The sequence below is a fragment of the Chiroxiphia lanceolata genome, chromosome 10 (genome assembly GCF_009829145.1).
Source record: "Chiroxiphia lanceolata isolate bChiLan1 chromosome 10, bChiLan1.pri, whole genome shotgun sequence".
In the NCBI taxonomy this organism is placed as follows: domain Eukaryota; kingdom Metazoa; phylum Chordata; class Aves; order Passeriformes; family Pipridae; genus Chiroxiphia; species Chiroxiphia lanceolata.
Genome location: NC_045646.1, coordinates 1,728,653 through 1,800,129, shown reverse-complemented (window position 1 = coordinate 1,800,129; position 71,477 = coordinate 1,728,653). Strand labels below are relative to the sequence as shown.

The 71,477-nt window shown below is 48.2% G+C and overlaps 1 protein-coding gene across 1 annotated transcript; it reads right to left on the bottom strand.

Annotated features, from left to right (window-relative positions):
* Nucleotides 1-11,356: 11,356 nt before the first annotated feature.
* Nucleotides 11,357-71,052, bottom strand: LOC116791713 (IQCJ-SCHIP1 readthrough transcript protein-like). The gene is made up of 4 exons (XM_032697987.1): nt 71,016-71,052; nt 70,327-70,407; nt 67,645-67,792; nt 11,357-11,857 (listed from the first exon to the last, which is right to left on the bottom strand). Exons 2-4 carry the CDS (start codon nt 70,392-70,394, stop codon nt 11,357-11,359), a joined length of 717 nt encoding a protein of 238 aa, XP_032553878.1. The 5' UTR covers nt 70,395-70,407; nt 71,016-71,052.
* Nucleotides 71,053-71,477: the final 425 nt, after the last annotated feature.

Below are 71,477 nucleotides of genomic sequence, written 5' to 3'. Positions count from 1 at the left end.
AGACCAAAACCCAGAGAATTGCTGTTTGTTCTCATGACTGGGGCTGTCTCCTGAGCTTCTCTAAGCACCCCATTCATCCAGAGCAGCCCTCATGTCTCCAAACCCCTTTTCCAGCAGGACTAACACGCACACAAAACGTTCCGGCTCCGTGCGCTGCTCCACCGTAATTTTCCAGTTTAAAAGGAATAAGGATAATTAAGCAGTGAAATAAGGCTTTGGTGCTTGAACACTCGTGAAGACAAATGAAAAGTCAAATGTAAAGAAGAAAAGAGAGCAGTGCTGCACATAAAGCTGTGTCTTGGCCCAATTTCAGCCCCTGCAGACGGCCAGGGCAGCAGGAACACTCGTCCCATCCTGGGCCCTACCACAGCCTCTGCTTTTAATGCCACTTTGGACTCCTACCTTTCATGTCAGGGAATTGAATCCATCATTACACCGCTACATCACCAGGGCAGGCTCTAGGAATAAGCCCTACTCCTGCAAACAAGCCCAGGGATGTTCTGGCAAAGCTTCAGGAACTCCTCAGCAATCAGGTGTTGGCACAACCTCGGGATGTGCCATTAAGCAGAGGCTGGTTCTGGCCTCAGATTCCCTCTACAGAGAAATTAGAGATTATATCTCTGGATTTTATAGAGATTATATTTCTGGGGAAAGAAAACCCAAGGTCAGGTTGTTGTGTCTCTGCTGCACAGCTTCTCTCCATCAGCTCTCCCAGGAGCTGCCAGCCCAGAGCAGAGGGATCATAAATGACCTTTTAACATGAAACTAAAGCCACAGCCAGGCCTGCTTTGTAAACCACAGTCATGGCCACTGTTTGCTCACAGCCACTGACCATGGAATCCCAGAATTGCTGAGGTTGGAAAAGCCCTCTATGATCATTGAGTCCAACCATCCCCAGCACTGCCAAGGTCACCACTGACCCACGTCCCCAGGTGCCACATACATGAGGATAGGGACTCCACCACTGCCCTGGGCAGTTGTGCCAGGGCTGGACAACTCTTTCAGTGAAGAAATTCTCCCAATATCCAACCTGACCCTCCCCTGGCACAGCTGGAGGCTGTTCTCTCTCCTCCTGTCCCTTGTTCCCTGGGAGCAGAGCCCGACCCCCCCCAGCTCCCCCCTCCTGTCAGGGGGTTGCAGAGCCAGAAGGTCCCCCCTGAGCCTCCTTTTCTCCAGGCTGAGCCCCCCCAGCTCCCTCAGCTGCTCCTGCTGCTCCAGACCCTTCCCTGCAAATGCTCCAGCCTCTCCATGTCTGGCTCAGTCCTGTTTGTCCTTGGCTGGAGCCTTGTTTGTGCTTGTCCCACATGGGTGTAGGACACTGTCTAGGGTGACAAAGGCTGGGCTGGAGGTTGGATTGACACCCCACCCATGGAGCTGGGCCTGGGTCTGGCCTCAAACCAGGAGACAAGGGAGACAGGGAATGGGTGACACCAAACCCCCAAGGCACGGGAGGAAAAGGAGAGAGGGAGGTGGGAACTGTGGCTGCTGCAGCAGAGCAATTACAGCTCAAAGGCACAAAATAAAGTCCCCCAGCTCTCAGGGCGCTGTGCTGGGGAGCACAGGAGGGCTCTGCTTCCCCACAGTGGGTGTTCTCCAAGGAATACTCGTCTCCAGGCTGGAAACAGCCGCAGCGTGTCCAAGGCACCCAGATCCTTATTGTGGCCTTCCCTGGGGAAAGTTTATTTTACAGGAAACTGTTGTTTCTCCGGCAGGCATGTGCTATGTTACATGTTTACTAATTCCCCTCCATATGGATTAATGTAACAAGCAAAAAAACCCTTTTCCTAAAGCTCCAGTTACTGTGTCACCGGCACCTCATCCCTGGGATGAGATGCTGCCCCTTGGGAATCAAGGCAGGGTTGGATCCGGACCTCAAACTGTTCCACTCTGATTCCAGTTTGGTTTGGTCCAGGGCAAAACACGAAAATCAGAGTAATTAACAGGCATTAAATCTGTTAATTGTTATATAGACACTACACTGGCTGTGAGCTCCAGCCTTCCTAAAGGAATGCTGGAGGCCTTGGAAGGGTTTCTGGAGGCTGCAGCAGCTCTCCAGGGTCTATGATTTGTCTCAGCAATTTCAGTGACATAAACCTGCAGCTAATTCTACATCCCAAGCTTTTCATGAGGATGAAAACGTGGGGAGAACAAAGCAGGAGGGGCTGCAAATGGAGCTGTGGAGAGGATGGGAGCTTGGAGCCATTCCCTGGGGATGACACAGCTCCATGTTGGACCAAGCCATGCAGAGATCTGGGATGGGGAATGGCCCAGCACCACCACCACAAAATCTCATCTTTCATCTTTACATCAAGCCAAATATATATATTTACATGGCAATATGGGGACGGGGGACTCGAGGAACTTCAAGGTCCATTCCAATCCCTCAGTGTTCTCTGATTCCAGCTGCAAATGTGGGAAACCCTCATCTCCTGTGGACAGCCTGGACTGGTATTTCCTGGGAAACAGGTTAGTTCCTCCAGCCTTTGTGCAGGGGGGAGGACTGGCCAAGCTCTGAGCACCTATTTAGTGCAATTTAAATATTATTTATCTACGGAAATACCATCCATTTCGGTCATTTGGGATGCAGCTCAAAGGAATTCCTGGAGAAGAGGGGTCAAGGCCATATTCATATTTGCAGGGACCCTGATTTTCACCTAATTTGCCCTTCCCAGAACCAGAGACTGGGAAAAGGTCCTGGAGATGTTTGGTTTGGTTTTTTTTTTTCCCCAAGGCTACAGGATGTTTCCCTGCTGCTCCCAACAGCTCCCAGGTGAGCCTACAGGAATAACAAGCTGGGAGCCTTCCTCCCAAGAAAAGGTATCTTTGGTCTTTGCAAGGCACAGCCAGAAGTTGGTTTTATGCTTTGAAAATGAGAACTAATGGCTGAGGAAGCAGCAGAAGAAAGGGAAGGCCAGCTGGATAAATGCTAAATAAGCAGCTGGATATTCTGCATTAATGCAAAAGCACAGCACAGAAGGAGTCAGGATGGAAGAATGATTCACTGATTAATTTTTTTTTTTTTTTCTTAACTACCAAGAACAGTTGCTCATCAAACACCCCTCAAGCCAAGGAGCCAGAGGGGAGGATGACCATCCATGACTCAGGTACAGAATTACCAGTTCCCCAAGTCCCTCTTTAATAAATCCGACGTAGGAATTACATGAAATAAAAAGTTTAGATTAAATTTTTAATAACTCACTAAAAGCATCTCGATTCCCTACAGGCCACACACGCCAGCAGCTTTTGTGTGCATAAAGAATTAAGCACTTTAATATAGTTCTCTTTTATTTCTTAGCATTGCCATCTACCAGCAGAGAGGGGATCAAATCTCAGCCCGGCACTTCCCTTTCCTCCCTGACCCTTCCAAATTGCAGCTATTTCCTCCAAAAAAACTCGGATTTCACTGTAACAAAGCCCAGAGCAGCTGAAACAAATGTCCTTAGTGTGAGTTTCTCATTTGAAGGAGATCTACAAACCTCTGGGCTGCAAACCCACATGGGTTTAAATAAATAAATAAGATCTCCCACTTCTGGGACACAAAAGGGAAAGATGAACACCCCAAAAAATGATCCAAGTGCTGGAAGAAGCTGGAATCCCTTGAGGGAAAGAGGGATTATGTAGCACCTCACATCTAAGGCAACAATTGCTGATAATTGCTATAGGAAAAGTAATTTTCCACCAAAGCTGTGCTGGCTCAGGATTGATTTCAGAGCCAGGTCGGTGGGAGAGCTGGGAGGAATATTTTTTAAACCTTTTTAATTCTAACTAAGGAAACTTCTCTCACAAAAACAGAATTATTTGCAGATTGAACAGACAAAATAGAGCAAATCCTGGTGGAGGAGAACCAGAGAACAAAATAGAGCAAACCCTGGTGGAGGAGAACCAGAGAACAAAATAGAGCAAACCCTGGTGGAGGAGAACCAGAGACCCTCAGCAGAGTTATTCTGCCTGGCAGAGGATGGGGAAGCAGCCCCTGATCCATAGGAATTCCTGGATTGCAGTGGCCAGCCTTGGAAAACACTAAACTGATCAGATGATGTGATTATTTTCAACAGCTGTTCGGTTCAGAAAATAAAAACCTATTGTAAGGCACTGGGAGAACCTGAAAAATCAGATTTACTTCCAGTGCTGATTGTACCAAATTTAACACAGGAATTTTATACTCCTCCTCAACAGGGTTTCCCCTCAAAAAGCATCATAGAAGTCTTATTTCTACTGATGTTTTAGGAGTAGGAGAAACGATGCCCTGGGTACAGTCAGGATCCAGATATTTCTTTCCAGCTTCTGCACAAATTTTAGAAAATAACCACTTAATTTTCCAACCAGTTAAAGCAAACCCACCTCAAATCCAGGCAGAGGGGAATAAAGAAACAAATCACAGTAATTCTTGCTGTTCCTATCACTGCTAAGCCAATTCTGCTGGTAATAAACACACTCTGTGAGGTTTTGAAGGGTATTTCGAGCATTACTTAGAGTATTTAAATGAGGATTTTCAGCAGAAAGGTCCCTGAGCAACAACTGTCACCGTTAGTTTTGGAGTCAGGATGGTCCTGGAATTTGAGAGCTACTCGGTAGATCTGCAACTGTGCTTTGAGTTGCACTGAGCAACCTCTTTTTATATGGTTTTAAATGCCCTCTGCCCATAATTTCTCCCTCCACACGCAGCATTTTCCATAGTTCCAGGTGTTACAGACCCCCCCTTCCACCCCACTGCCAAATCCACACTTTCCATCCACGGCCAAAATAACAGGTTTTCCACAGCACAGGTCAATTCTGAGGATTAAACCCCCAGTGCCTTGCATTTATCACACCTAATATGCAAGAAATAGATGCATTAAGCACATAATTATTATCCAGGCAAACAAGCATTCCTGCTGCTATTTCAACCCAGACACTTCAGATCGAGTGGGAATTTGAAGGATTAGCAGCAGGGGAGGGGCTCCAGAATCCCTTTAGTTCAAGATTTCACCAACAAAACCATGTTCTGAGACATTAAAATTTTCGATTGGCATACAGACTCACTTCTCTCATTGGAAAATCCTTCACGTTTGCTACTTACCATACCCAGTACCAAAAATATTGAGTTAAAACAGACCTTTCCACAGCCAGATCACCAACATCATCCCCCAGCATTGCACAAGCCCACCAAAGGGAGTTTTACTGTTGCTGCAACACCATCAGTGTTAAAACAACCCAACTTTCTCAGCTTTTCCTGGTGATTTCCACATCCCAGAGGAACCATCCACTTACCAGTCGGCTGGGAAGCGGTGCCAGCTCACAGGGCTCCATCACCCAGAGGAGTTCACATCCCAGAAACACTCAAATAAAGGAGAATCATCCATCAAACAGACCCCCACGTGCTGCCACCCCCCCGTGTTTAGCCCTTTCTTTCCTGCAAGGCTCTGCAGCAGCAAGGGAAATACAGCTTTTGCTCAGGGTTATTAATGGTGGGGGTTTGCCTGGCCTGGTTTGGGAAGCAGCAAACACACCTCTCTCCAATCTGTGTAATTACCAACTGCAAGGAGCAGGAATTGAGAATTGCTAGGGATGATTTCCGAGCTCAATGCCCTGGCACACTCTGGCAGGATCATTAACACCTCCCCAGCCTCCCCTGACCTTTGAGCTGGGTGGAACGTGGCCAAAGTCCAGCATGGTGCTGATTCCCTGCAACACATCCCACAGGTCCCCACCCCAGGGACACTGGCACAAAGCAGATCTCTAGTTGGCCTCAAATGATGGCATTTTCCCCAGCTAAAAGGTTTGGTTTTGTGTCAAAGCCTTAAAACAAATTAAGTGCCCTGAGGAACCTCCCTCGTCACAGCTTTGCCTGGTGAAGAGCTAAATGGGCAAATCAAGCAGGTAAAAGAGCTGTCAGGTGGACAGAGAAGGTCCTGCTGGGCCCCTGGGCTGCAGGAATGACAGAAAGGCAATTTAGTGCAAGGCAGAAGTTTGATTTTGGAAAACAGGGTGTCAGAAGTGAACAGGCTGACAGCTCTTGTCTGGGGAAAATTGCTCCCAGGCAATTGCTCCCAAAATTGCAGCCCCGGCTGTCACTCCCTGTTCCCAACACTCCCAGCCAAGGCAACATCTCACATCAGCTGGGGATGAAGAAACCAACACTTCAGGAGAGCTCAATCAAGCAGTTATTGCTTATTTGAAGTGAGAGCAAACTCACTGCCAATCTTCAAGGCCGTGTTTGCTCCCTAAATGCTGGCACAGCACTCCAGGCTGAACCAAAGCTCTCCACTAAGGGTCTGAGCTTGATCCCAATCCATGCTCCTGACAGTCCAATACTCTCACAGGGCTTTAACCAGCAGCTGTTGGGTGGAGAAACATCATTCCTGGCTCCACTTCTCCCTCTTTCCAACCTGGTCTCCACATTTCTCCTTCCACGACAGCTGCTCTGACCCAGGAAAACCAGACCCCTGTCCACGGCCAATTATGCAGTTATTTAAAGATTTCATCCCACACTGCAATACATGCTTTGAATTCACTTCAAACTTCCAGCAGCTGTGAGAGGAGACACCAACAAAGCCACAGGCAGAAGAAACAGATGTTTACCTGGGCCATCAATGCCATCCTACCAGCTTTGGGCATCTCCTACTTTAGCCCTTAAAGCTTTTCCATTAAGGCTGGAAAAACCCTTGAGGACCATCAAGTCCAGAATCACTAAGGCTGGAAAAGCCCTCGAGGACCACCAAGTCCAGCTGTTAACCAGCACCACCACATTCACCACCAGACCATGGCCCCAAGTGCCACATCCACACTTTCCAACACTTCCAGGAGGTTTCCAGCTCTTTCCAAATGCAGACCTGAAACTCTTCCAGCCTGCACCTGGTGAGTTTAGGACTATCACCACCAGCTCTGGATCTTCTTTGCTACCTTTCAGGGACCCCCCAAAGTGCTCTGCAGACCTTCCTGAGCAGCTGGAGGCTGATCAGTCCCAGCTCTGAGCAGAGCAGGAGCACCATGCCCACCTCCACTGGCTCAGGACAACCTTGAGGACCAAATAAGTCAGAAGGAAACAAATTTAAGTTCCTAACACACTGTAAATGTTGCCTGGAGCCAAGTGGTGTGCCTGGACCCAGTGCTGATGTGGGATCTGTTGTATTTACCACCGAAGTGACCCAACAACGGGCATCAATCTGTCTCCACAGCACACGCAGGAATATTTCGGTGATGAAAAAGAGGCTCCAGCACACCCTCACCCACACAAAAAGCTTCTGCAGAAGTCCTGGAGGCTGCAGGGATGAGCTTTTATCACCACTGCCTGCACCAAGCTCTGTGGGCAGCACAATTCCCTCAGCAGTGCCATCCCCTCCCCAGCCTGGCACGAGTGAGGGTAAATCGGAGCTGCCTGAGCCACCTTCCCCTCCTGCGAGTGTGGGGTTTTTTTAATTGACTGTGGAATTTGCAGATATTATTCTCAGACAATACATCCTATTGATTGTAATTACCATCCCCGGAGCTGCGATGGGAAGAATATTAAAACCATTAAGGCCGATTTGGATTTTATTGGAGCCATTAGCGGAGCGGCGAGCGGGGCGTCGCTGCTTCCCCGGCACCTCCACAGCTCCCCGGAGCCATAAATCATCTCATGGCACATTTGCTACTGCTTTGGAGACAGCCAGGAGCGGAGCAAAAGGGAAAAATTAAAAAAATGGGAGGGGGTGGATTCATGCAGCTGGGTGATGAGATTGATCCAAGCGTCTCCGTGATGAACCTGCTGAGCATCCCCTGCCTTCAGAAAGGATGGGATTTCTTCCCTTAGGTGGAGTCCAGAAGATTCAAGGGACATTTAACACAACCCACTGGGCTTGTAGCTGCTTGTCTGCCCAAGTGCAGCTTCAAAAACCAGTCATTTCACCTTTATTTGGGTGAAGAAAGGAAATATTCTCCATTTCTAGACACCATTTTCCCACCTCACCCATGTGGACCCTCCCAGAGCCATGTGGCATTAGGGACCTGGGTGGCACCTTGAGAAGAATCTGCCCATGGACGTGGCATGGCCAGGATGGACAGATCCTGACCCGGCTGGTCCTGGGGCTCTCTCAGCAGCATCACTTCCTGGGGCTGCCAAGGCCGAGCAGCAGTTGCCTCTTCCCAAAAGTCCTGGTAGGAATCTCTCAGCCACCACAGCCCTGTCTGCACCCTGAGGAACCAGCTGTGGCCCTCCTGCCTCGTTTGTGCTGTGAGATTGCATCTGGAAGCAAAACAACAGCCATTTCCATGTAATTAATATTCCCTTTTTCCAGCCTTCCCAGCAACTTGGGGCAGATCTCTGCACCTACAGATGTGACCAAAGGTCCCTCACCAGCTTAAATGACATTTAGTCCACGTGAAGCATTCCCAACCGCTCCTTGCATTTCAGCCCAGATCTTCCTTGCCTGGAAAACCTCCTAAAACCATCTCAGAGCTTCCTTAGAAGGGAGAATTTCCTCCTCCTGTGAGTCCAACACGAGCGCTGTCCCTCAGCAAGGACTTGGCCCAGGTCCCCGTGGGCTTGCAAGGACACAGCACAGGTCACTGCAGGCTTGTGGAGCACCAGCAGCTCCCCAAACCGGGTTGGGAAGGAGCCAGCCAGGGACAGGGAGGAGGGATGGAGCAGCCAGGGTTCCTCTCCTGTCACCCAGCCCCACGTGTGACCCCACGGTGAGGAGCACAGTGGGCAGCAAAGCTGAGCCCAGACCGAGCTGTGACGGGTCATTCCTGTCCCACTGCAGTGACCTCTGCCCTGCCTCCTCTTGGAGCACCATAAAAGCAACTAAATACAGGTGCTGACAGCAGAAAGGACTCTATTTTTCTTAATAAAACATCCCTCTGGATTCCTGAGAACGCAAATCAGCCTGAGAAACACTTGCACTCAGAGCAGCAGCTGCTTTCACATCTCATCCCTGGCAAGGAGATGATTTCAGACCACACCAGCCAAGGCCTGTGCCGGTGAAATTTCCCTTTTCCTGAGATATTCTGCAGCAGTTGGAGCAGCCCAGTCCATCCCCTCGGAACTTTCTTCCTGGCTGCTTTCACTTCATGATTCCCATGTTTACAAACACTCAGGCTTCCAGCAGGGCAAGGCAAGGTTTTGTTATAAACAGCAAGACACTGAACCGCAGGGAAATGTCAAGGGCAGGAAAAACAAAAATAAAACCAGAGATTTTCTCTTCGGTCGGGTTTGGCCTTGAAGGTCCATGCAGGGGAACACTGGGTGCTACAGACACAGCCCATGAGGGGCAGGAGGTACCATGGGGGCATCAAACACCCCTTCTGAGCCAGCCAGGAGGTGAAATGTCCCTTCCCAGCAGGGTCTGGGCTGCTGCCAACAGCCCTTTCCCTTTGATCCAGGTGGGAAGCGGAAGGAGCAGAGTTGGACTATCTCCTCCTCCTCCACCCTGTGAGCCAGGGGAAGGGGAATCCTGGAGCGAACACAAGGATGGGAAGCAAACCAGGAGCTTCCTCAGGTGCCTCCAGGACAGCCAGTGGGGTGGAGAGCGGAGGAAGGTCTCTCCACTGGAAAACTCACTGCAGAGTGAAAAACTCCAGTTGCTGTGGGTGTGAGAGAAGCAGCAGCTCAGTCCTACCCGTGGGAGGTGCTCTCAAGGTGTTGGGCTCCTCGATTCCCAAACTGGGGGTCCATCACCAGCTCCACATGCTGCCGAGGAGCGCTGGGTTTGCACAGCACTGCAAACCCCGGCTCTCTGCGGGACAAGTCGGGGCGTGAGGCAGCCTGATTGCCTTCCAGAGCCTTTGTGCTGGCAGGAGGGAACGGGAGGATGGAGGAGGAAAATCCTTACAGGGGTCAACAGGCAAAATTCCTTCGCTGACAGCTCACCTGGAGAAGCACATGCCTGGAGGCAAAGAGTTTCCAGCAGTGGGTGCTGCCAGCAGAGTTGATCAGATAAGGCTGCAGAAAGGAGCTCCCAGACCACAAAAATGAGGTGGGTATTTTTTCTTTAAGCCGAGTTTCTGCACAAATGACTGTAATTAAGGATGTTACCTGTCAGTTCCTCAGGGCACCGAGGCTACAACGTTCAGGCTTTGGAAAAAAGCACCCCTTGTGGGTGCAGTCCCACTCAGCCCTCAGCTTACTCATCGTGCCCAGCACCCACCCAGATTTGTCACCAATTAGTTGTAATTCAAGGCTTTGGGGGGAAATCCCCACCTCCCTGAGCTCGATGACTTCACAGGAAGTAAAGGGCTGGAATGCCTTTTAAAAACCCAAAAAATCCTGACGAAAAGCCAGGCGTGCCAGAGGCGAGGCTGGAGGGTCTGGCTGGGGAGGCACACACGGCTCATCACGTGTTCCAGCGCATCCCAAGGCTCCCTGCAGAGCTTCCAGGAGATTTTGTGGATTCCTTTGAATTCATACATTATGGAAGAGTCTCAGCCAGAGTCACCGGTGTGTCTGCAGTGCTTGTTCACACAACACCACAGCAGCTCCGAAGTTCTGAGCAATTCCTAAGTCACTCTGCAAAGAGTGAGATCACACCACAATTTACAGGGTTTGCTGCAAAACAGCGTTTGGGGGTTTCATCCTGGCTGACAAGCAGCAGGTTCTTAGGGAATATTCTTTCCCTTAGGAAAGGGGAACGTGCACCGCCGGCCTGGCACCGCTCCCGGCCTGGGGAAAGCTGTTATTCCTCTGCCTCTCCAAGGAGAAGCCACCTCTCAGACAGCCTGGTGGTGGCACCTTGCACCCACCAGGCACCAGCAGCATCCCCGGCCCCATCCCTGGAGTAGCAGGGAACCAGCTCCCGCCGTGGCCAAAGATATTCCAGGAAAGTTAGAAAATCACAGAATGGATTGTGTTGGAATTGGGCCTTAAAGCTCATCTCATTCCAGCCCCTGGGCAGGGACACCTTCCACTAGCCCAGGTTGCTCCAAGCCCTGTCCAGCCTGGCCTTGGACACTTCCAGGGATCCAGGGGCAGCCACAGCTTCTCTGGGCAGCCTGTGCCAGGGCCTCACCACCCTCACAGCCAAGAATTTCTTCCCAGTATCCCACCTAAATCCACTCTCCTGCAGCTTAAAGCCATTCCTCCCTGTCCTGTTCCTCCATCCCTTGTCCCAAGTCCCTCTCCAGCTCTCCTGGAGCCCCTTTAGGCCCTGCAAGGGGCTCTCAGCTCTCCCTGGAGCCTTCCCTTCTCCAGGTGAACCCCCCCAGCTCTCCCAGCCTGGCTCCAGAGCAGAGGGGCTCCAGCCCTCGGAGCATCTCCGTGGCCTCCTCTGGCCTCGCTCCAGCAGCTCCACATCCTTACGCTGGGAACCCCAGCGCTGGACGCAGCACTCCAGGTGCCATCCCACCAGAACAAACCAATTCCCCCCTCCAACCTCCACCACCGACCCCCAAATGCCTCCCCTCAGTCCCCCCCCCCCGCTCCTCCCCAGCACCGCGACCCTTCCCCACTCACCGAGGCGGGGTTGGCGCGGGGGTTTCTCTCCTGCTCCCGGCACTGCAGCCCCGCCAGGTGCCTCTCCAGGGCTGCCCAGTCCATCGCGGGGGGCTGCGGCTCCCGGGGGGGCCTCGCCCCGCCGCCCCTCCGCCCTCCCGGCCCCGCGGCCGCCCCCCGGTCTGTGCGGGGCGGGGGGTGCGGGCGGGCGGAGCGCCGGGGGGGACCGGCGGGCACGGACCCGCACCCGCGCCCATGGGCGGCGGGGCAGCGCGGCGGGCACGGCGGGGAACCCCCGTCCTCCTCCTCCGAGTCCTCCTCCGAGTCCTCCAGCGCCGCCAGGTCCAGGCTGCTGGGGCACGGCGAGGACTTGCCCTCCGAGCACGGCGTGGCTTTGCTGGAGTTGGATTCCGAGCTGGAGCGGCTGCTGCCGGCGTCGCTGCCTAAATCCATGCCATCCTCCCGGGAATCCTGGCGGAGAGAAGCGAAGGGGAGCCGTGGCGGCGGCGCCGGGAGCGCTCCTGCCCGCCGGGCACCGGGAAGCGCCGGCCCCGGGGCCGCCCCCGCGCTCCGGAGCTGCCGCCGGCGGGGCGGCCCCGGGCGGGGCGGGGAGGGGAGGGGAGGGAAGGGGGGCTCGGGGGGTGCGGGGCGGGCAGGGGGTGCGGAGGGTGCGGGCTCGGGGGGCGGCGCTGCCGCGGCCGCCGCGGGGGGAGCAGGGGCCGGGCAGGGCGGAGGCTCCGCCGCTCGGGGGCTGCGGGAAGCGCCGTTTGTGCCCTGCGAGAATAGGGGGGGAAATCGGCGGGTTTTGTTAATTTTTATTTTTTTTTTTTAAATTATAACTACGGTGTGAAGTCGTGTTGTTGTTATAACTGTTATAACTATTTTTTTCTCCTACAAGAAATTGGGATTATTATTTATGATTTCCGCTGTTGGGTCGGGACAATCCCGAGCACAAAAACAGGCTGGGCAGGGAATGGATGGAGAGCAGCCCTGAGGAGAAGGATTTGGGGGTGTTGCTTGACCCAGCCATGGGTCAGTCCCAAAATCCCCATGCCCTGGGGGGTTCTGTCAGTCCCCAACCCCCCCGTGCCCTGAGCTGATCCCACAGTGTGAGCAGCAGGGGAGGGGGGGGGATTCTGCCCCTCTGACCCATTCAGGTAAGACCCCACTCTCCAGCTCTCAGGCCCCCAACATCTGAAGGACATGGAGCTGTTGGAACAAGTCCAGAGGAGGCCACAGAGATGCTCCAAGAGCTGGAGCCCCTCTATTCTGGAGCCAGGCTGGCAGAGCTGGGGGTGCTCACCTGGAGAAGAGAAGGCTCCAGGGAGAGCTGAGAGCCCCTTCCAGGGCCTAAAGGGGCTCCAGAAGAGCTGAAGAAGGACTTGGGACAAGGGATGGAGGGACAGGACACAGGGAATGGCTTCAAACTCACAGAGGGTAGATTTAGATGGGATATTGGGAAGGAATTCTTGGCTGTGAGGGTGGAAGGCCCTGGCACAGGTTGCCTGGTCCAGTGGAAGGTGTCCCTGCCCACGACGGGGTTGGAACAATATGATGTTTAAGTTCTCTTCCAACCCAAGCCATTTTGTGATTTTAAGGGTTTGGAGAGGGGGTGGCACTGTCTCTGCACGGGGCAGTGGGTTTGCAGGGAGGCTCAGTGACAACTCGAGTGACATTGTCCCTCCCACGCCCCGAGGGACCACAGAGCACCCCCCACAAACCCCCACTTCCACACTCTCCACTTCTTCCCTTCTTTCAAAGTAATTTAAAGTAACTAGTTAAGAGTCTCCTATAAATAACTCTGCTAAAAAAAACTAATCTAGTTTCTGCATTCTGGGTCAGCACAGCCAAGTTTAACACGCAAATGTTCCCGTTCCCAAATCCATGGTAAGAGGACCTTTTAAGGTTGTGTGGCTGAAATGGAGAACATTAATCACACGGATGAGCAGCTTCAACACGTGGTTTGGGAGATGTGGCAGCTCTGGGTGGCACATCCCTACAGTCCAAACCCAGTGGATGCAGTGGGGGAGAGTTTAGGGGATGGTAAAGTCCTGGTAGAGGGAGAAACAGCAACTAGTCTTAATTATAATGAAATTCAAACATCACATTCCATGTTTTGTGGCAGAAAAAGGGAAAACAGCTCTATATTATCACACTGTTTTCAGCACAAATCCAAACCAGCCCCATCCCAGACACTGCGAAGAAAATTAACTCCAGCCCAGCCCAAACCAGCCCGGGGGGGTTTAAAAGTGTCCCGTTGTTTAGGATGGGGAGGGCGATGCCAACCATGGCACAAACACCCAGGCAGTGGGCACAGGGCAGGGGGGGAGTGCTGGGGGGTTCTCTCCTTTGTGGTTCCCTGCAGTCCAGCCTGGCTTTGTCAGTTATTCCAAAGGGAAGAGAGGGAGAAGGGAAACATCTGCAGCCAGTTAACTCCTGGGACTTTTGAACTGGTTGCTATGCAGCTGTTCATCCTGAGGAGACACAGACCTGCCCGGGGGAGGGGGGGACGTGCCTGCTCTGCCACTGCCAAATCCTCCTTGGGATTTGTCTCTTTGGCAGCAGGGACTGACCACCAGGATGGGGGAATCCTGTCAGCCCCAGAAGCTCAGGGGACCAAAACACCAATGCCATGAGACAGGAAAAAGATTGGCACAGAAATAGGGCACAGGCTGGGGCTGGAATGTTGGAGGTGTTGTGGAGACATCCACTCTTCTCCCATCTATGGGGTGGGAATCAGACTCATGGAAAGGTTTGGGTTGGAAGGGATCTTAAAGCTCGTCTTGTTCCTACTCCTTGTCAAGGACACCTTCCACCAGCCCAGGTTGCTCCAAGCCCTGTCCAACCTGGCCTTGGGCACTCCCAGGGATGGAGCAGTCACAGCTTCTCTGGGCAACCTGTACCAGGGCCTCCCCACTCTCACAGGGAAGGATTTCTTCCCAATATCCATCTAACCCTGCCCTCTGGCAGTTTGAAGCCATTCCCTGTGTCCTGTCACTACATGTCCTTGTAAATAGTCCCTCTCCAGCTTTCCTGTAGGAGATCCTGGCTCCCAGCCACAGCTTCAGAGGGATAACAGGGGCCTGTGATACACAGGGAATAATAATACGGATTATTTGGCCAAGGTGGGATTAACCTCTGGGCTTCAGTGTCTCCACCAGGTGCTTTCCAGGTGACCAGCACAGATTAACCCAACTTTACTCTCCTGACAACCCAAGGCTTCATCCCTCCTCCCAGCTCCACCCCCCCTCGCCTTCCAGGCTGCCACAGCTTTTGGGTTGAAACTCAAAAAAAAAAAAAAGAAAAAAAAAAAATCAGGAACTGTGCAAAGTGCAGTTATAAAAATAATTCCAGCAAATGGCAGGAGGGAGCAAGAGCCTGGGAATTAATTACATTGGCAGAAGTTTTTAACCACTTGCACCCCTGTGAGGTTGGGAGGGGGTGGCACTCGACACGCTCGGAGGGGTGGAATTCTTTATTTGGGTCTGTTTGAATGTCACCACCACCCTAAAAGTGAATATCTGCTGAGCAAAGGGGAGGAGCTGTTCCCTGGTTCCAGTCTGGCAGCCACAGGCTGTGGAAAGCTTTATTTATAGGATCTCTGTGCGCCTGATCAATTAGGGAGGTTTCTTTTCTTCCATGCCACGAGTGCATTTATAACATCTCCTACTCCCAGCCCTTGAAAATGCCTCCCTGTCTTCAAAAGGTGTCCTCTCACGAGTTTAACACATCACACACGTGCCTGATGATTTTTCAAGTTTCCCTTCTTTTTTTTTTACTCTTTTTTTTTTTCACTGCAGACAGATAAAATCATTTTGCATCTTGTAGTAAACCCTCCACATTTCTAATTATACATGGAGAACATATTTTCACTCGACCCTTCACAAGAAGAAAGCAGATATTGCTATTCAAAACACATATGTAATTTATCTCTTTTACAAGCTGACATCAAATAAGTTCCTTCTCCAATGCAATGAAAAACTGAATTTTAAAGGGTGAAGAGTGTGAACACAACCCCTTACAGATGAAAGAAGGTGCTTTACAGTTATTTTATTCAGTGCAAAGGAGGTTTTAATACAAACAAGGCATATGGAATTTACTCTGAAGTAGAAATACATCAGGAAAATAAGTTCCTTATTACTTCCATGGGATGAATGCAGGGCTGCTTTAAAAGCCAGTTTGCTTATTACTGTGAGCTATTAAATTTATTTCATTTCACTATTTTGGTGCTATTTTAATCCCAGTTTAAAATGGGTTTCCTGTGCTCTCTCTCAGGCTAAATTGCTGAAGCTTTTGGGTCAGGGAAGGAGGAAAGTAGGGAAGCAGGGAAGTCCCAACCACCCTTAAGCTGCCTCCTTCTCCTGGCCTTCACACCCCATCCAAATCCATCTCCACCAGCTGGGTCTTCATCTCACCCATGGTGCAGCACCCTCACGTCCACCTGGAGCTCAAAAGCTGCGTGTTTGCCCTAAAAACTGGTTTCTGGGAGGATTTCTCTTTAAGGGACTCCCACCCAGAGCTGCCACTGTCCCTACACAGCCAGGAACCTCCCAGAAAACGGTGCTGATGGAACAGGGAAGGGTAGTTTCCTCTGAACACAAAGAATTCACACTTCCTCCCACCCCTGGAAAGGAAAAGGACTGCCCTGAGATCCGTTTCCTTTTCCTGGTGTAACCCCTCTGTGAGTATTTCTGGGATTTGTTGCCCCAAGGCTGTCAGAGTTCTCCTGGAGTCTGTGTTGGACCCCAACACCCACACAAATGAGCGCAGACCTCCCAGAATCAGGCTGCCAATATATCCCCTGGCCCCTAAACTGGCCATTTTTATACAGAAGCATTTTTTTCCCCCCCATTTCTCCTCTTTTATAGAAGTTTTCTTTTGGACCCACACATTTTGCAGGTCCAACCTCACTGAGCTCGCCGTGGAGGGATGCTGCTCTTCCATCCCAAATAATGCAGCTCCTAGCTTTGCAGAGAGCACAAGCCAAGGGCAAGAGCTGTGGTTTCTTCTTCCTGACCTTCCAAGAGCCAGAAGAACCCCTGGCTTCACTCACGTCATCGCCCTCATTCTGAGGCGTCTTGGAAATATCCGCCCTGGTGAATATTCCCTGTTCCAGGAGCCACAACCATTCCCAGCATCCCATGGACCTGCTCTGGCACCATCTGGGGAAGAGGAGGAGGAGGGAGGAGAGCCCACAGCTGCCTCCACCCAGTGTGTCCCTCAGCAGCTCCATCCCATGCCCATCCCCACCTTCTCCCCATGGCTCAGGATGGGGGTTCCACCTTTTCCAAGGGAAAAATAACCAGCTTTTTTTTCGGCAGGGAGAAGCTCCTGGTTGTGTCCCTCCTGCACACACACAGATGCCATGGTGACAGACACCTTCCCAGATCACAACAGCAAACAGGAACCCAGGGATTTGTGTCTTATGGCCAATTCCACCCACGGGAACAACACACTCCGGGCATCTGGGGCTGTTTCCTGCACCAGCAGAACCCCCAGCGAGTGCTGGGAGGAACTGGGAGGAACTGCTCCTGCCTTCTGGGCTCTGCTGGAGGGATTTCAGCCTCCTGCTGCCTGCCTGAGCCGTGCCAGCCTCCCACACGTGTCTGGCAGTGTGGGGGAGAAGCCGGACAAGCCCCAGCAGGGTCCCAGCCCCAGTTCCCAGGGATGGCTGTGGGAGGATGGAGCCCCAGGCTGTGGGTCAGAGCATTCCCCTCATCCTGTTCAGCTGCAGTTGGGGTTATTTTGCTGTGTCCCCTATTTTTCCAGCTGACATTGAGTCCCAAACACAACAGAGCTGGCAGATTGGTGCCTCTAAAATAACTTATTCAAGTAGGCAGGGGAGTGAAAAGAGGGCAAATCGAAGCTGGAATGACGCTGGGACAAGGAATGTGTCACTCAGACAGAAGTGAGGACTCTGATGTGTTTATAAATACCCATGTGAGGGGGGCTGTTTCCTCCTCAGCTGCCCCTTGCCCTCTCCTGCTCACCCCTGCAGCCAATGCTGATGTTTTGCTTTAATTTTACCTGGTCTAACTTTTCCAACACTGACCACAAAGTCTCACCTGTGAGATTTTCCTACCTCATGGAATTCCTGCTGTTCTGGGAGCAGCTGTGATCAAACCTAACAGGGCTTCTTGCATTGTCTGTCCCAAGTGAAGGGGAAGAGGCTGTGGCACCCCAGGGAGAGCTGAGAGCCCCTTCCAGTGCCTAAAGGGGCTCCAGGAGAGCTGGAGAGGGACTGGGGATGAAGGCCTGGAGTGACAGGACAAGGGGTTTAGGTTGAAGGAGATTTAGGTGGGATACTGGGAAGAAATTGTTCCCTGGGAAGGTGGGGAGGCCCTGGCACAGGTTGCCCAGAGAAGCTGTGGCTGCCCCTGGATCCCTGGGAGTGTCCAAGGCCAGGATGGAGCAACCTGGGCTAGTGGAAGGTGTCCCTGCCCATGGCAGGGGATGGAATTGGATGAGCTTTAAGATCCCTTCCAACCCAAACCATTCTATGCTTCTATGATAAATATTCTGGCAGAGTGGCTGCGCCTCCAGAAGCTCCCACAGCTCCAGTTCCATCCCAGTGCTGGGTGGTCCTCAGCCCCTTCCAAATTTTTCAAAGCTTGAGCCCCCAAAGGCCCTCGTGTGCTGCTGCCTCAGAATAAACTCCCATTTCAAACGTATTTGTATTGATTTTCTACAGTTTATTCACACATTAAAGGTTGTCTCCTCTTTAAAACCACAAATAACATCCTGCACTCCCTGCACACTCCAATTATCCCAGTTCCTGGCTTGGCTTTGGGATTTAGGAGCACAGGGATGCTGCATTGCTCCCTGTTTCCCAGCCAGCCCAGGGCATTCCTGAGACTCCATCAACAAAACCAACCAGAAACCACCCCTGGAACGCACAAAATATGGTCATTTCATTGAAAAATGGACAGGGTGGGGACTCACCTGCAGCCCAGCAGGGCTCAGGGATGGGGTCCAGCCAGCTGCATCCCTCCCTGGATAGGTGGATGCTCCCCTGGGAAGCTGGAGGGCATGGCATGGGTGCCATGGCACTGCCTGGCAAACCAGCAAAACCTGGGTGGGCATTGTTTTTGTAGGGTGCCCCTGGGATTTGCAGGTTTAACTGTTTAAATTTAGCAAATTAATCCTTTGCTTAATTTAGAGGAGGGATAAAGGGGGAGGGAAATCACAGGAGCAGCAAGAGTGGGAGTGATTCCACTGCCATTAAAGCTCCTCTGCTGGCACAGGGGGTGACAGAGGTGAAGGAGAGGGACAATGGCACCACCTCACAGCTAATCCCCTCTTAGGTCGAGTTCAGCATTTTTGGCTGAATCTCCAAACTGGGATTTGATGTTTACAGCGAGAAAAGATCTTGGGATGGCTCCAAACCTCTTCCCTGGAGGAACCCAGACCTCCCACAAGTTCTCCCCACACATGGGGACCACTGATGTCACATGGCAGCACCACTGAGGCTGCAAAAATGGCCATTCCTGGTGTCCTAAAACGCCCAGAAAAACCACACTGACTCCTTTCCTTGGTACAAATTGGAGAATACAACAGATGCTCCTGCCCAAACTGGTTTTCCTCTAAATTATTTGTTATGGGGTGGAGGATGGTTTGGGTTGGAAGGGACCTTAAAGCCCATCTCATCCCACTCCCTGCCATGGGCAGGGACACCTTCCACCAGCCCAGGTTGCTCCAAGCCCTGTCCAAGCTTGGATACTTCCAGGAATGGGGCATCCCAGTCTACCAGGGCTGTTTTCCCTGTGCCTGTTCCTGCCTGGCAGGCACAGGAGGGCCAACAGGACACAGGGTAAACAAAAGCAAGGTCAATAAGGATCCTCCTTATCTGTCAAACAGCCTCTGGAATTCGGTGTAATCATCAAGGCCGAGGGGAAAAAAACAACAGACCTTTTCTAAACTGGTTTGGAAGGCACTTGGGGAAGGAATGCAAGCAGGGAAATAGCTGGAATATTTCAAATGCATGAGTCCACAGAGCCCTGCTGAATCTTAATATTTATGTTGGTTCCTCTAAATGCATTAACTCATGAATTTCAACGTGTGCTGAGAAGGTTTTGCAGAGATTCTGCCCCCAAAAACCCCTCCTGCCCGTGATCTTTTGGAGGAATCACCCCCTAAATGAAGTTTCAGCTTCATTAAGGTTTGTGTTATTTGCCTTGGGGGCCCCTGGTTATCAGTGGGGGGGTTCTGAGAGTTATCAAATCCAGGGAGGGTCGTGCTCAGCTCCAGCAGCATCACTGCAGGTTCATCCCAGCTGCCTGAGCTGGATAATGTTCAGGGAAGAATCAACATTCAGGGATTTCTCCCAGCTTTCTGTTGCATCCCAGGTGATCCAGCCCTCTGCCTGATTTAGGGCTGAGGAGGTTTGTTGTTGTTTTTTTTCTTGCACCATAAATATCTTGCAGTGAATCGTTTCTCGCCCAAATCTCTTAAATGAGAGTCACAAGAAATGGTTGGGAAAAATAAAGCCAGGATGTTCCTTCCACAGCCATTCCTCACTTTTACCATGATTTAACTTCCTAAGCTCAGCTCAGGGGTTGATTCAGGTTACATAGAATTAATCCCAGCCTAAAGCAGCCAGAGCCTGGCACAGGGAGGGAACCTGTGCACCAGGAGAGGGGAAAGTGCAATTACTGCTGAAAGAGATGTTGCTGCAGGTGCCCTTCAAAGGTGGGATCAGGTTCCATCAATCTGCTCAATTAGCATTTAATTTGGAGCAGACAACTGAGTTGCTGGTGCCCAGATTCCAGTCAAGGGCAATTATCTTTTGTTGTTTCTTTGTCTCTGCATCTTCACGAGCCCCTTTGCATTTGGATGCAGTTCAGGTTCGCAGGAGGACGTTTTGCTGCTTTGCTGCTTTGCTTTTCTCTAATGATTTATGATGTGCTTAATCCAGCCCTTCTCAGTGAGGCAATATTACCATAACAGCTCAATAAACACACTAACAACCAACAGTTCTTAGTGGAGTTCTTTTTTTACCTCCAAATTTTAGGGACAAGACCGAAATCCCCGCTCTGCCTTCTCCTCCCAGCTTTTCCCCGTGCTGTACTTTGCCAGGGGCAGTGCTGGGGGTGTGGGCTGGGCTCTGGGATGCCCATGATCTTCCCTGGATGTCTGTGTTTCCATGGCTGCCCCTTTGCTTTGCCTTTCTGCTTTGGGTGAGAAGAAGGTTGGACTCTGTGGTCTTGGAGGGCTTTTCCAACCTTAATGATCCTGTGATTCCAAGAGCTGTCTTGGGAAAGGTACCACTGAGAGCAATCACCTCGTGGCCTTCCTGAGCATCTCCCTGCAGTCATCCCCCAAACCTGGCTCGGGGTGCTGTGCTCATAGTCATAGACTTATGGAATTATCCAGGTTGGAAAAGCCCTCCCAGCCCATGGATCCCCCCTGTGTCCCATCCCCACCGTGTCCCCCAGCCCAGAGCACTGAGTGCCACCTCCAGCTCTTCTTGAGCACCTCCAGGGGTGGGGACTCCAAACCTCCCTGGGCAGCCCCTGCCAAGGCCTGACCACCCTTTCCAGGGAGAAATTCCTCCTGATGTCCAACCTGAGCCTCCCCTGGCACAGCCTGAGGCCGTTCCCTCTCCTCCTGTCCCTTATCCCTGGGAGCAGAGCCCGACCCCCCCGGCTCCCCCCTCCTGTCAGGGGGTTGCAGAGCCAGAAGGTCCCCCCTGAGCCTCCTTTGCTCCAGGCTGAGCCCCCCCAGCTCCCTCAGCTGCTCCTCACAGGATTTACTCTCTGAGTAAGTCAGAGGAGCCCAAAGAGGCAGCAAAGGGTGTCAGAACCCGCAGCTGCACAGGCACAGATTCCCTTCCACAATAAAGCAGAATTGCTTTCCAAAATAGCTGCGTGTGGAACAGCCACCTGTGAGGGGGAATGGCTGTTAGAAAGCTTTTCCTCCACCATCCCTTGGGATGAAGAGGACTAAACACACTGCAAACAGGGAAAGGCCAGGAAATCCATCCCTGTTATCACACCCTCCAGCTCTGCACTATTCAAAGGCTCCTTGCTGGCTTTGCCCCACTTGGGTTTGCAAAACACGCCCGAAAGCCCAATGGCCAGAGATTTCTAATGGAGCACATTAGGAATCTGGTCACCCTGCACAGGCAAGGATTTTTGTATTCATGTACATTCAAAGAAATGTAACTTCCAAACCTCCCCCCGAACTCCATCACGACCCAAAAAACCAGGGAAAATAAAATATATAGCTACAGCAAATGAAGCTGTGAGGAAACAAGCCCTCTTCCCTGATGATGAATTATACTCCACTTGCAACAGATGCAGCTCTTTATATTTGTTTTCTGCATAAATCTACATATCAGCCTGAAAGCAACTGTGTGTGCTTTGTCTTGCCTTGTTCCCTCACTCACTGCTCTTTTCAGCTGAGTGCAGGGCTGGGGCCTCTGAGTGCAGCTTCACCCTGCCAAACTGCCCCATTTTGTGGCTTTTTGAGCCCAAAATTACAACCAGGGAGCAGGTGGATGCTGACCATGAAGTGACTTGGCTGCATGTGTGGTGATCCTGATCTTACTCGATCCATTGGCCATCAGTTCCTGCCAACAGGGATGGCACATCCCCATCCCAGCCCCCAGAGATGGGCAGAGCCCTCAGGGCTCACAGCACCCAAGGAAACGTGGAGGGACAAGCTGGAATGGGTGCTGAGCCTGCAGCGGGTGCTGAGCCTGCACAACCCAGTGCTGGAGATGGGAACTGCTGCGGGAGTCACGGGTCTTGTTCTGCAACTTCAGAGAATCCTGGAATGGTTTGGGTTGGAAGGACCTTAAAGCCCCTCCAGTCCCTGGGAGGAATATTCCACAGTCTCAGCCCAAAAAAGGTGAAAAGGATAGGGATGGAATACACTGATCTTATTAAATGGGGAGCCCATTTGTTCTCAGCTTTTCTTAATCTCGTTTAACGCTCTTGGTGTCAGGTTCGATTATTTTTAATTGTTTTTACAAAATGCATGTGATAAACTTATGGTTTTCTCTGTGGGGTCTCCCAAAACATCATTCTGGGAGAGAATTTATTTTCCTCTCCTCTGAGGAGCCTTATTTAATATCTGTGAGCTGGAAATTGGAGTGATGAAGCAAATAAACAATTACTGCAGTGTGTCGGGGATGGAGCAGCCTCGTCCTACAGCCACAGGGAAAACCTGCCCCTCACCTCTTTTTACTCCCTCCCAAGATTGTTTTGCTCCTTCCCAACATCCCATCTGTGCTTGCCAGCCTAAGCCACTCCTGCTGTTCCAGAGCCTTCCCAGGGAAGGCTCAGGGATAATCTCCTTTCCAGGGGCTGGTGGGAGGGAAGGTGGCTCCATCCCGGTTCACTGGGGGAGTGCTCAGGTAAACTCCAGGTGAAATGAGGGATGGTTTGGGGCTGGATTTCCCAGCTGACACGACCCTTTTACCCTTCTGCAGGGGAGAAGTGTTGCCCACAAGCACCTACAGGGCACGGGAAATGTTCAGGGAATCACCAGCAGTGTCGGAGAGGACGTGAGGACCAACTGTCCCCACTCCCTCTGGGCCTGCAAAACCATTTTCCACCACAGAGGAAAAATGCAGAAACCCTTGTGAAAAGGGGTTTAAGTCAGGGAAAAGAATGGTAAGATCTCACAGGTAGCACTGAAGGCTGGGGAGCTTTGGAAGGTCCCAGGCACCTAGGCTCTGCCACCCTGCCCTACGGAGCATCTTCCTGACCTCTCCCCTCGAGTGGGGCATCAGGACAAAGCCATTTCCATGGCAGAAAAGCCCCACCATTTGCAGAGGCAGAGAACATGCCTTTCCTCCCAGGAAAAGCTGGAAAAGCCGTGTTCCTGAGTGCTCCCACTCCAGAGCAGCAGGTCAAGGGATGCTGCTCAGCTCGGCACGCAAACGCCGGGGTAGGACAGAAAAAAAATAGAAAGCAAATTGCCATGACCTGTTCCTCTGGAGAAGGGATCTATTTCTGATGCAGGAACTCCTTAAACATCACTGGGTGTCTCTGTAACCCACTTAGGCAGGGCTGAGCTCAGAGCAGTGGCACTCCCAGCTTCTGCTGTGCTCAGTGGCGTCACACGGACCCTCAGCGGGACAAACCAGCCTGAGCCACCTCATCACACAGGGACAACAGGGGCCTTATCAAAAGGCTGCATTATTGGTGCACAGGGAGAGTCTCCAGGTCTTCAGGCTGGGCTGGGGGCTGTTAGTCCCAGCTCTGAGCTGGGCTGGGAAAGCAGATCCTCTCCAGCCCTGGAGAAGACCGGCAGGGGACAACTGCCATGCTATGCACACTCAGAGCACTCTGCCCTCTGCCCAAGGCACAGGGACAGGCACTAGAGTCCTGTAACTCCATCTGAGCCCGGGGGGCACAAGCAGGTCTCCTGCTTGCAGCCACAAAAAGGATTATCACTGCCACCAGCTCTCTGTGTTCCCTGAGCCCCAGGGTGCAGCGAAGGAGAAAAGCAGGATGATGGAGGGAGATGTCACTGCTGAAGGCATCTCCCCCAGAGCCTGTCCCAGAGAGGTTTCAAGGTGTACATGAAAAATCAAGGTACATTTGTGGTGTTGGGGCTCAGTAATCAGTAAGGCCTGGCTCCCAAACAGAGGCAGATTCAGCTCCCCACAGTCACTGCAGGATAATACCTTGAACAAACCAACTGTATCTATTTAAATGCCTTAATAATCAACATCCAGGGTTCAGAAGTGGCAGATTTAACCCAGCTCCCAAGAGCTTTATCTGTTTATTTTCCATGACCTTTGGAAGGCAAGAACTCCACCTCCAGCTGCTCCTCAGCTGCAAAGGGGGTGGGTTTGGCATTGCTGGCTGTGCTCTGTGGGATCAGCACTTACATTCCTCTGCAGGTAGCAGGGCCGGGGCAGAGGAGAACCTTTTGGGGGTATAAAGCCTGATCCTACATTATATGGAAGGGAAAAACCCAAAGTCAACTCCCAAGAATGACACGGGAACCTTATTCCCTAAGAGTGACACAGACTATATAATATATATGTACTTCTCTCTATTTATCTATATTTATATACATGGATATCTATCTATATCTATCTATATCTATATATTTACCTGTATATATATAAATTCCCACCCCTGGAAGTGCTCAAGGCCAGGTTGGACTGGGCTTGGAGTAACCTGGGCTAGTGGAAGGTGTCCCACGAGATGATCTTTAAGGTCCCTTCCAACCCAAAACATTCCATGACTCTTCCTCTGACTCCATGATTTATGTTCCCCTGGCTTGTCCTGCAGCCAGGGCTTTGGAAACAGCCTCGTGCTGCTGGATTTCCCCCTGGAACTGGAAGTCAGTGGAACAGAAAGTGAATAATCCTCTTACAGGGCTGGCGCCGGCTGCCACGGCCCTGCTGGGCTCCAATTAACACCAGCAGCTCAGTTTTGTTATTAATTACGGGAATGAGGGAGAATGGAGCTGCTCAGGGCACGGCTGCTTGGGCTGGGAGAAAGGACATGGCCTAAAATAACTCCCAGGGAGAGAGGAATTCCTACCTGGAGAAGGGCACTGGAGCAGCACCGTCCCCGTGAGGGAGGAGGGACCCCCCGGGCACCCCAGTGACCACAGACACCTCCAGAAAGCAGGACCTGGGACATGCTCCTAAAACCTCAAAGCTCATTTTCCATGGGGCTGGTGGGTCTGGGAACATCCAAGGTGCTGCCACCCTGAGAGTGGGTGATGATAACAGAGCTTAAGTTTTGCTTTGCCCCCCAAACCAAATCCCGTTCCCAGCCACAGTGTCAACCCCTCCACAAAGCACAGCCCAGGATTTGCTTCTAATCACCAGGATTTTTGAACTGGAAGCTGCCCCTCATCACTTCTCCAAGCTGAAACTTAATCTACAGTTATTCTCCTGAACAGAGGGAATCTCTTCCATTGGCACAAACCAGCACTTTCCACTGGACTACCAAAGAAAATTCCACCTGCTTTGTGGGAATGTGATTTCTGGGGTGTCAGAGCTGCCCTGCTCTCAAAGGAAAATCCCCTTTGCTTGGTTTAACCACAGAATTCCTCAGTTTTCAGGGATTTCTCTTCTGGAAAAAAAGCAAGAAGCTCCCCAAACATGCCCAGGACAAGATGGGATTGGAGTTGGAGCATCCTCCACTCCCTCCCTGCAGCCCAGCCAGGGAAAGGGACCCAGGGTACCTTCCTCCCTCTGCCCTGGGTGCTCAGTGGGATCCTCAAATCGTTCATTTATAAGTCCTAACACACTTGATGGCTTTCATTTAACACTGAAAACCCATAAGCAATGAGAATGTACTTTAAATAAAAGAGACTGGCTCCATAAAATAGGGAATTGCTTCCACTGGCACAAACCAGCATTTCCCACAGGACTGCCAGATAAAACTGTGTGTCTCCAAAGGGACACCGTGTTTAAAAATACTCTGCTCTGTCCCAAATGCTTTTTTAACACAGCTCAAGACTGTTACATGCCAGAGGAGATGATTTTCCCCTCCTCTGTTTTGGGTATTTGGCAGCCCTTGGGGCAGAGATGAACAGGAATATTGTTGCCATCCAAGGAAGTGGAATTCTGACATCCCAGGGCTTGCTGTGGGGAAGAGAATCACTGCAGGCTGATGACACAGATGCCCTGTGAGGATGGCTGAAGAAAGCACTTCTTTCCAGCAGCTGCTTTCCCCATATTTCCCATATTTTTCATGCCTGGAGGCTTTGAGAGACAAACTGTGCAGGTGTTCCAAGAGTTTCCTCCCCTCATCGTGTTCATTGAAACAAAACTCATGGAATTCTTAGGTTGCAGCACAACTGGAAAGAGATCTCCTTGGGGGAGATTAGGGGAGCTGTTCATCCAAGGGGGATTAATGAATGTGCAGCTCTTGGATGCTGGGGGTAGAGAAAATTGGAATAACTCTGGTCAGGTTGGGAGGAAAATCCCTTCCAAGGTTGAGGCACAGCCAGCATAGGACACCAGTGCTTCCCACTCCCAGAGAACAACCTTTTCAGTGTGGTTGGGTGCTCCTTGGATCCCATTTCAGGAGGTCAGAGGCAGAGGTGGGCAGGGAGAGCTGCCACAAATCCAATTAGGAATGACTTTCACCGTGGTTATTAAAACCTCTGCAGGGACGGGGGGAAGAAGGAGCATCACCCCCTCTCCCAAACTAAACACAGCTCCCTCAGAACTGGAACTCCACTGAGCTGTAGAACCAGTTCCCTCAGGGGTTGCATCTTGGATCTTCTCCCTCTCCACCCTTGGAATGAGATCCTTGGCCCTGGAACTGCTGTTTTGCCCCAGGGGACCTCCAGCCCCTCCCGAGGGATTCTCATCATGGCTGAGGAGCAGCAACTCCCTCTCTGCAGCTCTCCTGCTCCAGAAAACACCTGGTAAGTGTCAGTCCCTCTGTGTCCTTGTCTCTGGAAAAGGGGGCAAGGCAGGAGCAGGGACAAGTCTTGCTGTGAGGAGCCCAGAAGTGCCATTCCCTCAGGGGGTGCAGAGATTTAGGACCAGAGCTCGGCTTTGCATCCTCCACCCTTTGGGATTTTGCCCCAAATACAGCTCAGGAGCCCCCACCTTTCTGCACATTCATCTTTTCAGGGATCACACACGGAGGAGAGGGATGGGAGGCTGCTTCCTGAGGGCACACAGGATTTTTCCAGGAGTTAGTGAAGTACAGCATTGCTTCTCCACACAGAGTCCCACCAGGGGCTGTTTGATCCCCTCCCATAAGCTCCATTCCCATTTTCCCTGCTCCTGGAGGGCTGGCCATGCTGGGGCTCCCACCAGACAATCCCAGTCTGGAGAGAGGGAGAATCATTTTCCCCACAAACAAGGCTGAAGCCACATTTTCTAACCACGGATTCCATCCCAAATGCTCCAGCTGTTCCTGAGGGCTGGCTGTGTGAACGTGTCCTGCCTCAGGCATTAAAATGAATTAAATATCGTTCCTGTGGCTCCTGCAAGTATGTCCAGCAGTATCCACACACTGGATTTTCCCATGGGATCCCAGCCACTCTGAAGCTCTGGCCCCTCTAAGACACTAAAGATCCAATTTTACTCATTTTTATCTTGAAGAGCCCTGGGCACTCACACAAACATCCTGAAGATGCTGAGTCACGATCCCAGCCCAACATCCCAAATTCCACAACACTCACAGCCTTCCTTGCAGGATCTCACACCCACAGCTTCTCACACCCACAGCTTCAAAACACTCCTGGAACAATTCCCTTCCAAATCTCCCCCAAGCTCCCTGAAGGTGCCACCCAGAAATCCGTCCCCTGCCCTCGACACATTCTTTGGGAAATAAACTGTCTGTGTAAAACTTGTCAAATAAATCAAATTAAGGATAAAAATATTGACTCGGGATCGATTGGGATCTCTCCCAAGGATCCAATATTTGCTGTTGTGGCTGTTGCTTTTGCAAATTAACAAAACCCACAAGCATTTGGGGCTGCTGAACTCAGCCTGGAGGCTGTGATGGATTTGAGGATGTGAAGCACGAGCCAATACATTTATTACTATTATTAAGGAATGCTGTATAACCCTTAATAATAATAAATGTCTTAATAAATAAATAAATGTCTTAATAATCAATGGTTTTGAAAAGCAGCACGAGGTGGGTTCAGGCTCTGCAATCAGAACCACTGAAGTTCTTCCCTGTCCTTTAGCTTCCTCCCTATAGAAATCCTGCTCATTCCGACAAGGTGCAAGGGGGTTTTTTGGGAATTATTTAAAGGATCTCTCCCCACATTGTGTCTCTGTAGAGGGGGGGGTAAAGAAAAAACGAGCCTGGCCAGCCTGAAAGCAGAGCTCAAGCTGAAAGCATCCGATTTGCAGGGTACTCACATTCATCTTCCAGCCCGGGCTCCGCGTTCAAGGCATTTTGTGAGCAATCCCGGGGAATTGTTGGGATCAGGAGCTCTGTGCCTACGGCTGCGCTCCTTCCTTGCCCTGCTCACGGCTGCCCATCCCTCTGGGATTCACCAGTGGAGCTGAGAAGCAGACTTGGAATTCATCTGGCATCAGAGATTCCAGCTGAACCCTCCCGGCGGTGCCGTGTCCCACCGGAGCAGCCGCGGTGCCGACGGATCCAAAACAATCCCCTTCCAAAGGGCTGGCCAGGGCTGGAAGTCACCTTATCCCCCTGGATGGATGGAGATCTCCCTGCACAACACCAGGAGAACGGGATGCTGCTCTCTCCAAAGCCTCCCCTTTCACAAGGCTCGACCTTGCCAGGGAAATCCTGTCTGGTCTGAATTATTCATCCTCCTTCCCGTGCCGGCAGCTCCAGACATTTCCAGGCATTAATATGTCATGACTTTGGATCCTTTTGGACTTCTTTCCTCCTGCTCCACTCGCTGCTTCCACAATCACGCCATCCTGGGTGTTTTAATCAGCATCCCTCTGGTTTACTAAGGAAAATAAATGTCTCCATCCCCTTCCTGGTGGGAAGTACCACTCCAACAGCTCCGGGAACAGGGACAGCACGGCTGCTTCCAGCTAAAGCAGTGCAGGCAGGGCTGGAGCTCGTGCTTTTGGCAGGATTTCCAAGTCTGCCTGCTGGTGGAAATGCAGGGGAGGCTTCCAGCATCACAGGGACAAACCCTGAGGAAGGTAACTGTGCCGGGAACTCCAGAAAAGAGCTTTTTTTTTTATCCTTTTTAAGCAAAGCTGATGGCAAATCGTGGTGCTCTTGATGTTGGTGGCCAGGCCAGGCTTTGCTCCCTCTGGCTCACACCAGGATCTGTCCCTAGATGCCCACAGGTGCCATTTGCAGCAATCCCAGCCCTGCTCTGGGGTCTGGGAATGAAATCAATCCTGCCTGGAAGATCCTCAGCCCTTCCTCACCTGCAGCTCCTGAAGCTGCACCACAATGTTGAGCCCCCCACTCCCCTCAGATCCCACAGGTCCACTCTATTCCAGGGACAACACCTTTAAATTGGAAGGAGGATGGAGCAATTAGCTCATCCCTGGGAGCCTAATGCTTCCCTCAGCTCCCACTGCTCCAACCGAGGCTGGAAGAGCTGAAATTCCTGCCCTGCCACCTGAACAAAATGACATTTCAGCAGCAGGGAACTCCTGCCAATAAATCCGCAGCCTCAACTCATTGCTTTTATTATTCCATCCATTATTTTCCATATTTGACCCGGGCCTGCTGCTAAGTCTGGGCTGTGTGTGTGAGAGGGGAAGGGTGAAGGGCACCTGGGAGGCACAGGGGAATTCCTGCAGCTCCACTCCAGCTGAAATAGGCACAGATATAACCCACTAATTTCAACAAAATCTCCTTTTTTGTGTGTTTTGCACAGAAGTGAATATTGTAAATATTTACACTGACTTTACTAGGGCTGAGAATGTGGAATTGCTTTGTAGGATGGGCTCGAGCAGGAGCCAACTCTGGGATTTGAAACTCTGGGAAACTTGCTCAGAATTTAGTAGGGTTTTTCAAATCACTCATTTTAACTGGGAGCTGCATCCTAATTATACTGAGGGTGATTAAAGGTGGGCTGTGGGGAGCAGGACCTTGTTTTTGCTCATAAAAACCTGTTTCTCCTCCTTAAGCTCTTCCATCCCTTTCTCCAGAGCCAGTTTGGCCCTGACTCTGGTGCTGCAAGTGACAATTAATGAACTTTTCACAAGGTGCTACAAGTTCAGGTATGGGCAGTTCTTTGGGTTGCTTAATCCCTCCCTTTCCAATATGGGATTAGGCCTTTCCCTAATAGGTTTCTGCTAATTCCTGACGAGATTGGAGCACAAACAAACACATCTCTGCAGCTCAGAAGTTTTCCCTGGTGCCACCACCCTCTTCCCATTGTCATCCCTTTGAACACATCTCAGCAAGTGCTCACATTCCCAAAAGGAGCAGCTACTCCATCCCCTGTGCCCCCCACATGCAGAAAAAGGGGGAAAAAGGATGGCAGGAGGCAGCAGGAAGATGTGGAGTGATGGGCCATTACTAGGACCACACAGACCCACCTCTCCCAGCCCATGAGACCTCTAGGCACCTCTGGCAAAGACACCCAAAACCCACCTCATCGTTCAGGGGATGAACACCAAGGAAAACTTGCCTGGATTTCACTTTTCTTGACTCAAAGGCTGCACTGAGTTGACCTGACACGAAGTGATGGCTCAGAGGACCTGCCCTGGAGTAACCACATCCATATTTCAGCCAGTCACCTGGAAAAGTGCTGAGATAACACTGCTGGACAGGCCAAAGGGGGGCTGAGAGGTGGCACCTGCCTTTTGGGCTCCTTTGGGGTGTCCGTGGTGTTCCCTGAGCCTCAGGAGAAGGGCAGCACAGCCCAGGGTCATCCCAGGGGATGTGGGTACCAGAACTGTGAGGAATTCCAGCTGCTGGGATTGCATTCCCAGAGCTGCAGAAACCTCCTGTTGGACAAGTCAAATTTGCAATAATAATCACCCAGAAACAAGTCCTGATTTTGGCTGGAAACCCTTGGAATCTCTGTGTCCCATGTAGAGCTGGGGGGGGAGAAGCCTCAGCACCTCCAGCAGCATCATCCACTCCCATCCCACTGCCAGGAAACTGGGAACCAGCAGCTCTGGGAAGCAGCACCAGCTCCAGAGCATCCCAAATCCAAACCTCTCCGTGTCCTGCAGGGCAGAGCAGACCCACCAAGCACCACCCAAAAAACACTTCTCAGCCTTTCCTCCTCACCTTCAAGGAGGGGAACAGGAGGAGCCAGACAAACCTCCCCCCCTGCTGCCTCCCTGCCACACACAGGAACAAGCAACTACCCACAGGTTTCACACAGTTCCTCCTGTTTTAATTAAACCCCACTGTCATTTTTATTTACTGACAATTGTGCCTCTGGATCTGCTCACCCCACTCTTGTTGGAGCTTTGTAATCAGCATCAGGCAGCTCCCCCGACTTTTCAAACTTGGCATTTAATTTATATATATATTTTTAAATCCACTTCAGGCTTTTAGAACCCAGCAATAAAAGGTTTGCAATTAAAAACCTTGTAATTTGCTCAGAATATTTGGTTCAGTGTGTGGCTGTGTCCTTGCACAGCCACGGGCTCGACCCTGTTAAACCCATTCCAAGTCAGGGATGAAGGACATGCTCTTCCCACACCTCCTCTGCCACACAGCCAAGGGTTAACTCTGCTGTATACTTTTATTGCCATGTTTTATTTCGTTATTACAAGTGTATGGTGGAATTTAATTGGCAGGTAGGTAGTAGAGCAGATTAAAATGCATTAACATTTATGGAAAACTCTGTTTAATGCTCCCATTTATTCCTGGTTGACTGTGGTTCGCAGTAACATGTTGTTTTTAGCACAGCAGCTTTTAAATGTGTCACTGTAATGGTGCTTTGTTTGTTCCCTTGATGTGTATTTGAGAGAGAGATTTATTTAATAGAGCTGATCTAAAAGCAGGGGGGGTGGAATGAGATGATCTTTAAAGTTCCTCCCAATCCAAACCATTCTGTCACTCCAGGAAAATAAACCCCCCTGAATTCAGAGATGTGGAAATTGGTTTTCCTGTGGCCACAGACCCTATTTGGGGTTTCTATCTCCAGTTTAACACCTCATCCCAAAGTGCCTGGAGAAAAGCCCCTCCAAAGACAGATCCACTGTTTGCTCAGTTCTCAGCTGGTGATAATGAATTGTTATCCAAACTAATATTGAGGCATTTTTTAAAATTGCTTTGACCCGGGAGAGTAATGGCTCCTCTATAAATCCTCTCTGTGGTTCATTAACCTGATCACTGGGGCCAGTCCCTGTTCCTGCAGAACTGGGGGGGGTTTGAAATGGGCTGCTCAGCCTGCAAAGCCTCTCCTGCTTCCTCCTCCTCCTCCTCTTCCACTGGGGCTGCCTTGGCTGGCCAGCTCTGGGCATGGCCCCCTGGTACCCACAGGTGCTTGTCCCATTCCCCAGCCCTAATTCCATGAGACAACAGAGACTGGGATAAAGCAATTCCAGAAGAGTACAGTGTCAACATGACTGTTCAAGCAATAACAGCTCAATCATTCCTTTTAATTAAACTCCAGGAGGTTGATGGACACCAGTCGCCTCTGAAAGATGGGTATCACTTCATAACCCCTCTCACAACTGCCTTCCCCAAGGTTACCCTCAACCAGATCAGCCTAATTCCTCAGGCATTAAATATTTTAGGGATCCAGCCTGACCTTGACGTGCCAGGCTGGAATTAATCAGAAATCTGATTTCAAATGTCTCCTCAGAAAGAAATACAACTTTCTGAACCAGCACTGCTTCTTCCAAGAAAGCTCTGGCTGCTCCACCCAAATGTCCAAGGCCAGGTTGGATGTTCCCTACCCCTGGAAGCGTCCAAGGCCAGGTTGGATGTTCCCTACCCTGGAAGCATCCAAGTCCAGGCTGGATGTTCCCTACCCTGGAAGCATCCAAGGCCAGGTTGGATGTTCCCTACCGTGGAAGCATCCAAGTCCAGGCTGGATGTTCCCTACCCCTGGAAGTGTCCAAGGCCAGGTTGGACTGGGCTTGGAGCAACCTGCTCTGGTGGAAGGGAGTGGGATGAGATGTTCCAACCCAAACCATTCTGGGATTTTAGGATTCACACTCTGCCTAAATCACTGCTTCTGTTTGCTTCTAAAATAAAGTCAGGCTTTCTGCTAAAACAACAGTAAAGAACAGCCCCAAAGTGATGCAATCCCTGCCTCTCCCATCACTGTCAGAATCCAGGGATGCTGAACACAGGCGGGCTGGGGTGAAGCGTTTCCAAGCCTTGGGAGATTAAACTTCTAAAGCCATGTTTTATTTCTCCCAGCTATTCTCCAGCTGGTTTCAAAAATGTGTGTGTCACTTCATTTTCACATCTTTGCATTGCTTTGGGGTTTTGAAATCTCTTCTTTGCCTGCTCAAGCCCAGCTTACGTTAAGCCACCGCTCTCAGCCAGTCGGAATTAATGCCAAGAACTCCCAGGGAATATTTTCTTCATCAAAAGAGATCGTTGGAGAAAGATCCCCAATAATTCTTTGTGCTTTGTAAGGGTATTAGGATGTAAAAGTATTAAACAGCAATTACCATTATCTGGGGTAGAGATGGCTATAATTTGAATTTCTACATAAAGTCTCTACCTAATATGGCCAAAATGCAGAGCTCACCCCACTGGGCAGGTTTTACTGAGCACCAGGACCTGTCTGGATTTACCAGGATTTTCAGGAGCTCCAAGGGCTCCTGGGAGGGTGGACAGGGCTGGTTGTCCCTTGTGAGACCCCCCCCAGTAGGTCCTGCCCCTCCTGCTGCCCCCAGCTCTGCCCCAGCAGTGCTGTGGGAAATGAGGAAAACGAGTTCTCCAAGGCAAAATTCACCTTTCAAAGCACTGCAGTCAAAGTTTATAAGGAGTTTTTTAGGGATTTCTGAGGTTTTCCTGAAGCCCCCAACATCAGAAGGATGTGGAGCTGCTGGAGTGACTCCAGAGGAGGCTCCAAGGGCTGGAGCCAGGCTGGGAGAGCTGGGAATTCTCACCTGGAGAAGAGAAGGCTCCAGGGAGACCTGAGAGCCCCTTCCAGGGCCTAAAAGAGCTCCAGGAGAGCTGGAGAGGGACTGGGGACAAGGAATGGAGGGACAGGACACAGGGAATGGTTTCCCACTGCCAGAGAGTTAGATGGGATATTGGGAAGGAATTCCTGGCTGGGAGGGTGGGAAAAGGGAAGCTGTGGCTGCCCCTGGATCCCTGGAAGTGTCCAAGGCTACTTTGGAGCAACCTGGGCCAGTGGAAGGTGGATGAGATGGTCTTTGAGGTCCCTTCCAACCCCAACCATTGCAGGATTCCTTATTTTCTGGGTGGGGTTTCAATTATTTGTGTTACATTGCCTTGACACAGAAACACCTCTCCTTCCTGCTGCAATCTGACTGAGCAAAGAAATAAAACCTAAACCAAAGAAAACCAACAAGAAAACCCCAAACCCAGCATGACCACAGAGGGGGAACTGGTTGTCCTTGCTGTGTCCTCACCCCCACACCACCCCAACTCTAGCACGTTAAACCATCACATAAATCGATATAAATATAAAAATAATCATATTAATTGATATAAATATAAAAACCATCACATAAATCAACTTAAATCATCACACAAATCGATATAAAATATAACTAAAAGTTGGAAATATTTCCAGCAATAAGTTGCAGAAAGTTCAGAAATGGGGATTAATTCACAAGCACCAACCCTGGCAGAACTTGCTCATCAAGCTCCTCTCATCTCTATAAGCTCTGTGGAAAAAGGAGGCAGGAAAAGGTCTCTCTTTTTCCAAGCCAAACCACCAATAAGGCAATCCCAGACTAACATTCCAACCCTTCCAAAGAACCCTTCCAACCCCCAGCCCTGTGCTGCCCGATACCTTTTCAATTTTAAGTTGTCGTAATTTACTTCTCCTTAATAAAGCCTGGAAACCTCACCCCCATCAGAGGGGGGGAAATATTCTCAGAGAGAACATTAAGCCTGTTCTGGAGGCTAAAATCCTCTTTCTTAATGGACTCAAAGGAAGCTGTTAAAGTTTCAAGAGCAGCTGTTGGGATGTTCTGAGTCCTGACAGGAAATTCAGGCTGACACTTGGAGCGAGAGAATCCCTGGAGGAGAGTCCTCAGTGCCCTGCTCTGAGTGTTCCATGTCGGTATATTTAAAATATGGTGTTAGAACCAGCTGAAAACTGGGTACAAAGCACTCCCTGCAAGTCTCCTTCAGGGAAAAAAAAATATGATATTTAAAGATATTTGCTCTGCATCATCTTTTGCCATTTCGGGTGCTGAGGGATGAGGGAAAACTTCAGAGGATCTCTCCCCGAAGAGAGACAGGACATTCCTTCAAGGTTTAAAGGAAAAGGGTGGGGAATGTCATTCAAGAGAGGATTTTTCATCTTCAAGGAGCAAATTGTGCCCTGATCAAACCAAAATAAGCTGTGAGAAAACAAAGCCCAGAATTTGGCTTTCTAGGTCCATCTGCTGTTGGAAATACGGAAATATCATCAAATATTCTGGATTCAAAGGACCCCCAGCACAGCCAGTTAGTGGGAGACACCACTGAGCAAAGCAGGAGTGAAAATCATCCAGAGAAAATAGAGTAAGCAGTAAAAAATGGGGTGAAAGGTTATTAAAAATAAAATAATATAAAAAAAAAGAGAAAAATCAGTGTGGGGGTTGTGGTACAAAAGACAAATGATAGGAGAGAGAAGCCCTAAAAAAATAAGATAAAATAAAGGGATTGAGCAGACAATAAAAAAGGCTGGGAAAAGTCCACATAGGAGCAGAGTGACAAGAAAAACACACCAATAAATTAAAAAATGAAGTTATTTTCTATCTGGGCAGTGGTGGGTACAGGGGATCAGCCTCCCCCCTTGCCTGTCTTCTCTTAGGCCTCTCTCCAAGCCCTGCAGTGCTGCTCAGAAAAAGATCTTACAGAGAAAGTTCTGCCATCAATTATTAAACAGTGGGGGAGAATTAAAAATTGAAAGAAATGTTAGATAATTTAAAAAAAAAAAAAAACAACAACCCGAGCTGCGCCGCAGAGGGGGGAGGGGGGGGCTCTGGGAAGGCTGCAGGAGACGCCTCAGATGGGTAAATAATTCATGCTGCATTTAATTTATTCATATTTCTTTACTTTGCTAATGTTCCAGAGAGAGGAGGAGGGTGGGAAGGATGGGGTTGGGGAGCACCAGGAGAGCCCAGCAAAGCCCTGGCCACCAGCAGAGCAGCTCCCTTCCCTCTCCTGCGCTTCCAGAGTCACCAGACACGTGTTTCACTCCATTTTTTACATTAAAAGTGTGCTTTGATCTCCTTTTATAGCAACGAGGTGTCTAAAATGAGCCCTGTTAAGAGCCATCAGTAATTAAGCTGCCCCTGGAGCTGCAGGGGACAGAGATGTGGCTTTAACGTGGCTCAGGCACAACCAGGAGGAATTCCCACCCTCCTGCTCTGGATTTCTGGGTCTGAACCCCCATGGAGAGCAGGATTAGGAAGAGTTGTGGGCTCTCCCTGTTTTGGGGGGATGTGGGAGCACAGCAGGGTGCAGGCTCTGGGTGGGGATGGAGCAGCCTCGGTGGGTACCACCACACTGAGGATGCTGGCTGGATACCTCTCCTCGTTTCAGTCATTAAAAGGGCATTAATTAGCCTTGAGTATCATTTCCCCATCGTTTGGAGGATGTTTCATGGCCAGTCTCCTCCATGGTGAGGGCTCAGCAAGCTGTTTGTCAGGGCAGGGCACCAAAGCCCCTGACCCAGGGCCAAAATCTCGTGGGATGGCACAGATCCCACCTCCTGCTCCCACCCCATGGATGGCACAGATCCCACCTCCTGCTCCCACCCCATGGGGACACTCCGGTGACCACCTTCCCCCTCCCAGAATTTCTGCAATCATCAGTTGGTTTGGGCTGGAATGGAGCTTCAAACTCCTCCCATTCCAGCCCCCTGCCAATGACAGGGAGATGTTCAAATAAAACCGGGAAGGAGCCATTGTTGACCGTTGGTTCGGGATTTTCTCCCTGAACTTCGTCTAAACTAAGTTTGGGCAGTAAAGGATTTTCCTCAGCCACACATAATTGGCCAGGCCTGGCTTTCAGCCCCTAATTTGCAATGTGATGTGCTGGTGCTTTTTTGGCAATAACTGGAGTGATCTACGGCCACGGGAATACAGTCCCTGGGCAGGGGGGAGAGTTATGGCTCGGGCTGGAACAGATATTTTACTCCTCAGCAGCAATAAAGGCATGGCTGAAAGCTCTCCAAAATCAAAATAAATGCAGGCAAGGAGAAAGCCTGTCAGGTAATAAAGCAAGTTCTTTAAATCAATGGGGAATTTAAGGGAAAGGTGACTGGAGTTTTGGAGCAAGTGTTGCATAATCCCGGCAGTGGAATTACTTCCAGCAGTGCCAACTTTTTGCCCTGCCTGTGGTTGATCCCATGTTTGATAAAGAGTTTAAACTTAATCAAAGCATATTTGTAGATTACTTTATACAGTTTTGTAAGGCTTTTATTTCCTATATTATGTCTGCCAGGGGAGCAGATGAGCATGGAAAGGCACTTCTGTAAAAATGCCCACATTTGGGTTAAAATAAATCAAGGCAGAGAATCCCAGTTGCAGAAGATGCCCAAGGAATGATGTTTCCAATGTAACAAGGGCTGGGAGCTCCTCGTGGCCAAGGAACACATCGTTCCCTCTCCCTGCTCCCCCTCACCCTGGGGTACCTTGGCCAACCAAGTCATTGCAGAGCAAAAATTGCCACAGAAATCCGTGTGTGTGAGTCACAGCAGCTCGTGATGCTCTGTCTTGTCACTGATACACAAGTTAATTAATTCCCTCAGGGATTGTGACATCAAGGTAATTTTTCCTAGCTGTTAATTTAGCAGCATCTACTTGCTCAATGCCACCTTAAATAAACGGGTCTGATCCTTCCTGTCAGCAGGGATTGACACCAGACAGAGCTACAGCTCCCTAAAATACCCTCCAACAGCATCTCCTACATCAGCTTCTTGCAGGACTTCAAGGCCCAACCAAGGCCAGGTTGGACAGGGCTTGGAGCAACCTGGTTTGTGGAAAGTGTCCCTGACCATGGCAGGGTGGGACTGGGCTGAACTTTCAGTTCCCTTCCAACCCAAACCAGTCTGGGATTCTTGGGACAGCCCAAGAAAACACAAACATTTCTCCTTTGATGCAGAGGAGCCCCAGGAGGAGTTGAAGCGGGCAGCCCATCCTTCCCCAGCTCACAGGTTGGTTCAAGGGTGTGCCAGAGCACAACTTTCCCTGTCTGGGCTTTGGGAGCACTGCAAAAAGATGGAATTCCACTCCTGCACCTGCCCACTTCATTACAGTGCTGGGAGGTGCAAAGCATCAAACAGATGTGGAGATGAACTCACGGGGTTTTACTGCTAAGAAATGCCAAGTTATACCATAAAAATAGAAAATTTAGGGGTTTGAGGTTAAAAAAGCCTCAAGCAGGAGCGAACTCCAACGTGGCAGCAGAGCACAGTTCTTACAGAAATGGTCCTGAGGCCACCCTGGAGCCAAATACTGCAGATGAGCCCCAGGCTCCCACCCCAGGCCATGCTGGAGCGTGGATGTGCTGCTTCTCCTCCCTCCAGCTGCCCCCACAGCCTCTCCCAGCTCCCGGGGCAGATCCCGTGGGAACACCCCGCCACTGAGCACACCTTTGATCAGGTTTGCTAAACTTTCTCCTCAGAAAGAATTCACCATGATTTACAATATTTGCTTTGGAGCTGGGACTCATAAAACATCGATAAACTTGTCACCAGGAATAACATCAACAATTCCATGGTGGGATTAACCTCCGTGTCCCACCCAGGATCCTCCCCACGCTCAGCTGAGGAGTTCCCAGGCATTATTTTATCAAAGAAACACGTCCTGGCCTTTCTGCTGTCTCTCCTTGTTTTGCAGAGTTAGTTATTAAAGCACAGGGTGGATTTTTTTCCTCCCCAGGATGTGCCAGGGACCGTCGGTGACGGATCCAGGGTGGGAACAGCTGGGACATGGTTGTGCTGGAACACAAAGCTGTTCCATGCCTGGGCAGACACATGAGTTCAATTAAAATGCAAAGTGTTTACACAAGAGGTAAATACTCTTCCCATTTGTTTTTTTTTTTGAGCACTTGTTCCCCTGCATGGCAGGTGTGAGGGAGAGCAGCTCATCAATCACGGGTTGAAGGGTTGTGAGGGTCAGGCCATCATTCCATGGCTGGGCACGGTGGAGTGGGAGAGAAAGAGACGGGATGGAAAACCTCTCCTTTGAGGAGAGGCTGAGAAAATCAGGATTGTTCAGCCCACGGGTTTGGGCAGAACTCAGAGCCTCTTCCAGTGCTTAAAGAGAGCTGGAGAGGGACTTGGGACAAGGGACGGGAGACAGGACACAGGGAATGGCTTCCCACTGCTAGAGGGCAGGGCTAGATGGGATATTGGGAAGGAATTCTGAGTCCCGGGACAGAGATTGCTTGGAGCCACCTCCCTTTGTGTAAGCACAGAACACCTCAAATGGAAAATGCAAATACCTTAATCCTCCAACCACGAGAAAATCTGATCTTTTAAACACCACGAGAAAATCCGATCTTTTAAACTAATCCTGCGAGACTGACTTGTCCAGAGCAGAACTATGCTGATATCCAGGGACAAAAGCTGCTCCACTGATGTTGTTCATAAAACAAGACCCCAAAAGCACAGGCAGGGAAGCAGCAGCAGCACCCAGGGCTGTGTTCTCTGTTCCCACAGTAATTCCTGCTATAACCAAGCGTGTAGTTGTTAAATGCATCATCACTTCTCTGTCAATGCTCCATATTCAGTGCAATAAATTGTGGCTTCCACAGATGAAACATCATCAACACGTGCTCCCACAGCTCCCAGGTGCAGCTCCCAAACAGCTCTATTTTCTACCCTGTTGAGCAAGAACTGACAAAAGGAAACATGGAATGGGAAGTGGAATAATCCCTGTGCCCAGGGCAGCTCTGCCATACCTGACTGTGGTCACCCATCTCAGGGATTCCACAAACAAAAACATCCTGATCTTTCACCCCAACAAAACCTGGCTCTGGCCTGAATTCATCTCAGTAAAGCAACTTCTGATATGACAAATATCTACCCTTTTCTAAATTCCAAGAGTGATTTTGGTATTACCATTTCTGATTACATGTAATTTGTGTTTTACGCTTTCGTGGGTTTTCTTCCAAAGAGGAATCCCTCATTTGTGAGCACAGTCATGTGGATAATCTCCCTTGATCCATGGCAGGATGTGAGCAGGTCAGGAAAATGATAATGTTTAATAATTTTTCTCAAGAGGTAAATTATTTGGGTTTTATGTCTGCACCACTTGAACTGCTGTGACACCACACACAGGGCTGAGCTTTGATATTTAGCACTGATAACAACTAATTCCACCTAAATCTCCTCCAAATTCACCCTTACAAAGGAGGAGAAGCTTCATTCTGGCTGAACCTCCCTGTCCCACTGCAGGTGGCACTTGCCAGCTGCTCTTCCCGAATTTTTGGAGCATGAGGGGCAGTCAGCTGCCTCCCATCCCAACCCATCCCATCCCATCTCCAGCACCCCATGTGTGCTGCTTTCCTTCACCCAAAAGCCACATTTTCCTGAGAACTATTCCATTTACCAGGAAAAGCAGAAAACCAAAACACACTTCAGTTATTTTAAAGTAAATTGTAGAGTATTAAAAAAGCCTCACTTATACAATCCTTACAATTTTGGGACACAGATCACTACAAAGCATTGCACTAATCCCCTCGGGGGAGTTGTATATCCTATTAACCAGGACCAGCAGAACATTTAATTAAATCTCTAACTTCTCTGAGTAGGAAACCCTTTTCCTCTTAAGATGATAGTTAACAGGTATTAAAACTGTAAGGGGAAAAAAGTCAATTTAAGCCATACCTACAAGGATAACTGAATTCACTTCCTTCATGGCATTTATTCTTCCTTCTGCCACGAGGCAGGACAGTGTAATTAGGTCTGTTGGCAAGGAATTCTTGGAGTCATCTGTTTTTGCTGAGATTTAGAGAAGAGCCAGCAGCTCTTGCCCCATGGCTGCAAAGAGAGACCACAGGTCTCTCTGCTGAGACCAGAGTTCATGTCCTCAACCACATCTCCCCCAGCATCACTTTGCCCTTTTCTCTTCTTGCTGCTCAGAATTATCAGTTTCCTTTGCTCTGAAGTACACGGTCTGTATTTTTTTCCTCCATTATTTGCAGCACCCACAGGATTAAGAAATTAAAAAGCCTGACTGCATTAGGCTCTCTCTAAAACTCTAACTGGGCTCCCTGAAACTCTAGTTTCTCTGGCAGAATTCCCAGGAAGACAATGTTATCATGACATGATTTTATGTTGTGAGAGGACAACTGGAGTCCTTGAGACCAGTTTTTCAGAGGTGCCAAGACCTGATTGCCACACTAGTTTTTGTCTGAGAGCTCAGAGCTGGGGGGTTCAGACCATTCCCTGTTATCCAGGAGTCATGGATGTCATGTGGGAATGTGTGTGGAGCACAAGGCACCAAGAGCACCAAGAGCAGGGCCCTTTCCCAGCTCTGCTTTCCAGCATCTCATTCCCAGTCTGTCCCTACAGGAACAACCAAGCAGGAGCTTCCAAGACTCCTCATCTCTCCTGCAGCTGATGAGGACATGGAAAACCAGGCAAGCCTTGCAGAGACCATTTAGGCTGGTGACAACCTCCACCTCTGCTGAGCAGGACCTGGCTGTGGATGCTCAGACCAGATTCATCCTGGACAAGAAAATTCTTTATGGAGTTTCTAGGTCATTAACACAGCAAACCCTAAATTATCTCAGCAGCACGGAGTGTGATTTCTCTGCAGGTCTTATCATTAAATCCTCTCACAGAATTTTGGGGATGTTGCTCCTTTTTTTCCCACTGATCAAAATTTTAAACCAATTCGCAGCAATCAGTTCCCAAAAATAACGTTTAAATGCACAGTGACTTCCTGCAGGCAAAATACAGCTTCAGCCTGGAGGAATATTCAATATTTAAAGGCAGTAAAGTTCTGCCCCTGAAACTAATTTATTCCACAACCTGGCTTGTATTTATTTATCAGGGAACTTAATCAGAAAGAAACAAGTGATTAGAGATGATGTAAATCTAATCAGGGAGATTATCATCTAGTAAAATAAAATTAGCACACTGGGATACAAAAGAAATACCTCCTGGAAATGCAAATTCCTCCTGCCCTGGTGTGACAACAACCTATTCTTGGCTCTAGCAAACAGATATATTTAGTTTGCTGGTGAACTGGGGTGATCACTGAGCTCAATTCAGCTCTAAAAAGTAGAATCAGCAGCTGAATTCATTTGCATCTTTAAGGTAACATCACTCAGCAGCACTGACAAAGCAAAATTAGGGGTTTATTCATGAATCTGGGATAACTATTCATTCCATGCTCACTGTAGTGTGTTCTTACGTACAGGAGTGGGATGGGGATGATGGTAAAAACCCCCTGGAGCTGAGGGAAAGCTTGGAACCCACCCCAGCTGGGGTTATTCCCGATGGGAAGAAGCAGAACCAGCCACAAGGAATTGCTCAGGGAGGTAACCAGGTCCAGCAGCTGCCACTGAGCTCATTCCCAGGGCAGGAATTGGTTGTGGAAAATGAACATGTGCCAAATGAACAGCCTGTCCCAACCATGGGCTGCACATGGGACCCATGGCTAGCCCACACTGCTGGCTCTGTCCCCAGCATTCCCCTTGGGAACAGGAGGATCCCAGTGAGACATCCTGCCAGTCATTCCCAGAGGGAACAGGACACCACAGCACCCACCAGCATGGGAACACCACCATCAGCTCATCCATGGGGTTTGAAAAGCTGGAAAACAGGGAATACACTATGAAAAAAACCACAGCCAAGCCCTTTTCAGTGGAGATCTTGATCAAACCAGTGGTGCCATTGCCTATGGATTGTTCCAATAAATCACCAGCCAGATTTGTGGAATATTTCTGGCAGAGCCAGAGAAATTATGACCACACAAGTTCCTGCAGCATTTGATCCAGGCAGCGTGTTTCCACCTGGATTTTGTTTTTAGGAGAAACACTAAACAGCCCATCAAGACTTCAGTCCTTCCAGCCCACATAATCCATTGTTTCTTGGGATAATCCACTGGTTTTTGGAGCCACCACCGAGCCAGACATCCTTCTCAATTCCTCACTCCCAGCCCTACAACATCCAACAGCACTTCGTCCTCTCCACGTGCTATCCCCTAAAATCCACCCCAGAGCAAACTAATTGCCTCTGGTTTGCTTTCCTGGCTATTTGGGAATAATGATCTGAACGAAATTTGGAGATGCAAGTGAGAAAACAGCAGCCTCAGAGAAGCTGCAGGCAAAGCTAATTGCTTGATCTTGCTCATGGAGATCTAAATTCAAAACAGGAGCTGAATTTCAGGCTCATTTCCTCAGAGGCAGATCCATCAGCGTGATGATGGGAGGAATTCCAGAGGAATTTTACCCTTTTTGGAGGTGTAATTCTATTAATGTAGGTGAGTGGGTGCTCCTGGGCGTGCAGGAGACTGGATGGAGAATAATAAGGAAATTTGAAGTCGCTCTTCCCCAGCTGCAAAAACGCTTTGGTGGAATTTTGAGTAGAACCACGAGGAGCTCACAGAACTTGTCTTTTTTTGCCCGAGTTTATCACTGTTCTCACTGTCAGAGAGACGTTTTCAAAGTACAGAGGAAGAAAGAATTTGGTATAATGGTTGTTTTGTGCTCCTTGGATGCACAAATGTAATCCCTGTGTCATCCCTTCCACCTGCCCCAGTATAATCCCTTCTCCAAGGAATTAAGCTTTCAGGTTAAAGACAGGTTTGGCATTTGTCACTATTTATCTTGCCCCCAAACTGCACAAAGTCAGGACTTGTGCTGTTACACTTGAAATTTTAAAGCCTTTTAGAGAAATCCTCTGAAAAAAAGAGCCACACAGACAAGCTCTGCTCTACCAGAGGGAACTTTGCTGGAAAGCTCCTGAATTCTTACTGGGAGAGTATTTACTGAACCTCAGAGTATTTTACACAGGAAACTAGAAAATCTTAGCAGAGTTATCATTTTTCCCAGTCCCTCCAGTGCATCAGATCCCCAGGGAGCACATAAGTGGTCACACCAGTCCCACCACTCCACTCCAGTGCATTCCAGTTACAGCCTCCAAAGGCCCTTCCCCATCTCATCTCTCCCAGATCTGCACCCACAGAAGCTGCAAACTGTTTAAACCAAGTGCTTTAGGCAAAGCTGGACAGGTAGGATCCTGCCCTACAGCCACCTGCTCCAGTGGAAGGGAGGTGGAACAGGATGAGCTTTAAGGTCCCTCCCAATCCAAACCATTCCATGATTCCACACAGAACACATTGCAAAGCTGTGACCTCGAGTAGGGCTGTCCTGGCCAGAGGTCCCAACTCATTCCTGCTGCCAGGATCTCCAGCAGGAAAGCAAATCCCACACACACCATCAGGCACCACCAGGGTCTTTCCCTCACCAGGGGGTTACAGACACCACACCCCTTCCTCCCCCTCTCTGACCAAGATGCAGCACAGCCTGGATCACTCAGGATTCCTTTTCCCAGGTCAGATCCCGCACCCAAAGTCTGGAGGATTCCCTCAGGATTCCCTCCCACCCTCTGCTGCAGAGGCAGAGATCTCCCTCCCTCCCTCTGCCTCAGTTCCTTCTCCAGCACAGAACACGCAGCCACGACCTGGAATGTTAAATAACACCCACAAATACAAAGCCATACCTGAGATTTCCAGAGCTTATCCCACAGGGTGAAGCCTGCAGCCTTTCCCAGCCGTCCCAGTGTCCAGAGGGAGCTGGTCCTCACCAAGCTGTGGAATCACGGGAGCACTTCTCCAGGAGCACTTTGCCCTGAGCCTCCCAGCTCCTGCTACAGCACTTCTACCACCAAGCAGGTGGAGATGCCTGTGCTCCAGCTGAGGAGCAGCTCATTAACTCCCCACCAACACCCTGCCACCAAACAATTGCCTTTAAATGCCTTATAAATCCAACTGGCTTCCCCATTACAGCTGATGCTCCACTAAATCATTTCACCACTTAACAGCTCCAGGTTCAATCTGCACTCGACCTCTCTGTTTACTCTTTTCATCCTTTCTGTTACCAAAGACACAGGGCTTAATTAAAAGCAATTACACATCTCCTGATTAAATGCTGCATGTCTCACATAAAGGAACAGCCCTGGGGTGGCACAAACCAGCCCCGTGGGGGATGGAAGCCAAGGGATGGTGGATCCTCTCCCTCCACCCTGTTGGTGTGTCTGGTGAGCTGAACAGCCTTTCTTCAGCATTTCAGAGAGATCTGATATTTCCTCCTCAGATGTAAAAGCAGGCACAACAGAGCTGCTTCTACACCCACCCTGAATCCCAGGAGTCCAGGCAGCATCTCCATCCACCACCTTTATCCCTCTTTTTAAGAGGATGGTGTTTCATCCAAGCAGAATGAAATCATAGAATCCTGGAATTTGGGTTTGGGTTGGAAGGACTTTAAAGCTCATCCACTTCCACCCCCTGCCACGAGCAGGGACACCTTCCACTAGCCCAGGTTGCTCCAAGCCCTTCCAACCTGACCTTGGACACTTACATGGATCCAGGAGCAGCTACAGCTTCTCTGGGCAACCTGTGCCAGGGCCTCCCCACCCTCAGAGGGAAGAATTCCTTCCCCATCTAACCCTGCCCTCTGGCAGTGGGAAGCCATTCCCTGTGTCCTGTCCCTCCATCCCTTGTCCCAAGTCCCTCTCCAGCTCTCCTGGAGCCCCTTTAGGCCCTGGAAGGGGCTCTCAGGTCTCCCTGGAGCCTTCTCTTCTCGAGGTCAACACCCCCAGCTCTGCCAGCCTGGCTCCAGAGTCATGGAATCCTGGAATAGTTTGGGTTGGGAGGGACCCTAAAGCCCATCCAGTTCCACTCCCTGAGGGACACCTTCCACTAGCCCAGGTTGCTCCAACCTGTCCTTGGACACTTCCAGGACTGGGACATCCGCACCTTCCCCAGGCAATATTTGCTGCAAACTTTGAACAAGTTCATTGTTTCCAGGAAAATCCCATTAAACGTGTACTCCAAAGGAATTTTCCTGACAATTTCAAGCAGGAAAGTCCCAGCTGGGCTGTCAGCTCTGGGCAGAGGCTGGGGGTGCTGTGGCTTCAGGATGCAGCAGCCTGGAAACTCGGCAGCTGCTGCACTTAATTGGAGGTGGGAGAGCTGGGGGAGCGAGGAGAGGAGCGGTTGGGAAGTGGCTGTTCTGCCATCCAGCCCTTCCCCAAGGAAAGCTGGCAGGGATGGATGTGGTGCCTCTCTGAGGCTGCTCAAATGATCCCCAGGGAAGCAGCAGCTCTCCAACAAAGTGGCATTTCCAGCCTCGAGGGGACCCTGGTGGGAAAGGAAAGCCGAGGATTCGCCCTCCCAGCCCTCACCCTGAAAGGAAAACGGGGAGTTATTTCCTTTTTTTTAATGATTAATAACATAGGAATGGAACTGCCTAACTCTAATGAATATAAATCACAGGAAAACAGTCTATAACTTTTTAATTGACCTGCTGGCTCAGTCAGACATAAAAAGGCAGGGTAAATACCCCCTGTGGGGATGTGGTGCAGCACCAGTGGCTTCAGCCCTTCATCCACCCCCTTTCCCAGCAGTCTGAGTGGCCAAACAACACAGAATATTTATAATATTATAATAAATATATAATATGAATATTTTATAAAATTCAGTAAAATTATCATTATCATTCAAGCAATAAATAAACCACTGATGCATCTGAGGACACCCCCAAGTGCCACAGCCCCACTTGGGGAACTTATGTGAAAAGAAACCCAACCAACAAACCCATATTTGTTCAGAGAGGTAAATTTTCTTCGTGGTAACGACTTTTTTATTACTGGAGGGGGGGAAAAGAACAATTTACTTCGCTGTTTTTTCCATTTCTCCAGCTCCTGTCAGCCAAAATAGTGAGCAGACATGGAACCTTTTCCAGTGAGATCTGGTGGGTTCAGGGGAAAATATTTTAAATATATTGGAGTCCACCACTCTCTACTTTCTATTATTCCTGGGAACATGATTTGCAGCTCTCCCAGTGTCAATTTTTTTCTGTTAATTGTTAATGAAAGAGCCAAATCTCCTGGGGGCAGAGGGAGGTGTTGTGTTCTAATGTTTCAAATCAAGAATATTGTAATAATCCCTCATTAATTCCATCATCTTCCTGTCAGATAACTGCTGTATAATTTAAGGGGTAAGGATTTAAATAAAGACCCTGGTGAAACCATCGGGTTGATTTAATGCACATCCTCCATCGAAGCGAAATCAGAACCCTTGGAAACAAATTAGTCTGAAAATTCAAGGTAGCTGACAATGGTAAGGTCATAACTCTTCATATACAACTTTTTCCCTCTTTCTTTTTTGTTTTATCAACCTTTTTTTGTTTTTATTTCTTACCATTTGGAGAGAAACACTGATCCTGCCCTGTGCCTGTTTGTACAGTCCCCTGAGCTCCAGGGAAGAAGTTTTCTCCATCTTCTCCCAGTTTTCAAGGCTGTTTGGACCTTGCAATTCACCCACCAGGACCATCATTTTAACCTGCCCCATCACATAATTATTTGCAATTAGAACCACAAGTGGAGAGACAGAGACACTTAAAAATAAATTAATTTTCCAAATAGCTTCTCAGGTAGAAACTTAGGATCATTTGAAGAGTAGCAATGCTACAGAGAGGAAAACAGGGAAGAGGAATGTTTTGTTTAATACAGAGGGAGACAAACATTGCTGGGACAACCACTGGCCAATGGTCAGAAGAGCCAGAGGAGAATATTTGACTTGTTTGTCAAGTCAATGATTTGAGTGAACTCTACATGGTCCAGCTGGATGAGAAGACCAGGAGAAGAGCCAGCTCCTGGTTAAGGACCTCCACCCACCTTGTTTAGGAAACACTCCCTTACTCCCACTTCTCCCCCCAGCAGCTCTCCAAACCCAGGCTGTTGGATGCGGAACAAACCTCCTGGGAAGCTCCAGGAAGCAGCAGCAGGTTCCCTTTCCTTGGATATCAGACAAAGGTGTCTCAGGCAGGAAGTGCAGGGAGCTGAACAAATGACTCCTGTGAAGGGAATGCTGCCAGGAATCAAGAGAAAATGAGCTTAGGGATGGGACTCACAGTTAGACAATTATCTGGAGGAGCAGTAATTAGCATTCCCTAAATTGCTGGCCCCCCAAAGTCTCATGGATTGGGTGCTGTTCCCCTTGGCTCCACAGGAATCTGCATCCTCAGGGCATGGATTCACTCAGACACTTATTTTTCAAAGCTCTTGCTGGCTGATAGAGCACAAAGTCCTTCACTTGCTTTGAGGGTTTTCAAAGATTAAATTATTTTGGAAACTGGGGGGTAGAGGGAATTATCAGGGAGACTGGGGGGGAGGCATGTGTAAATCATGGAATCATGGGAAGACCATCTCATCCCACCCCCTGCCATGGGCAGGGACACCTTCCACTAGCCCAGGTTGCTCCAACCTGGCCTTGGACACTCCCAGGGATGGGGCAGCCACAGCTTCTCTGGGCAACCTGTGCCAGGGCCTCACCACCCTCCCAGCCAGGAATTCCTTCCCAATATCCCGTGTAATCCTGCCCTCTGTCCCTGGGAAGCCATTCCCTGTGTCCTGTCAGATGTTCTCTTGCCATCATTGAGAAAATGCCATTTATGCAGGTTTGAGTTTTAAAGAAATAGCAAATCCTCTCAGCAACCCCTTTGGTCTGTTTGTGTATCTTAATAAGTGATAATTGGGAATATCAACTGTTTTCCTCTCCTGTTCTGCTTTACAAAAATAAAGGTTGCAATTTTAGGTCCTCTGGAGAACACGGTGAACATGGGCAGTCTCTGGCACCAGTTGTGCCTCAGAGTCCCACAGGGATTCTCTCTTTTATCCAGACTTTTGTAGAGACATTTTTCAGGCATTAATATTTTTTAAGGATCGTTATTGTAAGATCCTTTAATATTTTAATATTTTAAATCATGTTTAAATTCTTTTAAGTCCATCAGAAGTGGAAGCACAACTGAGGATTAACAGGCACTGAATGTCCTGCCTATTCCTATTTCAGCTCCTCTTGTTATCAACGATGGATAAAAAGCCATTTCAGGATAATGTGTCCCCCTCTCTGTTTTTCCATGCTCCCAACAGTCACTTTTGTCCCTGTGACTGGTTGGCAGAGAGGTAATCAAGGAATTTGGACCCATATAGTGGCTTGAGGGCCTGAGCAGGTTGCTCTTAACTCATTTATTCCCTAAATCTCTAATAATAGATGATAACATCACCCAGCAATCACAGGAAATAAATATGTGCCCGCAAAGGTTTAACCTGAAAGCTGCTTCATTTGTATAAAATCATTGTTTTCCTAAAAGAAGGAACTGATTAAACTGGGAAATAGCAAAAATAATTCTTGGAAGAGCCTCCATAGCTCTCTCAGGACTGATCTTTATTGGCAGCCAGGAGCCCATGTCCACTCTAATGGGACAATTTAAATGCATAACAGTTAAAATAAACTCCTTAAAGTGTGTCTCCACATTCCTTATGTTGACTAGTGAGACATCACTCTTTCATAAAATACTGGATAACTGAGAGGCCTTTATAGCAGAAAAAAATACTGCCCTGCCTATCTCGGGCTGGTCTATAACAATTTCTGCTCTTAAAGGTGTGATTGATGGTGTGAAAGGCACAACTAAAATGTGCTTTGTGGATTTAAACCTCCTTTCTGGCTTTTCTTATGCACAGATAACATTCCCTGGGAAGCTCCTGAGGGGAAGAATAAAGGGAACATGAGAGAAGAGGAGAAATTAAAATTAAAAATACACAAAAACCCCAATGCCCAAAACAATCCACTGAGATGAATCGAGCCTCCAATTCCAGGTGCTTTTCTCAGATTTCACGTAAGAAGGTTAAATAAATAAATCTACATTTAAGCAAATTTATGATGTGGCAAAGGCCCTGCAAATTCAGTTGGAGCAATCAAATCAAAGTCATGGATAGGGTGGGAAAAAAAAATCAATGGATTAGAACCATGAGATCCTCCTCCTCAGCCATAAAACAGACCTGGGGATGAGCTGGGGACACCCTTTGAGCTTGGGTTTGGTTCTTCTTCCTAAAAAATCGACCCAAAGAATCACAGGACTTCTAGACAGTCAAACACCTTCAGGCTGAACATTCCTGAGTGAATCCTGTTCCGTCTCCCCTGGCTGAGCTCCAGGGATTGCAGCAGCAGGGATGAGTCAGCGCTCCCTGTGGTTTCCCTGCTGGAATAGAACCTGTTCTATCCCTCACATTGTGTGAACTGGGACTGAGTCTGGGAGGTGGGAATGAGGTACCTGCCCCAACATCTTCATCACCAAAAAAAAAAAGCCCAGGACAGGCTGTGTCACTCACATAAAGGAGTGTCACTCGCATAAAGGAGTGGCACAGGCCCTCCACGTGCAGCTTTCCTACAAGAATCAAAACGAGAGGTTTGATCTCCTGTTTATCCACTCCCCTGTGCCAGGGAGGCAAACAAAGGGCAACAATCCCAGGGGAGAAACTCGGAACTGGAGAGAAAAAGATGGAGGTAAAGGAGCAATCACAGAATGGAAAAGAACCCCAATTATCCAACCTTTGAGCTGCCACCACCTTGTCCCCCAGCCCAGAGCACTGAGTGCCACGGCCAGTCCTTCCTTGGGCACCTCCAGGGGTGGGGACTCCAAATCTCCCTGGGCAGCCCCTTCCAGTGCCTGACCACCCTTTCCAGCAGGAAATTCTTCCTGATGTCCAACCTGAGCCTCCCCTGGCACAGCTGGAGGCCATTCCCTCTCCTCCTGTCCCTTATCCCTGGGAGCAGAGCCCGACCCCCCCCGGCTCCCCCCTCCTGTCAGGGGGTTGCAGAGCCAGAAGGTCCCCCCTGAGCCTCCTTTTCTCCAGGCTGAGACCCCCCAGCTCCCTCAGCTGCTCCTGCTGCTCCAGCCCCTTCCCAGCTCCCTTCCCTTCCCTGCACACGCTCCAGCCCCTCCAGGAAACTCTGCTCTGGGAATTTACCCTTTTCCTTTGGGTACCCCACGGGCACAGGAAGGTTTTGGGGCCTCCCCCCAAGCTCTGCCCCTCGGGTTGACCATCCCTGTGTCCTTCTGGAAGAAACTGCTCATAAGAAAACCCAGTCTCCACGATTATCTGCTCTTTGCACATTCCCAGGAGTTCACATTCCCTCATTTCATCTCGATTTCAAAAAACCTTAATTTAAGCTTTCCCTGTTTTGTCAAATTAGAATCCACATCCTAATTAACAACTTCTGCACCTGAGAAATGCAGCCTCCTGTTTTAAGAGTAATGACACTTCCCTGTGCCAGGATCCCACCTAATTTGTTCTGTGCCAGCGATACCTCTGGCAATGCCAGCTTTTAATTACAGGAGAAGGGAAGTCATTAATTTGTCTGTACCACCCTCCTGAAGGTTTCCTTCACAGAAGGTGATGAGAGTTCTGCTGTTCCCTTAGTGGGAATGCTGAGATCACCAGCCCTGTCTGCTGGTTTCCTGTTCTCACTAAAACCATCTTCAAATCGCATCAAAAATTTATCTGTTCCTCAACAACAACAACAACAAAATCCCTGGTTTAAACAAACCTAAATAAAATCAAGAACGTTTCTGTGACCAGAAATAAATAAAGCAACAGCCCAGGAGTCAAAGACTTCAATGATGGGGGAAAATGCAAAGCTTGAGAGAGCATCTGTGTGAGCTTAACAGTAGGAAAAGGCACAGATTTCCTCTTTTTGGAGACAAATTCCTTGAGAGCAGCTCAGATTTGTCTGATAGTTCAAAGGACACCCAAAAACATGGACCATGTGGATGCCCAGGCTCTCTGAGCACCAGCAGCAATTCCATTTTCCCTAATCAGGTTGTCCTAATCCCAAATTTACCTGAGGGATGGAATCACACATCAGGTTGATGAGGCAGTTCATGTCTGTACCCCCAAGGCTCTGGTTTTGCTAATTTAATTTTTTTTCCCTGGTGTCTATGTTGAGGTAACACTTATTTTAGGTATCACAGCACCTTCCAGTACTTGACCTCTCACAAATTTGTCTTCCCGTGCTCAGATTTTGCTCCTTCCAAACGTGGGCACTTAGGAAGTCACACCTAGAACGACCAGTTTTTCTCCTCTCAAATTAAAAGTGGGCTCTGGCTTTGCTCAGCAGCAGGACTTGAGGTAAATTAACTTTCACTTTGGCTTTTGATGGATGTCTAATGAACCCTGCATTGTTCAGCTGGAAACCCTGGAGCTATTTTTCATCCCAAATGTCTCCCGAGCAGCGATTTGACAGGTTATTAAGATTTTAGTATCGCTGTGGAAACATTTTTCTAGGCTCCTTGGCTGTGATCCGGAGAGGTTCACTGCACCTTCTCCATCTCCACACCAGGCTGCTGATCTCCTAAACCTACTGGGTTTAAAAATCCAGCTTATTTTTTTTTTAGAAGCTCACAGGAAATATTTAATAAGCAACGATTTCCAATGGTGGTTCCTTTGTCCTAACGAGCTGCTCCGAGCGAGGCTTTCCCATCATTTAATTTAGGTACTTAAGTGGAGGAAGCTGAGCTATTAGTCATTGGGAAAGGTCACATTTCTCTGATAAATCACCAAATTACAGAGCCAGGGAGACGCTCATTTAGAGACTCAGATCCCAGAGTTCCCTGTGCCGGGGCTGGGTGGGATCCAGGGAAGGTGTTGGGATGCAGAGGGATGCCGGGTGCTCCTGACTGCAACTCTCTGGCTTATAAGGAGAGATTTTTATTACCTAAATTACTCAAACCTCTTCTGCTCGTGCTCTGCTTTCATTAATCTCACTTTCAGAAAGGTTTTCAGGATCTGCACTTTTCCCAGCAGTTTACAGAACTCATTTTCATTTTCTGAAGGGACATCACAGGAAAACATTTGGATTTTTTCCTGTGTTGTGACTTTGGTGCTCGTGGGCCACAGACAAAACCTTTCAACTTTGAAATAATCAATCCCAGTGAAAACAGAGTGAAATATTTTGTGGTCAGAAGCTAAAGAAAAGGTTAAAGTTTTCATACAGTGAGCATATTTGAAACAACTAAAAAACTGAAATTCCAGCCTCCCTGAAGTCCACACAACCATCAATTCCTGCTTCTCCAACACCTGAATTTTGGTCACCAAACTGACTCTCTGGTAACTGAGAGTAACCCTTACCTCAGTTTGGTCAGTGCCATCACTTTTTAAGTCAGCAGCTTGGATTAAACTGGTGTGACTGGGGGTACTGGTGCTAGACTGGGTGTACATTTAAGCAAAGAAATTTAACTCCTCATTTCTGTCTTGCAAAATCTCCACTATGAAAGGCTGGGTGGAATGTTCTATTCCAAGGTTAAATTATATTTTTTTAAATTTTTTTAAATTAAAATTGGTAAAATGTCTTCAAAACAGAAGTTATACAGTAAGCTGAATAATTTTCTCCTTAGTGTTTTGAATAGCTGAAGGCCCAAAGTTATTAAAATCGAAAGGAATTTCAAGCAGAGAACATTTCTAAGTTTCTTTATTAGTTTTTCCCTTCCTGGAATGAGAACAAGGAATCCCACTGGCACAAGAGAGAAGAGGGAAGGGGTGTGAGATCTGAGGATCTCACAGAAGAGCTTTGCTTTACCAACCCTCATTCCCATCTCTCTCTCTCGCCAGCAGGTCTGTTTGCACCAGGATGGGCAAATTGGATCCTTATATTTTCTGACATCTTTTCCCCAAATGCCATAAATCAGCATTTTCTGAGTGAATAAATCCCATCTGCCAGCAGTTAAAAAATCTCCTTCAAGGCTGTGATATTTGGGTCACTTCGTTTCTTGACTCTGGTGCCACCAACAATAAATGAAGTGGTTACTGCACAAACTGAGGATATTTCAGTCTTTCCCAAAATGAAATGTTCAAATGAGCTGGTAACTGCCCTAAAAACAGGTGTTGCTCTGACAGCACGTGGGAAAGTCCCTTTCCCAGCAGCCTCACCAGTATTTTGAGTTGTACCCCAGGAATTAACACTGCAGTGACCACAGAAAACTTGGGAAATGACCAACTGGCCAAAGGAGACAAGGATGAACGATGGGATGTTTGGAATTCTACACGTCCTGCTCGAGTCTGGCTCCTTTATCAAAGCTCAGAGGACAATATTCCATAAATCTTGGGGTGTCCTGGACCCTCTTGGAGTGTCAGTCCCAAAACGTGATTACATATTAACACAGATATTAATTAACATCATAAAATTCGGATGAGATCAGACTTTTCAGGGCTTGTTGAAGACAAATTCACCATAAATGAGAGGCTGCATTTTTACTGTAAGTAAAACCAGATGCCCACACTTCAGTTCTTCCCCTACAGCTGGTGGGGACCAGCCCGTGCCAGCCAGTTTATTGCAAAGCTTCTGACCTAAAGAATAAATTCTCTGCAAATCAGGCACTTCCCAACACACATTTCCCTCCCTTCCCAACACACATTTCTCTCCCTGCCTCATTTCCAGAGCAGGAATTATTTATTTGTGTGGGCAGCAGCAGCCACGGCGCGTGTGGGTGATTAATGAAACGTGTTAAAAATCCCACAGCTGGTCGCTGGGAACGTCAAACAATTGTAATAATTTCGTGCCTAATTGGTGTCCAAAAGCCAGTTTGAATCCTGGAAATCCATTCCCAGCTCTTTTGGCCTCGAGATCGAGCTTTCAAAACAGAAAAGCCCAATTTCTTCCCAGTCACATCCCCGATGTCCCGGTCAATTTGGGTTCTGCTCACTGATTAGATCACACATTATTATGCTAATGAAGCATAAAATGTTATTTCCACAGCTTGTCCTGAGCTGGCACGTTATCCCAGAGAAAAACCAGGAATCTTTCCCGGTGCATATGTCCCTCCAAAACTGGAAATTGTTTCCACTGAACTAATTGACGCCCGGCACGTCTGGGTTTAATTAAAGCACATTCCAATTAAAGAGGGAGAGCAATTTGAAGGGAATCTTTCTGCCAGCTGGTGATCCCTGATTTCCCTGCGATGTGTTGGATGCAGTGAGTCATTCCTGATCAGCTGAGGTAGCTCAGAGGTGTAAAAATGACGGGGTTGCTACAAGAAAGGAGCTGCAATGACCCCATGGAAGCACGAAGTGGGGGTTTTCTTGCCTTGGTATCTGAGCTGGGGAAGAATTCCTGGGAAATCTGACTTTGTCAGGAGGCTGGGAGTGTGGAAAATAACCTTTCCTTTCCTCACCTGCAGACAGGCTGAGGATTTGCTGAATGTCTTCCATAAAAAAACCCCATTTCAATGAAACAAATTCAACTTCAGCTTTTTCCCCTTCTAAGCCTCCTGAGGAAAAAAATCCCCCAGACACAGCCCATATTTTTTCATATCTCGTGTTTCTACGTTGAATTTGTAAAAATTCTGAGTCTAACCCTAGGAATTCACAACTTCAGCTCCAGCAAAATGATTTTCACGACCTAAACACCAAACCACGCACACAATGACCACTAATATGTCCAGCATGTAAAATATCCCTTTCACATCAGTGAAATACATGTTTTATAAATCAAACTGTGGATACAACTCTGATTTTGCACTATATGAGCAGATTATGGATTTCAGTTTATAGCAGGGGCCGAGTGCCAGTCCCAAAACCCCCAAATCTTGGGTCACCTTCAGACTTTCCCTGCCCTGCTGGGTGTTACCTGCAGGATTTCCACTTTTTGGGTTGTAATAACTTGGGTTTTCTCTAAACAATGGGGATTTAAGCTTTTTTTTCAGTGCCAGAACTAGTGGTGGTGCTGCAGCAAAGGGCCAAGATCCTGTGGCTGCTGGAGAGGCCAAGGATCCCTTTGCTCTGACAGACCTGGGCAGGATCAAAGATCCTCAGATTCCATGAAAACTCACTGCACATCCTGCCAATTCCAGAGGTTATTATTATTATTTTGATGTAAATAATCCTAAAGTAGATCTGACCCCATTATTAGCAGTAAGCAATTAGGATTTTACAAGCTGGGGAGGGCATAAAGTGGTGCTGCCTTTTGGCTTCCCCGAAGTTCTTTCTTTCTGTAACTACCAAAAAAAACCCCTTTATCTCAGCAGGAACTCACTGGAGACATGACTGGCAGGAAATTAGAGCCTCTGATATCTTGATTTTTGAGATGTGAGACGAGAAGTTAATCAGTGGCTGAGGTCCCAATCCCATCTGGTCCCAGTCCCATCTGTTGGGTTGTGGTGAGGAGAATCACTGAATCCCAGAGTCATGGAATCATGGAATGGTTTTGATGGGAAAAGACCTACAAAATCACCGAGTTCCACCCCTTGCCATGGGCAGGGACACCTTCCACTGGCCCAGGTTGCTCCAACCTGGCCTGGGACACTTCCAGGAGCATCCACAACTTCCCTGGGCAGAGCCATGGAGGCAGTTTTAGGATCAGACATTAATTCTGTGGTATTTACAGCATCCCCTGGAGCCTTTAACACTTCACCAGACTCATGGAAAAACTCTTTGGAAAGCTCAGTTCAGTGGCTCCTGTCCAGCAAAGCACAAAGTCCTTCAGGACAGGTGGAATTTTATTTCCAGCCCATATTTTAGCCTGACAATGATCCTCTTACACACCAGCCTGGACACAACACATCCAAATGCCCCTTTCCAAACTCCTGTAATTCCTTGGAGGCCAAACTTTTCACTTTTAAAACCTTTTTAAATTTGCATTTCAAAGCAGCTCTAAAATATGAATTCCAGGGCAAAGCATTAGCATAAAGCCATCCAGTGTTATATATTCTGTCAAAAGTGCCAGGAAAAATTCCAGAACATTGCATTTCCATCTGGCAACATCTTCCTGCCCGGGAATATTTGCATAAAATATTTCTGCAATAAAGAAAAATTATGAAACCTAAACTCTTTGGGTTATTTCCATAGAGGTGACTCCTGCACAAAGGGATAATCCAAGGATCCCTGATTCTGCAAACAATTCCAACCATTTCAGAATAGTTTCAGAAGAACATTCCCTACTCTGTCTTTCCCTTAAATGCCTAAGTAGACCTTTATAAATAACATGCACATTTATCTGTTCTTTTCCATGATTAGTGTCAAATGTCAAAGAAAAAGAGGAAAAAATGCCGAAAAAAGTGTGTTTGTGTTTTAATTCCCAGATATAAATACTTATATTGATACATAGCTGCATTTTCCAGTCATTTTCATCAAGGTTCATTTTCAAAAACTCAGGCACTTATTTTATTTAAATGAAGTTCCACAGGAATGAAACTTCTCTCAGGCACAAGATGTGATTTAAGCAAGTAAATAAAAATACTCTGTGACATCCTCCCCATCCCTGGAAATGTTGGATGGGGCTTGGAGCAACCTGGGACAGTGGAAGGTGTCCCTGGGGGGGCCTGGATGTGCTTTAAGGTCCCTCCCAACCCAAACCAGTCTGGGATTCTGAGACAACACAGAGGAGGAGCAGAAGATTCAATTCCTTAAAGGTTCACTTTTAGACATCAAACTTTTTGACATTAATAAATCCAGAAAAAAAACACAACCAATTCAGAAAAAACCCACAGCTTGTCCCCACTGATTTTGCTGCTCAGTGACTGGAGGACACATTAAATACACCTCGTCCAGGTAAAACAGCCACATCAAACTTATCCTCCATTTCCTTTTTTGTCCTGATTAAGTGGAAAAGAGAAGAACAACATCTGGTTATAATTAACACTACTTTTAATTCAACTGCGTCTAGAGTTTAGACTTGCACATAATAATCATTAGAAAAAAAATCCCTGTTTGAAGAGCCACAGATTGGGAATAAACCAAGATTCAGTATTGAATTAAAGCTGCCCTGAGGTGATTTGCTTTGAACAGGAGCTTTCTGCAGCCCCACCTCTCTTTTAATGTGTCTTCATGGTCATGTTGATGTAACAAACCATTATTTAGTGAGAAATAGTGTCCAGAAAGAGATTCCTCAAATTCTCAGGACCTTTTCCATCCTTGGCATGGACCATCCCAGCACACAAAGGTTCCACTGTGTGGCACAGGCTCCAAACAAGGGACAGTGATGCTGCAGAAGCCCCAAATAATGCCCTGCAGTGATGCTGGAAAACACATCCATTGAAAGCCAGGGGCACTGACATTCCTTTTCCATAGTGAGAGGATTCAGTAACAGCCTCAAATTTCTTTGGCATCATTATCCATTATCTCATGTCCTCTGACACATGAAATAATGCTTTTTTTGTTGAAGAGTTGGGCTTAAAATAGAGGCACAGAAAAAAAATCTCCTCCCAGAGACAAGGGCAGCTGAAAGGACATGGACACCACACACGGTGCTCAGGAGAAGAGCCCCTGCTCCTGCCAAAGGCTCTGAGGGAAATTAAGTCTGAACATTAGAAATTAAAATATCCCCTCATTGAAAAAACCACGAATATTCTCAATTTTCTGGCTCATTGAACCTCCTCCTGGAAAGTGAGTTGAGAAACTCTGGGATATTTTTACAGCATCGAGTTGAGTTTGGGGATATCAAATGATCTGATGAGTCAGAGTCAGATTTGCAGGGGATCAGTGACCTCCCAAATCCTCCTCCAGGAGGGAGCAAGAGTTGTCCCACAAAGGTCACAATCCCTCCACAAAGCACCACTTGTCCAATTCCCTTTCCTTTTGGGTTCAGGATCAGCAGAGGATCTGTTGCATCAGAAGGGAATGAAGGAGTTCCTGCCCATCTAAAGGATTGTATCAGGATTGAACACATGGAATGGAAATGGAAAACCCAGACTGAGATCTGGGATTTGTGCACTCTGAGCTCCTCTGAGCCTCCCTGGGTCCTCCTGGGCTGTCCAGGAGAGGATTTAGGGCTCAATCAAGAGGGTTTGGGGTTTTTTTTCCAGAAATGGGGAAGGCCCAGAGCCACCCAACTAAACCAATGGAACTCCACCCCAGGAAGTTCGTTTAAAAATCACTTGGGAAGAAAATCTAGAATGTATCTGATGATGAGGGAGAGAAATATCAAAATGGGCACCAAGGGGGTGAGAAGCCACACCAGGATTCCCAGCTGGGTTGTTGGCAGCACTTTGCCAACCTTTGGGAAGGAAACCACGGCCATCATTTCACACCATCCCGGAATCAAGGTTGGAAAAGACCTCTGAGATCATCAAGCCCAACCATCAACCAAGCCCTGCTGTGTCACCACTAAACCACGTCCTCAAGGGCCATATCCACATGGTTTTTGAACACTTCCAGGGATGGTGGCTCCACATTTCACTCTTTTAGCTGCTTTACATCCCAATTAACACAGCTCTGGACTAAACCCACTGAATTCTCCACAGCACCTCCACATCCATTTCCATGTCCTTTGAGGTAGGAAGTTTCTGAATTTTGGCTTCAAGCTTTAATATTTAGGTTCTCACTGCAATTCTGTAAAATTAAACACAAGGGAGTGACAACATCAACCCGGGATGTGCTCAGCAGGTTCTTCCATTGCAGTGTTCATAAATACCACGAATTTAACATGGAAAATATTATGCCATGCTAATCTAGTTATTTTTCCTCATCACACCTCATTTGCATAAAAATAAAATTACAGGGGAGGGTTTTATTCCCGGGAGCAAAAACCTTCCCTGCTTTTCCCGCCCTGAAGGAAGGAACAAGACTCTCCCTTTGTTCCTTGCTAAACCACTATATTTTATCCAATATCTAAGACTTCCGGACACTAATATAATCAAATCTAACAATAATATGATATTCTCCTTAGTGCCTCAGAGAACTAAAGCAATTTTATTATTTTGAGGATGGTTTGAAAGCATCTTAATGACACCTTTATTGGAGCCCCATAAACGTCTTTAAAGCTATTTTGGTGCCAATGTATCAAGAATAGTCTTGAAATTCCTTGTTATGCCTTGTACCTGAAAAATCCGTTTGAAACATATTCTCCTGTATTGAATTTCTGTCTGAAGCAGCTGATATAAGCAGCTGATAGAGGATGGCAGGTGCCCCATTCATTGTGTTATCATTTTATACAGTCTGGCCATAAAAGCCCCCAGAGAAGGATGTACTGTCTGTCCATGAAAAATAATCTGAGGCTTATGGGAACAGCAATAGAATTTTAAATACCTTGGAAAGACCAAAGCTTGGCCATTTATGTGATTCCAGCAGCGTTTTTCTGCCTCAATGGCCATATTCAATCCCAAAATGAGAGGGGTAATGCAATTAAAGCAGCTCCATAATGAGGAACTGCAAACAGAGGGTTGAGTTTGAAAGACAAAAGCTTCTAAATTTTAAAATAATGAAGCAACACGACTGGGGCACATGATGTGGAGAATGCATTATTAGACACAGCAGGGAAATGTCTAATATACTACAGAAATATTCATTATTATGATTTTCATATTTGGGGCCTGGCTCTGTGAAGGGCAGGGTGTGGAATTTCTGTGCCATGGGAATAAATGAGATGTTGTAGATAAAATTATCTCAGAAAGCATTTAGGAATATTCAGCCTAATTTCCTGAAGTGGAACATGTGAAGGTCTGAAATAAACCTCCTATTTTTAAGATCTCTCATGCCATGAGAGAGCAGGTGAATCAAAGAGGTTCATCCCATCAGGAACCATCACACCAGAGCCAAAACCATCCCAGGAGCCCAACAAAACTTTTCAAGTGTCCCAAGCAGCACATTCCTGCAGAAACATCAGTCAGAAATGTCTTAGTAGACATTTTGTCCCCAGCCAAGATAATTTCTGGGTTGATTTTGCTGCTCCCAAACCACAGTGTATCGAAGTGACAGATCAAACAGTCCAAGTTCAAGGCACACAACACAAAGAAGAAGAAATTCTTGGTGTTCTGCTCCTACCACAGGAAGGAACTGAGAGGGTCCTTTTGTGTCCCAGCAGATAAAAGCCCCGTGGGACCCGCTTGTAAGAGAGTTCAACGTGCAGAGTCACTGCAGATAATTCTGTGTGTACACAAATACACACAAACCCAACAACTATTTCTACATAAAATCCCCATTTCAAAGACAAATATCACGTCAGTCCAGAAGCTTTGTGTATTCTCTGCTCACATTCAGAGCTGAAATTATCTGAAGCAAATGAAAGGCATTGAAAATAACATTTGTTTCCATGTTCACTCCATTTCAAGTGTTATCTTCCAGCCCACATCAGCGTTAATGTGTCTCCCCAAACCATCAAATATTTGATTTCTAATTAAGCCCTTTTCATCCCACTGTTGGATTTGTCTTGCTCATCTTTAATTATGTTTCCATCTCCGTTGTTCAAGAGTGAGGGCAATGATTTGCATTTTTCCACGAGACAGAAATCACATTGTAAATATTTATCAGATGACTCGTCTCTCCTTTGCTGTTCATGGATTCATGAATCCAATTTTATAGGAAAGAGGGAATGTTCCCCACACCAACACCCTGCTGCTTGTTAGGACTGCACTGCCCTTAATAAATTGATATTCCCTCTCCCTCAACTCCTCATCACTCCTGAAGGTACAGGACACACCTGGGAATGTCACAGGTATGGAGTAAACACGGGATTCACCTGCAGGTGTGAGACTCAGGGGCTCACAGAGGCTGCTGAGAGATTTAGTTCTACTTTTAGAACCAAAGGGTGGAAAAAAAGCATTCACATTCGGAAAAGCAGGTTTCAGTTACCTATACCCCTAAAAAAGTGGTGTATGTACACATAGAGACCATTCCTGGATAGGAAGTAGCCTATTTAAACACTCTACTCAAGTAAAAAAATGCTAATTTTTCAGAATCAGTTATTCCCATCCTCCTGAACAGCAGGATGACAATTAAGAGGAAAAACAACTGGGTGCTCTAGCAGGATGGTAGGGCAGGAGTGACACGGTTGGAGGGACAACCCCACTAAGAGGGGAGACCTCACTGCAGTTCCAACTTTTTTGGGAAGGGCAGAGGAAGGGTAGGGCCTGAGCTGTGCTCTGGGGGGACCAGGGACAGCACCCAGGGAATGTTGCAGGGCAGGGTCAGGTTGGATCTCAGGAAAAGGTTCTTCCCCCAGAGGGTGGTTGGCACTGCCCAGGCTCCCCAGGGCAGTGGGCACAGCCCCAAGGCTACCAGAGCTCCAGGAGGGTTTGGCTGATCCTCTGGGGCACGGGGGGTGACTCTGGGGATGTTCCTGTGCAGGGCTGAGGGTTGGACTGGGTGATCCCGGTGGGTCCCTCCCAGCTCAGCACATCCCGGGATTCCGGGCTCGAGGAGCAGCAGTGCCCAGCCCGGGACCGCGGGTCCCTCGGCGCTGTCCGCGGTGCTGAGAGGCCCCGGACCTGCCCTGTCCGCGGTGCTGAAGGTCCGCGGGGACGGACGCGACCCGCAAAATCCTCCAAAATAAGAACAGCCCCCCGGGGGGCTCCGGCTCCTCGCCTGGAAACTACGGCAGGGTGGGAGCGGGATGCTGGGGGAACACGTCCTGCTGGACATGGAATGCTCTCCTGAGAACCCTCCTGGAATGCTGGGCACAATCCTGGTGTCCCCAGCATAAGAAGGACTGGGAACTGTTGGAGCAAGTCCGGAGGAGGCCACAAAGACGAGAAAGGGGCTAGAGCACCTTCCCTATGGAGACAGGATGGGAGAGTTGGGGCTGCCCAGCCTGAAGAGGAGAAGGTTGTGTGGAGGTGTCGTAGGAACCTTCCACTACCTGAAAAGGCCAGAGAGGGACCCTGCAGCAGAAACTGGAGAGATAGGACCAAGGGGAATGGCTTCAAACTGATACTGAGTAGGTTTAGAGGAGATATTGGGAAGGAATTCTTTGCTGTGGGGGTGGTGAGGCCCTGGCACAGGTTGCCCAGAGAAGCTGTGGCTGCCCCATCCCTGGAAGTGTCCAAGGCCAGGTTGGACAGGGCTTGGAGCAACCTGGGCTTGTAGAAGGTGTCCCTGCCCACGGCAGGGGGTGGAACAAGATGAGCATCAATGTCCTTTCCAACCCAAACCATTCCATGATTCTACGAGTTTGGAGGAAAACCAGCAGAAACTCAGCCACGTTCCAGTTTCCCCAGTGCCAGGTTTGGCACCTTCCTACACAATAACAAGAAATAAAACATTTACAAGGAAGAATATTATTGTCAAATCTATTATATGCCTTCTATCTTTTTATATACTAAAAATTAACAGGCAAAAGGAAAACAAAAGAAGACAGCACTGAGACCCCCCAATAAAACAATTTGATTGGGAGATGACAACAGATCATTTCCAACAGTTGGGAAACTTCCTTTGCTCCACACACACAGAGCTGGAAAATCCTTTCTTTGCTACAAAGCAGCATCTGAACAAGATGTTTCTCGTGGCTCAGGGCCCATCCTTTCCCTGTCATTCCAGTGTTCCATCAGTTTTCTGCTGGGAAGGAGGCCCAGGGGAACACTGTGAACGTTTGGAGATAGAGCCATCACTCCTTTCTCCCACGTCAAGGATGATTTATCTGTTTGCAAATGGAAAGCTCGATCCATTACCTGATAATCTGATCTACCTGGAAACTTCTTGGATTAAGAGGGTGGGAAGCACTCGGGCAGGAGCCTCTGGAACTCACAGTGCTCTCACTGAGCACATATAAATATCCTAAGATGGACTCTCCTGAGAGTCTTTCTAGGACTGGGCAGAGAAAGCCAAGTGGAAAAAAAAAAGGGGCTCTGTTCTTGTTTTAGGTGGGATGTTACTGATCTGTGTTTGCAGGAATTAGGGGTGAAATCAGGAAACTCCAATCCATGGAGGAGCAGCGCAGCTCTCAGAGCTGGGCCTGGCATTTCCCAAGAAAATCAATTTATTGAAAACATGAGCTGAAATCTCCATGTGGATGTTCACAGACCATTATCCTCCTCTAGTTACCTTCAAAATACTAAACAGGGAAATCTGGATTTCATCAACTCGATAATGCATCGAGAGCTTTGGGGTTCACTTCTTCTCTGGCTGTGAACCTCTGATTGCCAAACACTCTGTTTTATTCCTTCTGTGTATCCGAGAGGGGATTTTTTTCCTGCTTTTTGCTGTGCCCTATTTTATTTTGTGCCTTGTGTGATGTCTCAGCCCTGGATGTTTTAACAGAAACACACGTTGTTGATTGGCTGAGAATCTCAATGCAGCCTATTTTCAGTGACAAATATTCAGATCAAATCAAAAGCACTTTATTAAGCATCAAAGTCTGCCTGAAACCCAGCAAACTTTTTCCAACAGATGCATATGTTACTCTCCAAGTAATTTTCCAGGACAGTAATCATTCCTCTTCCTATTTCAGTCACTGCATCCCTGAAAAGACTCAATAATAGTCCTGATTTTCTTAAAATATATTATCTGCAAATAGATTTATTTTAAAAGTTTAGGGTTCCAACCACCTAGAACCAGTCAAGTTACTTGTGATCCATCATTATGAGGGTTAAATGATATATTTTCCTCAGCTGCCATTCTGACCATTCTGAGGAAAAGCTGGAGCCAGTCAAAATTAAAATGAATTGTGGCCTTATTTATCAACTGGTACCTTTGAGCCAGATAACAAATTGTATTTAAATACAATTAAATAGTATTGAGACAAGATGCTCTGATTTTAAGGGCAAGAGTCATACTAAAAAAAGCCTGAAGAATCTTTTCTCTTTCCTGCCCACAGTGTCTGACATTCCAGAATTCCTCTGCCACAACACAAAGTCAAAACTTCACCCAGGGGAGCTGCTGGAAAACACCAAGACCTAGAAGTAACAGCAAAAATAAAGAATTGTTTCCACTGCCATTTTTTTCCTCCCTAATCTCGTGGTTCCTTTCCTGCTTGACAAGTTCCTGCTCAGGATTTCGTTTTGAGAGCGAGTTCTCAGCGAAGGCAGCGGCGGGTGCAAAACAAGCTCAAACACTGGATTCAAAGGTATCATAATTAATGTTTTATCGAGATTCTGAGCCTTAGAATCACCCAATTAGGTTGTCTCTCTGAGCTGAAACATGGCAATCACAGCCAGCAGAGCTCAGCCACAGCTTCTTGAAGCCAAATTTGAAAAGCCAGAGAAGATCAGGGGGAGTTCACATCCCCCATCACTCAACCGGGGAGGAACTGATGGAGTTATCCCCACCTCATGGCAACCAAATGGTTTTTAAAAAGCCACTTCAAAACTGAAAAATTAAAGCTGTGGTGCAGCTGACCAGAAAAAAAATCCCTGCTGCTGTTGAGCAGAGCAAGAATTATTTCTGGTACCTCCCCTTCTCCTCATCTCTGAAGTTACTCTAAAACTGCTGCTCCCACCCTGCACTCGAGTTCTGCACGTGATGATAAAAGGCCCCAGCTCTAATTCTGGGCATTTATTACCCTGAGTGTGTAGGTTTGTCTCTGGATTTCAGGTTCCTATGGGATTTTAATGCTTTTTTTACTTCCTGTTTGCACGTTTTGTCTTATTTTTAAGGATGGAAAAGTTTCGAGGGCAAGAGAGGAAAAATGCTCTTGAAACTCTGAATTTTTCTAATCCTAGTAATTCCCTGAAATTCACCTGGAATTCCCCTGAAAATGCACCAGGAATTTTGTAGAAACAGTAAAAATGAGCTTAAAGACCTTCTCTTTCACCTACAAAATGACCAAAGATCATTGTTCACCCACCCCAGAGCTGGGGACCCTCCTTCCCTGGGTCCTTCAGGGATTGTGATAATCAAGGACACAAGAAATAATCAGGGGTTCCTTTGCCTTCAGAAATAGTTCCTGCTTTTCCAAAGGTTATTATTAGGAAAATGTGATAAAACATCTCCCTCTTCCTTAGATGCAGAAGTGAGACGAGCGAGCATCCCATTAACACAGATTCAATCACAATCCCAGTATCCAAATTTTGTTTTCCCCCAAATGCAGAACTCCCAGATGTACTTATTTCACCCCACAACACCCCAAAGCATTGGAAATGTGTCATTTTCCAAGTCAGGTAAGGGATGGAGAACCCCTGGAGCAGCCGGGAGTGTCCCTGTGCAGGGCACGAGGGACCTCTTGTGGAAGCCGAGCGCAGATAAACTTGATATCCACGTTTATTCTTCTCATTAAAGGAACAGAATTCACTTAATACACGAAACCTTAGTGCATAACCCGATATTGCAACCCAGTTTATCACCCTGCTCTCCAGCTCTGAGCACAGGGAGGCTAAAAATAAACCAGAGCCCTTGGTAATGTTTTATTAAACTCTGTCACAGCTGCCAAAGCACGGGGCCACAAAAACAAACCTGCTGGGAACAGCTCCCCCAGCTTCACTCTGAGCCTGGGACAACACAGCAAAGACTCGAATTGTGCCTGTAAATCGAAAAACCGAGTTTTTAGCACTGAAAAGCTCTCTTGGATCGGAGAGCCTGCCTTGGGAATCGCTCCAGAAAAGAGAATTAAAGTAACAAACTTCTGTTCCTTGCACAGGGGCTCCATCTACTTGAGAGCACCTCTAGCAATGATTTCTGGAGTTTTTTAGGGAATTCAGAAGCCACCAAAAGCTGTCCCTTGACTGGCACCGGCTGCCTCCAGCTTTCCAACACCAGGATCCAACCAACTGCTTTTCCTGAGCTGCTCCAACACACCCTATGGGAATTCCTGTCTCCTGCATTTCCTTCAAGCTGCTGAATTATTTCATGCATCCCAGTCTCTGGTTCCCTCAGAAGCTTTCTAAACTCTGTCTCTACCTACTGGTTTATTGACCTCAAAGATCCCATTTCAGAGACAGTCACAGAGCTGCCTGCATTCAAAAAATGGGTTTTATATTTGAGGTTTTAGTTTAGAGTCACTTTAAAAAGAGAAATACCACCTCCAGCCACTGGGCAGCAGGTCTGCAAGGCGGTGGGAATATTTATTCCAAAATCAAATTTAATTTTTAACATCTGGATCAACTCCTTGAAGTCTTGTTTAGCAAACACCAGACCCAGCAAATCCAACAAAACCACCAACGAACCCAACAAAACCATCAACGAACCCAACAAAACCACCAGCAAATCAAAACCAACCTAGAAGCCACATTTATCTGCAAGAAAAGCACCACAATTTGGGGTTTTTTTGGGGGAGAAAAATTATGCTAAACACATCTTTGCTTTCTGTGGAAGAACAGAACCATTTGGAAACACCCAACAAAAAAAAAATCAACAAAAACTGCAACAAACCTGACAAAAACAGCAACAAACCCAACAAAACTAGCAACAAACCCAAATAAAACACCAGCAAACCCAACAAAAACACCAGCAAACCAAAACTAACCTAGAAGCCACATTTATCTGCAAGAAAAGCACCACAATTTGGGTGGTTTTTTTGGAGAAAAATTATACTAAACACATCTTTGCTTTCTGTGGAAGAACAGAACCATTCAGAAACACTCAACAAAAAAAAAAAAAATCGACAAAACCAGCAACAAACCCGACAAAAACAGCAACAAACCCGACAAAAACAGCAACAAACCCAACAAAACCAGCAACAAACCCTGCAAAATCACCAACAAACCCGACAAAATCACCAACAAACCAAACAAAAATGCCAGCAAACCAAAACCAACTTAGAAGCCACATTTATCTGAGAGAAAAGCACCACAATTTGGGGTTTTTTGGGGGAGAAAAATTATGCTAAACACATCTTTGCTTTCTGTGGAAGGACAGAACCATTTGGAAACACCTGTTTTCCATCCAAAGCACCACTAATATCCGTTGAGATCCAGGGCTGATATCCACAGTCACACGTTCAGCTGTGCCTGCAGGGTGATTTGAGACCCCACCACTAAAAAAATCCCCTAAAAAATCCCTCTTTGACCCATTATTAACCCGTAATTCAGCTTTTTTTACCCCAAAGTCCTCGAGAGGAGCCCCGGCTGGGTGCAGGGTGTACTCACGGGGGTGCTGCTGTCGGAGAAGGTGTTCATGCTGATGGATCTGCTCATCCTGCCCGAGGACAGGGATGCTGGGGAGGGGCTGCGCTCCTGGGGCCGCTCCGGGGGCAGGTCCTGGCGCTGGAGGTGCTCCCGCCATGCCCGCTGGATGCTGGAATGACAACACAGCCACGTGGATATTCCCGACTCCACGGAGGGGTTTGGGGGCTTGTTTTCCCACCTGGATAACGAGCGTGGCTCTGGGAGGTCTTATTGAAGTCGCTGCTGGTGGAACTTGTAAAGCAGGATCGTGGAATCCCGGAGTGGTTTGGGTTGGGGGGACCTTAAAGCTCATCCAGTTCCATCCAGGGATCCTTCCACCAGCCCAGGTTGCTCCAACCTGGCCTTGGACACTCCCAGGGATGGAGCAGCCACAGCTTCTCTGGGCAACCTGTGCCAGGGTCTCCCCACCCTCCAAGCCAACAATTCCTTCCCAACATCCCATCTAATCCTAGACCACATTACTCAGAGCCCCATCCAATCCCTAAACCCACAGAATTACTTCAATTTGAGGTTATACATAACTCAGCAATTCCCTTACATCCTGCAAACCATATTGTAGGGGGTTTGACTCCCCACATTAATCCAATCTCCAAGCTCCCCCCACAATTTGCCTCAACACCAAAGAGAAATTTTCAGACAGGCACACCTCAGTATGGGGGGAGGGAATATATACAGTTTATTGCTACCCAATAAATACTATACGAACTAAAAAGTAAAATATGCATTTCTATACTTAAAAGAATGAATAACCTTCAACACCTCACACTGATATCAGCTTTCAGATTATAAAGCAGGTACAGTTGGAAGTTGAGAGCCAGACCAGTGGCACTGGATGAGAATCCAGAGAATCCTGGAGTGGTTTGGCTTGGAAGGGACCTTACAGCCCATCCAGTCCCCCATGAGCAGGGACACCTTCCACTATCCCAGGTTGCTCCAACCTGGCCTGGGACACTTCCAGGGCTGGGGCAGCCACAGCTTCTCTGGGCACCCTGTAGAAACAGCTCCTTTTAGGATTTTGAGGCAATTGAGTGTTTATTCACTGGCACAAGCAGTATTTACATGTTTATATTTACGTGTCCTTTCTATTTTCAAGCTGGAGAATATACTGAGGTTAAATTATAATTCCCCTTCTAGAAAGCTCCCTGAAATTCATTCCTTCATTTGGCTTATTTTGCATGACTAACAGACACTGGCTGGATTTTAATTTGAAACTTCAGGGCCTTTTAATATTTTAATACAGCATTAATATTTTAATGTCCCAGCATATTATTGTCCTATATATCTCAATGTATAGTGAGTTAGTGGATGGAACCAATGCCTGAACCAGGGAAGGAGGAACAACCTGGTAGAGCCACAGAGAGGATTCCTGTGCTCTGACAGACACGTGGGTGAGTTTGAAGTTCTATCCCCACAGACACAGCACGGTTAGGTCTTTTAGAACAACTGATCCCATGGGTTTAGGTTGGACCTCAGGGAAAGGTTCTTCCCCCAGAGGGTGGTTGGACACTGCCCAGGCTCCCCAGGGCACTGGGCACAGCCCCAAGGCTGCCAGAGCTGCAGGAGGGTTTGGATGATCCTCTGGGGCACAGGGGGTGACTCTGGGGATGGGCCTGTGCAGGGCTGAGGGTTGGACTGATGATCCTTGTGGGTCCCTTCCAACTCAGCACACTCTGTGATCCCGGGATTCAGTGATCCTCTTGTTTTGGAATTGGGGAGCTCATTCCCGATTCCCAGGACTGTCTCCCTCCCTTCCCGGCAGCAGGTGTCGTGCGTGTGCCTTGGCTCGGGGCTGCCTCACTTCCCAAGGAAATCCAGCTTTTTCCCGTGCCAGGCAGCTGTGCTGCAGCCCCAGAGCAGGAACCTTGCTCCCCTCAGCCCCAAATCTCCATCCCCTGGGGAACTTCATGTTGGATGGGAAAACCAGCACTGAAAAGACTCTGCTTGGTCTGTGCTGCACTTCCCTCCTCTGGGATGTTCTCTGGATATATGGAAACTCCAGTAGATTTTCAAATATTCTTAAATTTCACAGGGGAAATGACAAAAAAATTAGCACACCACTGACATTTAACATTTGAAACTCAGTTCAAAGAGAATGTGAATCATAGAATCCCAGAACAGTCTGGGTTGGAGGGACCTTAAAGCTCATCCATTCTACCTCTGCCATGGGCAGGGACACCTTCCTCTATCCCAGGTTGCTTCAAGCCCCATCAAGCCTTGGACACTTCCAGGGATGGGGCAGCCACAGCTTCTCTGGGCACCCTGTGCCAGGGCCTCCCCACCCTCCCAGCCAGGAATTCCTTCCCAATATCCCATGTAACCCTGCCCTCTGACCGTGGGAAGCCATTCCCTGTGTCCTGTCCCTCCATCCCGTGTAAATAGTCTCTCTCCATGTTTCTCGTCACCTCCCTTCAGGTCCTGCAAGGCCACAATTAATTCACCCCAAAGCTTCTCTTCTCCAGGCTGAACAATCCCAATCCTCTCACCTTCATGTGCTTAAAGATTGATAAGAAATTAATTAATTTGCTAACTCGAGGCTCTTTTCCAAAGTTACACAGAATTCCAGACGGAGACAGTCTGGATTCCTCAGGAATGGGACACACTCAGCTGCACTGAAGGGCAGAACCAACATCCTTCATTACTCACATTTTCACTTTGGACTCCAAGGGCTCCAAGTTGATGTGATATTTCTCAATGTTGTTTTCCTCATCCATGGCCAGCTGATGGCTGTGGGGAGAGAAAAAAAATGGGTTTAACAAGTCCCAGCACAACATTCCTGCAATCACTGTGAATTAATTTCATAATTTTGACAAGAACATACGAGAGCTGCTCGTTATAAGGTGACACTGTCTTTGGAGAAAGGCATCTGGATCTCTGTGTCCAGATTCTTTTGAGTGCCAACCAAAAAGATGGATTTGGAACCAGTTTCCAGGTGGGAACCTGCCTGAGTGCTTGTGCTCAACACCTTCCAGATGCCACAGCTCCAGGGACAGGCCCACCCAGCAAAGAAGCTGGTGCAAATCAAAAAAAAAAAACCTCCCCTGGCAAAGAGAAGAGAGATTTGTGCTAAATTAACTTCCAACCCTGCAGCTATACCAGAAAAGAACAGAAAGGAACAATGGGAATGCTGGGAGCAAAGGAATTACAGCAGCAAAAGCCATACAGGGGGGTGAAGGAAAAATTCTTGGGAAGAAATGATGGTCAAGGAATGGGCACTGCTGGGAAAAAGCAATTTTAAAAAGCTACAAGATAAAAAAAATCAAACATCTGGGGCCACTGCTGTGGATGCAGGAGCAGCATGAAGGGCAGGAAAGCTGGGAAGATTGGACCCCAACCTGTGGAGTTATTTTGAGACCTTACTGGACACTTAATTACATCACTCAATCAGCAGCAGTTTGCAGGAATTATCCTCCTGTAACTGAAAATAAGAATTGTTTATGGGAGAGGTGCAAGATTTGGAATATTTAGTGTATCACCAAGAGAAAAACACAGTCTAGACCCCAGAGATGGTCCCTCAGCAAGGGACTGTGACCTCAGAAAAGCCATTTCACTTTGTCATGGGTGGGAATCACACACTTACCTTTGAAGCAAGTCTTTGCCATCATTGACCTGTTCCAAGGTGTGCTGGAGCCTCCGGAGTTCTTCCTAAAAGGATAGAAAAACCCATTTCAATGTGCTTATGGGGAGCCCTTGGCTGACACTGGAGATTCCTGCTCAACCCCTGAATAAAATGGGCCATCAAGGGGCATTCATGAAATTGCTTTTAAATTCAAAAATAACTATAAATAAATCAATAT

Coding starts and splice junctions, on each gene's coding strand:
- LOC116791713 (XM_032697987.1), bottom strand. CDS start 70,394: ATGGATGAGGAAAACAACATTGAGAAATATCACATCAACTTGGAGCCC. Junction 67,793..70,326: donor TTGGAGTCCAAAGTGAAAAT/GTGAGTAATGAA, acceptor TTGTCATTCCAG/CATCCAGCGGGCATGGCGGG. Junction 11,858..67,644: donor TCTCCGACAGCAGCACCCCC/GTGAGTACACCC, acceptor TCTCTCCGCCAG/GATTCCCGGGAGGATGGCAT.